This window comes from Phaseolus vulgaris, chromosome 10, assembly GCF_000499845.2.
Source record: "Phaseolus vulgaris cultivar G19833 chromosome 10, P. vulgaris v2.0, whole genome shotgun sequence".
Lineage (NCBI taxonomy): Eukaryota > Viridiplantae > Streptophyta > Magnoliopsida > Fabales > Fabaceae > Phaseolus > Phaseolus vulgaris.
Window position 1 is genome coordinate 13477464 of NC_023750.2, and position 71180 is coordinate 13548643.

The 71180-nt window shown below is 51.9% G+C and overlaps 1 protein-coding gene across 1 annotated transcript; it reads right to left on the minus strand.

Moving 5' to 3' along the window:
* Window positions 1–23399: 23399 nt before the first annotated feature.
* On the minus strand, window positions 23400–25061 carry LOC137814983 (uncharacterized). The gene is made up of 2 exons (XM_068617975.1): window positions 24400–25061; window positions 23400–24192 (listed from the first exon to the last, which is right to left on the minus strand). The coding sequence occupies exons 1-2, from the start codon at window positions 25059–25061 to the stop codon at window positions 23400–23402; spliced, it is 1455 nt and encodes a 484-aa protein (XP_068474076.1).
* Window positions 25062–71180: the final 46119 nt, after the last annotated feature.

Sequence of the window (71180 nt, forward strand, 5' to 3'; positions counted from 1 at the left end):
ACAATATTGGTGATGACTGACCTGCCCATCCAGAAGGTCTTGAAGAAACCTGACGTTGCAGGAAGAATGGTGAAGTGGGCAGTCGAGTTGTCAGAGTTTGACATTAAATATGAGCCTCGAGGCCCGATCAAAGGGCAAATCTTTGCAGATTTTGTAGTCGAGCTCTCTTCAGAGGCGACGCGGGTTGAAGGAGATGATTTCCGTTGGGTACTCTCGGTGGATGGATCGTCAAACCAGCAGGGTAGCGGTGCTGGAGTCATATTGGAAGGACCCAACGGCGTGCTGATCGAACAATCGTTGAGATTCGCCTTCAAAGCCAGCAACAATCAAGCAGAGTATGAGGCGCTGATCGCCGGGATTCTGCTGGCTAAAGAGATGGGAGCCAGAGTGCTGATGGCTAAGAGTGACTCGCTGCTAGTCACAGAGCAAGTAACAGGCGAGTTCCAGGCTAAAGATCCACAAATGGCGGCTTACTTGGCGTACGTGCAGGAATTGAAGAGTTCCTTTGCCTCTTTTGAAGTGGTGCATGTGCCCCGAGAACAGAATGCCCGAGCTGACTTGCTTGCTAAGCTCGCCAGTTCGGGCAAGGGGGGTAGGCAGAGGACAGTGATTCAAGAAACTTTGAAGACGCCGAGGGCATTTGTAGCAGATCACCTGGTCCTTCAGATAAGCAGGTCGACGGAGAAAGCAGCGAGAAGCCATAAGTCTTTGACGCAAGAAACCCTGAGATCGCCAAGAATTAGAGCTTGTCGAGGAGAGAAGGTGGACGTGATGCAGGTCTGCGCCACCCATGAGCCAGACACGTGGATAACACAGTACAAGCGATGCCTGGCGGATGGCCTCCTCCCGTTAGATCCAACAGAAACTAGGAAGGTAAAGAAGAATTCAGCAAGTATACACTGATTGATGGCGATCTGTACAGGTTTGGGTTCACTCACCCACTCCTGGAATGTATACACGGCGAGAAGTGCACGAGAATTATGGCAGAGCTCCACGAAGGAATATGTGGAAGTCACGTCGGGGGTCGAGATCTGGCCGCCAGGACTCTCCGTGCAGGCTACTACTGGCCATCCATGAGAGAAGATTGCAAGAAGTATGCCCAGTGCTGCAAGCAATGCCAGCAGCACGCCGATTGGCACAAGGCGCCTCCCGAGGAGTTGAAGTCGATCTATAGCCCTTGGCCGTTTCATACTTGGGGAATCGACATCCTGGGACCTTTTCCACTGGCGATCAGGCAGATGAAGTACTTGGTGGTGGCGATTGAGTATTTCACCAAGTGGATTGAAGCAGAACCAGTGGCCCAGATCACCGCACACAAGATCGAAGGCTTCGTATGGAAGAATATTGTGTGCCGGTTTGGAGTGCCTAAGCGCCTGGTATCAGATAATGGGACTCAGTTTGCGAGCCACCTGTTGAAGAAGCTTTGCGAAGGGGTCGGAATTCAGCAAGTGTTTGCATCCGTCGAGCACCCTCAGACTAATGGCCAGGTGGAATCAGCTAACCGGGTGTTGCTGAGAGGTTTGAAGAGAAGGCTCGAGAAAGCCAAGGGAAGTTGGGCTGAGGAGGTACCCCGTATAGTTTGGGCGTACCACACCACCGAGCAGTCAGGAACCCATGAGACCCCGTTTAGCTTGGTCTATGGGTGTGATGCCATGATTCCAGTCGAGATTCAGGAGAGCTCGCCGAGATTCCAGAACTTTGTAGAGGAAGACTCGAATGAAGAGAGAAGACTGAACCTGGATCTGCTGGACGAAGTCAGGGAGGAGGCAAGGCTGAAGGCTGAGGCGGTGAAGAGAAGGGTCGAGCGAAGGTACAACTCAAAGGTGATGCCAAGGCAGTTTAGAGAAGGCAATCTGGTGATGAGAAAGGCCCACCAGTACGAGATGGAGAATAAGCTATCACCCAAGTGGACTGGACCGTTCAGAATAACCGAGGCACTCGGGAACGGAGCCTATCGCTTGGAGACGTTGGAAGGGGGGCGATCCCTCGTACCTGGAACGCCACACACCTGAAGTTGTACTATAGCTAAGAGCTTTGTAAGTAAAGACAAACACAAATATTACATTGCAATGTCTCTGTTAAAACAGTTTTAAGGGGGCACTCTTTTTTCCCTAAGGAGGGTTTTTAATGAGGCCACCCAATAAAGGAAGAGTTTTCGAAGTATAAGGTGTTTTCAGATCGCATATGTGTTATTTCCAAAAGTTTCGAAGAAAGACCTTGTCATTCGTACATGATTTGAGGCACGAAAAGATATGTCGCGTGTTTTCTAAAGTTTTAAAGTCCTCATCGTTTTTCGGCGATTAGAGGCACCAGTTAAGTTTTAAAGTCCTCATCGTTTTTCGGCGATTAGAGGCACCAGTTAAGTTTTAAAGTCCTCATCGTTTTTCGGCGATTAGAGGCACCAGTTAAGTTTTAAAGTCCTCATCGTTTTTCGGCGATTAGAGGCACCAGTCAAGTTTTTAAAGTCCTCATCGTTTTTCGGCGATCGGAGGCACCAGATGGAAGACCTCAACGCCCTCGCGCGTTTTGAGGCAAGTTAAAAAGACCTCCTCGCCGTTGTGCGGGCGCAGGCGAGAAAGGTCCTCAGTGCATCCAGGGGGGAGGAGATGTACGCCCTGGGCAAGTTGAGGCACCGGATAAAGTCCTTACCGCCGTTGTGCGAACTAAGGCCCATCAAAGACCTCCTCGCCGTTGAGCGAGTGCAGGCGAGAAAGAGAAAAAGTCCTCCGTGTTTCTGGGAGCGAGAAGATGTAACTCCCGGGGCAACGCAGAGGCAAGTTAAAGACCTCCTCGCCGTTGAGCGAGTGCAGGCGAGAAAGAGAAAAAGTCCTCCGTGTTTCTGGGAGCGAGAAGATGTAACTCCCGGGGCAACGCAGAGGCAAGTTAAAGACCTCCTCGCCGTCGAGCGAGTGCAGGCGTGAGAAAGAAAAGGTCCTCAGTGCATCCAGGGGGGAGGAGATGTACACCCTGGGCAAGTTGAGGCACCTGACAAAGTCCTTCTCGCTGTCGAGCAAGTTAAGGCCGTTTAAAGTCCTTCTCGCCGATGAGCGAGTTCAGGTGAGTAAAAGTCCTTCTCGCCGATGAGCGAGTTCAGGCGAGTTAAAAGACCTTCTCGCCTGTGTGCGAGTATAGGCAAGATAAAATCCTTCTCGTCTTGAACGAGTTCAGGTATGGCGAAGAGGGTGGAAGAAGCTTGAAAGGCGGCTAAGGTAGGTTCGAAGAGAACGCCTAGCCAGCCAGTCTTTAGCTCTGAGGTTCAGGGGAGGTAAAGGAAGGTCCCAAAGGGCATTTCTGCCTCAGATAAAGAGATGACTGCCAAAGCCTGAGGCTAAGGAAAGCTGGTGTTGCCAAGAGGTCTAGGTGATCGCGAAAGTTCAAACACGGCGAGAAGGTTGAAAGACTTGTTTGATAAAGCGGGTCAAGTGGGACATTGTTTGAACCAATGATTGAGTTACAGTTCGTTGCTCGGAAGGTATTCTTATGATCAGGTTAGTGCCTCAGGGGTACAAGTTGTTTAAAGCGATTATTGCTTAAGTTTGAATCGGCTCGAAGCAGTTACGCCAAAGGTCATGTTTGCAAAATCGCTAAGTTAAACGCAGCGGAGTTAAACATACGAAGAAAGTAAAGCGCTCAAAAGAAGTCGGAAGAAATATCCAAATTTCGCTATTAAAATAAGTAGCTGTTCGAAATACATGTGCAAGAGTTTTTACAAGATAAATACAAGTGAATTCATAAAGAGGCAGATGGGGTAAAGTTGGTTGAGCCTTCGGCGGGAACGACCTTCCCATCTACTACTTCGTTGTCTAACGACACCATGCTAAGGTCAAGATCAGGGAAGAGGCATGCAAACTGTTCTCGAGCGGCGTCAAACCCAGCAACCAGAATCTGAGCAGAGCTTAGCTTAAGTTCTTCAATTTGCTTTTGAAGTTCTTCAATTTGCTTTTGAATCCTTCAACCTGCTGCTTAAGCTCCTTGTTCTGCTGCTCCAGCTCTTCGACCTGTTTTTGGAGTTGTTTGTTGGTCTCTTGAGCTTGAAGAAGGTCGTCAGCCACCTTCTTAGATTCTGTTTGAGCCTGGGCCAACTCGCAACCATCTTCACCTTCTCTTTGTTTGCCTCGGAGAGATCAGCCATGGCGTCGTCTCTTGCTTTCTCTACTTGCCCAAGTAGCTTCTCGCGGTCGATCGACCTTTGCTCCAGCTTCTGTACCTTGTCGGCATTGGCTTGAATTTGAGCCTCCAGGTTGCTCGCCTTGGTACGCAGAGGCACGATTCTGCTTTCAAGTTCGACCTTTTCCTGGGCAAGTTCGTGGACTTTGCGGCGAAGGTCGACGGCTTCCTTGCGCGCAAGCCTAAGCTCGGTGTTTAGGGCATCCTCCACTCGAGAATGTTCCATTTCCGCGAGCGTTAGGCTGAATGACACCTTCTCCACCTCGACCTTCATTGTGCTGTTCTCGGTCTTGAGGTTGTAGATGTCATCCTGTAGCCGCCTGGTGGAGCTCTCCACAGCTCTCGTTATGATTGATGGGATATCCTCTGCAATGGTTTTGAGTTTAGCAGTCAGAGGTTCCCACATCCTCGTCACCTCGAGGGAAAGATTTGCAGCTTGGAGAGGCGCCAGGGGGGCTTGTTGAGGGTTCTCGTCGCCGCCTTCCTTAACAATATTTTCGGTGGTTGCTTCTTGGCGCGGCGACGCAACCGGGGACTCGGTGATTAGGATTGGAGAGGTGTGAGCGACCTCATCCCCGATTGGAATGACTCCTGCAGCTGAGGTGTTGGAAGGAGGGCCCCCTCCTGCTGATATATGTGGAGTAGAGGCGCTCGGGGGGTCCTCTAAGAAGTTTGGCTCTTGGGCCTCAGTTGCAGGTGGCGCAGTGGCCAATGGGACTGCTTGGACTGGTGGTGAAGGGGCTTGTGGTGCTGGTGGTGAAGGAGGAGGAGCGGGTGTTGATGGTGGTGTTGAAGCTGGAAGAGGGGGCGGGGCAGGTGGGGAAAACGGTGCCACCCTCTTCCTTTTCGTGACAAGGCCATCCTCTGTGACCTCGTCGTCCTCTTCCTCATCCTCTTGGACAACTTGGGGGGCTTTCCGCTTTGGCCTCTTAAGGACCAGTTTCTTTTCGTTGAGTGGGCGCCTTAGGCGGTGATCGCCCCTGGATAATGGCCTTCTTGACCGCCGAGTTGGGAACCGTCTGGGAGCCGGTCGCCAACCCGTGGTTGCGGGCGAGCGCCTTTAGATCGGCGAGCATATTCTTACCCAACATGGTATCTGCGTGAAATGAAAGTGCATAAGTTAGCTTAAAGGAGAATGGAGTAAGTGTACAAGGCAAGGAAACAGCAAAAGCAGGCATATGCAGAAAAGATAAAACCAAAGTCTTGTGTGTGTCGCACAAGACGCCCAGAAACAATATCAGAAGCAATGTGAAGACAAAGATGTAGTGTCCTGACCTATTTGGAATTCCAGCTGGTCCTCAAAGAACTCGAAGGAAATCAGGGTGGGAGTCAAGAATGTTATGTGGGCATCTGCCACCCTCTTCCAGAAGAGACAAAGGTCTCTGTCCAAAGCTCCCATGCTGTCAGGACTTCTGGGCCTCCTGAAGCAGCTCTTGGACTCTTTTTTCCCCTTGTACACCCAGTACAAGGGGAAACCGTCGAGAAGGGAAGGGTCTTTGTCGTTTGCGCGGACCTGGATGAACTTCCCCTTCCAATCCTTATACGACTGCTGGAAGATGGTGAAGATGGATCTCCCAGCAATGGCGTTCAGACTGACCCAAAGGCGATCGCCTGGGTGTTTGGCCTCAAACAGAAATAAAAATACGTCCACTGACGCAGGCAACCCCAGGTGGGCGCACGTTACCTCAAAAGCTCGGACGAACGCCCAGCTGTTGGGGTGAAGCTGGGCGGCAGCGATGTTAAGCTCGGTTAAGAGTTCCCTCTCAAATCGAGTAAGAGGGAACCTGAGTTTAACTTTCTTGAAGAGAGTGGTGTAGACGAAGCAGAAGGGCCCGTCGGCGCTCACTTTATCATCGGCACACACTGGCAGAGTGGCTGGGCAAGGCAGCACCATCATTCTCTCATCGTGCTCCTTGTGGAATGATTGGTAGGCCTCGTCCCCATTGGTCAATCGCAGAACCGCTCCCGCGGTGTTCACCGACGACGTTTCCTTTAAGAGGGTTGAGTTAGCCCATGAGTATAACGTCTTGAAGTCTGGCAGTGGGGTGGGGGCTCCTCCAGCGTTTGGTGGAGTCACCTGGGCCAGAGTGGTGTGAGAGAACGCGGGCCTCACAGCCTGCGAAGAGGGAGCACCACGAACTTGCGTAGAGTCGTGTGCTTGTGAAGGGGGTTTCGCGCTGACGGAGGGGGGTTCGGGGTGATCTTCGTGCGAGTCATGGTAGCAACTGCAAACGAAGGAGGAAGGAAAAATAATCAGGAGGGTTACAAAGGCTGACTCAATCATGAATGGAAGGTGAAAGACGAACGAATGTGAGTTCGTTGCAACAATCGGCAGAGCCCTAAGTCACGCAGAAGGAGAAATGGAAAAACAGCCCACAGCGTATGCACCAGACAGTTATAGGATGATGCAAATCGGTGAAAATGCAAGAAAACCCAGCAGATGAAGGAAAGTAGTTACCTTTCGATGATCGGGAGAATGATAAAGGGAGTTGGTGATCTGGAGCGTCGAGGAACGTCGAGAGTTTTCGCAGAAAGGAGTGAGAGCGTATGCGAGTATGAGGAAAGTGATGGAACAGTAGGAGCGTAAGGGGTTTAAGGGTTTTCGAAATAAGTTTGGAAGCGCTAACGGCAGATGAAGATAGCCGTTGATGAGAGCCACGTGTCGAACGATGCGCGAAGAGTTTGGTGGAGCGTCAGAGCAGCAGAAAGTACTATCGCTTGGAATTCTACGCCCATGCCACGTAGACCGGTGTTAACGAAGGCTTTTTCAGTCTTTTCGCTGGACAAGTCTTCGCTTAAGACTGGGGGGCTTGTGTACCGCCCTGGAGGTCGGATGCGATGACGTGGCATCCTGATACAGTACAGGCGCGTTGACAAGGCGCCAGGTTGGCAGTTGGGAAGGAAGTCGGGAGGCACGTGTAGTCGCCGATAGTTAAGTTGGCGTGTTCCGATTTCCAGCTTACCAGAATAGGCGATCGCCAGGTTGGGGACGAAGTCGCCAGATGCAGACTCAGGCGACCAGGCAGTCGGAGATCGCCAGAACAAGCACATCGCCGAAGTTAAAGGAGAAGCAGATTATGAAGGCGGCCGGCGAGACCACAGGGGAGGTGTATGAAGGCCCTACCTCGCCAGTTTCAGTAGAGATCGCACTCCTGAGTTAGCTATGCACTGGGCAGCACCATGCATAGGTAACTTAGCCAAAATGAGAGTAGAAGTAGCGCCAAGTCAGGGAGCCTCCAGATGATGGCACGTGTACGGTTGGATACGAGCCACGTGTCCAAGTCAGTAACTGCCAGGAGAGAGAAAGTCACCAGGTATATAAGAGTTCCTAACAGATTTTCTAAGGTACGCGCGTTCAGTTCATACACTTTACGCTTGCGAGTGACAGAGCTGTTTGTGAGAGAGATTTGCACGGTTCCAGTTCTTAGTATTTGGTGATACCGTCACTGACTTGAGCGTCGGAGTGCGATCGGCCGCAGCGGCGCCGTATCGTTTCTTTGCAGGTTCTTGAGATAGATCCAGAGGAGGAACGGAAGTGAGAAGCGGCGCGCACGTCGATCCTTTGACGAGGCATTCTCCAGCGCTCCGGTCAACAGGCAGGATCAGTAACTTAGGGCTTCGTCTTCGTTGCAACGAACCTTCGTTCGTTCGTTTTTCACCCTTCTTTTATGATCGAGTCAGCCTCTGCGAACCCTGATCACCTTTCCTTTTCTTCTTCCTTTGCAGCTTCCGCAATGACTCGCTCAAAGATCACCCCAAATCCTCCTCCTTCGTCACGAAACCCCTCATCTCAAGCACACAACCCACCGCGAGCACGTGGTGCTTCGTCTTCTCAGGCTGAGAGGCCTGCACCCTCCCGCCCCAACCTGGCCCAGGCTACTCCGCCTGCCACCGGAGGAGCCTCCGTCCCCTCTCCAGATTTCAAAAAACTATACCCATGGGCCACCTCGACCTTGCTGAAGGAAACCTCCTAAGTGAACTCTGCTGGGGCGGTTCTTCGACTGACGAAAGGGGATGAGCCTCACCAGTCGTTCCACAAGGAGCATGATGAAAGAATGACGGTGTTGCCTTGCCCCCCCGACCTTCCAGTCTACGCCGACGACAACGGGAACAACGGTGGGTCGTTCTGCTTTGTCTACACCACCCTGTTCAAGAAGGTGAAACTTAGGTTTCCCTTCACTCGCTTTGAAAGGGAGCTTCTTACCGAGCTCGACATCGCCGCCGCCCAGCTCCATCCCAACAGGTGGGCGTTCGTGCGGGCGTTCCAGATTATGTGCGACCATCTGGGGTTGCCAGCATCGGTGGACGTCTTCCTCTTTCTCTTCGAAGCCAAACACCTAGGAGATCGCCTGTGGGTGAGTTTGAACGGGATTGCTGGGAGGTCGATCCTCTCTATCTTCCAGCAATCCTACAAAGACTGGAAGGGCAAGTTTGTCCAAGTGCGCCCCAATGACAAGGACGCTTCTCTGCTCGACGGTTTCCCCTTGTATTGGATAAACAAGGGGAAGAAAGAGTCAAAAGGCAGCTTCAGGAGGCCAAGGAGTCCTGATAGCATGGGTGCCTTGGACAAGGACCTATGCTTCTTTTGGAAGAGTGTGACAGACGCCAACATTACCTTCCTCACCACTACGCTCATCTGCTTCGAGTTCTTCGAAGATCAACTCGAAATTCGCATAGGTTAGAACTCACCTCAACGTCTAAGTCTTTATTTTGACATTTCCTCTGTTAACTGTTTCTGGGCATCTTGTGCGTTGTGCACAAGACTTTGGTTTTATTTTCTGCACCACTTATCTGCTTTTGCTGCATACTGCCTTATGTTTTTACCTTCTTCTCTGAACTAACCCATGCACCTTTGCATTATGCAGATCGCATGTTGGGCCAGGGCAAACTTGCTGAACTGAGGGCACTCGCCCAAGCCCACGGGTTGGCATCGGGTTCCCAAACCGTGCCAAACTCGGTGGTGGAGATCGCCGCCGCGCAGGGCAGATCGCCACCCAAAGGCCCAACTCCTCCCGATGTCCAACCCGCCAACCAACGCAAGAAGCTTATCCTCAGGAAGCCAAAGAGGAAAGCCCCCCAAGTAGTCCATGAAGAAGAAGATGATGAGGCGACGGAAGACGGCCTCATCATCAAGAGGAAAAGGGTGGCGCCTTTTTCACCATCAGCTCCACCTCCACTTCCTACATCAACACCGCCATCCACACCAGCTCCGCCTCCAACATTGCCACCTCCACCAGCTCCTGCCTCGCCAGTCCAAGCGATTCCATTGGCGTCTGCGCCTCCTGTGGTTGAGGCCCTCGAGCCAAACTTCATAGAGAACCCCCCGAGCGCCTCCACGCCTTATGTATCAGCGGGGGGGGGATCCTCCTTCAAATGCTTCAACCGCAGGGGCTGCACCAGTCGGGGATGAAGGTGCTCACCACTCACCAATTCTCATTACTGAATCCCCGACGTCGCCGCCACGCCAAGAAGCACCCGCTGAGCAACCAACTCAAGAAGGTGGCGGCGAAAACCAACAACAAGCCCACCCGGTGCCTCTACAAGCAAACCTCTCTCTTGAGGTCAAGAGGATGTGAGAGCCTTTCTCGGCCAAACTGAAGATGATGGCAGAGGACTTCCCCACCATCATCTCTAAAGTTGTGGAGAGCTCTACCAGGAAGCTCCAGGATGACCTCTTCGCACTCCGAACTGAGAACAGCACCATAAGGATTGAGGCGGAGAAGTTATCCTGCAATCTGACACTCGCCGAGATTGAGCACTCCCGAGTAGAAGATGCCATGAGCACCGAGCATGGGTTCCGGACTGCTCGGTGGTGTGGTACGCCCAAACTATACGGGGTACCTCCTCAGCCCAACTTCCCTTGGCTTTCTCTAGCCTTCTCTTCAAACCTCTCAGCAACACCCGATTGGCTAACTCTACTTGGCCATTCGTCTGAGGGTGCTCAACGGATGCAAACACTTGTTGAATTCCCACCCCTTCGCACAACTTCTTCAACAGGTGACTTGCAAACTGAATCCCATTGTCCGACACCAGGCGCTTGGGTACACCAAACCGGCACACAATGTTCTTCCACACAAAACCTTCGATCTTGTGTGCGGTGATCTGGGCCACTGGTTCTGCTTCGATCCACTTGGTGAAGTACTCAATCGCCACCACCAAGTACTTCATCTGCCTGATCGCCAGCGGGAATGGTCCCAGGATGTCGATTCCCCATGTATGGAACGGCCAGGGGCTGTAAATCGACTTCAACTCCTCGGGAAGCGCCTTGTGCCAATCGGCGTGCTGTTGGCATTGTTCGCAGCACTGTGCGTACCTCTTGCAATCTTCTCTCATTGTTGGCCAGTAGTAACCTGCACGGAGAGTCCTTGCGGCCAGAGCTCGACCCCCGACGTGGCTTCCGCATATCCCTTCATGGAGCTCTGCCATAATTCTTGTACATTTTTCCCCGTGCACACATTCCAGGAGTGCGTGAGTGAACCCAAACTTGTACAACTCGCCATCAATCATTGTGTACTTGCTAGAATTCTTCTTTATCTTCCTAGCCTCTGTCGGATCCAGTGGGAGAAGGCCATCTGCCAGGCACCGCTTATACTGTGCTACCCAGGTGTCTGGCTCATGCGTAGCGCAAACCTGCGTCATGTTTACCCTCTCCCCCCGACATGCTCTTATTCTCGGCGATCTTAAGGTCTCTTGAGTCAGGGACTTATGACTTCTCGCCGCTCTCTCCGTCGACTTGCTTATCTGAAGAACCAGGTGATCTGCTACAAATGCTCTCGGCGTCCTCAGAGTTTCTTGAATCACTGTCTTCTGCCTACCCTCCTTGCCTGAACTGGCGAGCTTAGCTAGCAAGTCAGCTCGGGCATTCTGCTCTCTGGGCACGTGCACCACTTCAAAGGAGGCAAAGGAACTCTTCAATTCCTGTACGTACTCAAGGTAAGCCGCCATTTGTGGATCCTTAGCCTGGAACTCGCCTGTTACTTGCCCCGTGACTAGCAGCGAGTCGCTCTTTGCCATCAACACCCTAGCTCCCATCTCTTTGGCCAGCAAAATCCCGGCGATCAGCGCCTCATATTCTGCTTGATTGTTGCTAGCTTTGAAGGCAAACCTCAAAGATTGTTCGATCAGCACGCCGTTGGGTCCCTCCAAGATGACTCCAGCACCGCTACCCTGCTGGTTCGACGATCCATCCACTGAGAGCACCCAACGGAAGTCATCCCCTTCAACTCGTGTCGCTTCAGATGAGAGCTCGACCACGAAGTCTGCGAAGATCTGTCCCTTAATCGGGCCTCAGGGCTCATACTTAATATCAAACTCCGACAGCTCCACCGCCCACTTCACCATCCTCCCAGCAACGTCAGGCTTCTTCAAGACCTTCTGGATGGGCAAGTCGGTCATCACCAGTATCGTGAAGCTATGAAAATAGTGGCGCAACCTCCTCTCCGAAAATACCACAGCCAGCGCAGCCTTCTCCAGGGCCTGATACCTTACCTCCGGGCCCTGCAGCACCTTACTAACAAAATAAATAGGCTTCTGAGCCTGATCTTGGTCTTTGGCGAGTACTGCGCTCACCGCCCTCTCAGTCACAGCAAAATACAACCTGAGAGGGGTTCCCACCAGCGGTTTGCACAAAACCGGCGGGCTCGCTAGATACTCCTTCAGCTTGACGAAGGCTTCCTCACACTCCTTCGTCCAGGTAAACTTGTTATTCCGCCTTAAACACTGGAAATATGGGTGGCCCTTCTCTCCGCTAGCTGACACGAAGCGAGATAGGGCAGCCATTCGACCTGTAAGCTGCTGCACTTCCTTCACAGTGGCTGGGCTCCTCATCGCCAAGATGGCGGCACACTTATCAGGGTTGGCTTCTATTCCTCTCTCGGTTAAGAGGAAACCCAAGAACTTCCCAGCCTCCACGCCAAAGATGCACTTCTCCGAATTCAACTTCAACCTGAACTTGGCGATCGTAGTAAACAACTCCTCCAAGTCCGCGACGTGCTTGCTTTTCTCTGGCGAGGTCACGACCATGTCATCTACGTAAGCCTGCACATTCCTTCCCAACATCGGTGCAAGTACTCGATCCATCAACCTCTGGTACGTGGCCCCCGCATTCTTCAGCCTAAAAGGCATCACCTTGCAGCAGTAGCACGATCTCTCGGTCATGAAGGCAGTCTTTTCTTCATCCATGGGGTGCATCTTGATCTGGTTATACCCCGAGAAGGCATCTAGGAAACTCAACAACTTACACCCTGCAGCACTATCCACCAGGGCGTCTATGCTTGGTAAAGGATATGAGTCCTTCGGGCAAGCCTTATTCAGATCGGTGAAATCGACGCACATGCGCCATTTCCCATTACTCTTCTTCACCAGCACGACATTGGCTAGCCAATCGGGGTACTGCACCTCCCTGATATGGCCTGCAGCGAGGAGTTTCTGTGTTTCGTCTCTAATCGCCTGCCTCCTCTCTTTATTGAACTTCCTTCTCCTCTGTCACACTGGCCTCACCAAGTTGTCCATCGCCAAATGATGGCACAAGAAGTCGGGATCGATCCCGGGCATGTCCGAAGCGGACCATGCAAACGCATCCAGATGCCGCTCTATCACCTTGGCGATCTGGTCCTGGAGCTCAACCTCCAGGGATCTTCCCAGCTTGAAGATTTTTCCCCCGATCTCTCTCTCGAGCCACTGCTCGACGGGTTTTGGCCTGGTTCCTCAGGCGATCACCGCCCTGGCGATTCCCAGTTCCCTCGCTTCCTCAGGGCGATTCCTTGCCTCTTCTTCTTCCCGACCGGCGTTTCCCTCCCTCAGCTCAGCATCCACCATCTCCACGTCTCTTCCGGCGGTCTTTTCTATTACCGTCGATCTGGGCTTCACACCAGGAGGCGGGGTGGTTGTCACATAACTCACAGACCTTTTGTTTTTCAGGCTATTCTCATAGCACTTCTTTGCTTCTTTCTGGTCGGATTTGATGGTGATCACCACCCCCTCCATAGACGGCAACTTCACCTTCATGTGCCGGGTTGATGGTATAGCACCTATTCTGTTGAGCGTGGGTCTTCCCAGCAGAATGTTGTACGCTGAGGGAACATTTACGACAAGGTATTTGATCTTCTCTGTTCTCGAACCCGCCTCATCTGTAAACGTAGTCCTCAACTCTATGTACCCCCTGACCCTCACCTTGTCACCAGCGAAACCATACAAACACCCTCCACAGGGCCTCAGCTGGTCAAGGGGTAGCTCCAGCTCCAGAACATTACGTCTGCCGAGCTTCCTTGGTCCACCAGAACCCTGTGGACCTTTCTTCCTGCTGTGATCAACGAGATGACTATGGGATCGTTGTCATGAGGCACAACGTCCCGAAGATCTTGCTTGGTGAACGTAATGTCCACATCCGGCGAGTGGTCTTCAAACATATCCACCATCATCACAGACCTGGCGTACCTCTTCCTCTGCGATGCGGTGCATCCACCCCCTGAGAAACCCCCTGCAATGGTGTGGATCTCCCCGTGTGTAGGCATCTCGTGCTGCTGAGCCTCAGCACCTGCAGGCTGGGAGCTCGACGCGCCCCCCGTCCTCCTATCCAGCAAATAGTCATTTAGGAACCCGCTCTTAACCAGATCATCGAGCTGGTATCCTAAAGCCAAACACGAATCCACAGTGTGGCCAAAGCCCTGGTGGAACTCACACCAGGCGTCTGGCTTTGGTCCCAGCACCTTGTCGCTTACCTTCTCGGGCGCTTTCAACCTAGCTGATATGTTGGGAATGGCGATCAGGTCCGCCAATCCCATGACAAACTTGTGCTTAGGTGGGCGATTGTACTCCCGGCGTGCTGGTTGCGGGCGTCCTTGGCCCCTGCCCTTGTTCTTCCTTGGATCATAAGGATGGCGAGTCCTCTGATCCCTCCTGGCCGCCGCTGTCTCCAGCACCCTCTGTGGCTGGATCCTGGTCTGGGCGCGTGGCCTAGCGGGAGCCACGCTTCCTCCCTTCTCGGCGACTTCACTCTCGTCGGCGATGTGGGCCACCGCAAGTCGCCTAACCTCAGCAAACGTGGCAGGGTGAGCCCTGATCAATGCCTCACAGAATGGCCCTGGCAGCACGCCTTTCTTGAATGCATAGACCAGCATTTCTTCATCTTTGGCCGGCGATCGGACCATCTGCGCCCCAAAACCACCTGAGGGACTCTCCCTGATATTGCCTTATATCAAACAAATCATAAGACACCCAGGGCGGTGCCTTATTCACGATGTACTGCTCGACGAAAATCTTCGAGAACTGTTGAAAGTTGGTTATGTGACCTGTAGGCAGGCTCACGAACCATTCCAGCGCCGTTCCCTGGAGTGTGCTTACAAACATCTTGCAGTACACGGCGTCTGATCCCCCCGACAGCATCATCTGCTTATGGAACGTGGTGAGATGAGCCTCAGGATCCTCCACGCCGGTGAACACAGCCTTAACATGTACCACACTCGCAGGAATAGGCGTGTCAGTAATCGCCTGAGCGAAAGGCATAGGAAACACACGGGGCGGCGTTGACGGCGCGACCTCTTCAGCAATAGGACGCCCTCGCTGCTCCTGAAGAGCTTGACGCAGCTCTTCAGTCACTTTGCTAAGCTCATCATTCCTGGCCCGAGAGGCGACCAGGTCCTCGTGCATTCTCGCCTGTTCTATGCGCGAGGCTTCCACATTCGCCTGCAACGAACGCATAATCTCCACCATCTGCGCCATGGTCATGGCGGCGGCGCCTTCAGCAGCAACGGGCGCAACTGGACTTGAACGGTTGCTTCTCATTTTTCTCATGAACACTTAGCAAATCACAGAGAGCAACGAACAGCACTTCCTTCAGCGACGATCGATTCCGCGATCAATCGGTCAGAACTTCGCGAAACTTCGCAAGAAACCTTCAAGAACACAGCGAACCTCCACAGAAACCTGCAACTCCACCAGAAACCACCGCTTCTTCCACAAAAAACCAATACGAGCCAAAGAACTCAAATCTCACCGAACGACTCTCGCGTAAGCAACAGAAAGCTTCACCTCACCGAACAAAAATCCAAACGAACGGTGGAAAACGCGAAATCACCGAACAAAACTTAGACGAACCAGCGAACAATAGTTGCACCAGCACACAACCACACAGAAAACTGCAAAAACCTCCAAGAACTCACGCTGTGGACGGGAACACGTTTTACACGGCCCCACGGTGGGCGCCTGATGATCCTGCCTGTTGACCGAAACGTTGGAGCTTGCCTCGTCAAACTTGGATCGACGTGTGCACCACTTCAACCTCCGTCCTTCGCCACGATCCACCTCAAGAACCTGGAAAAGAACAGAGCGGCGCCGCTGCGGCCGATCGCACTCCAACGCCCAAGTCAGTGACCGAACCACCAAATACTAAGAGCAACACTCAAGAACTCTCAAGGAGCCCTGCAATGTTCTCTCTCACAGTATACTCTAGAACTCGCAAGCGTAAAGAAGACAATCTGAACGCGTGTACCTCAGAAGTTCGTTGGGAAACCCTTATATACCTGGCCACTTTCTCTCTCCTGGCAGTTACATACCTGGACACGTGGCTCGCATCCAACTGTACACATGCCATCATCTGGAGCCTCCTTGACTTGGGCGCTGCTTCTGACTCTCATTTGGCTAAGTTACTTATGCATGATACTACTCAGTGCATAGTTGTCTTGGAGTGCGATCTCTATTGGGATTGGCGAGTTAGGGTGCCTTCATATACACCTTCCCTGTGGTCTCGCCGGCCGCCTTCATAATCTGCACCACCTTCATCTTCGGCGATGTGCTTGCTCCGGCGATCTCTAGTCACTTGGTCGCCTGAGTTTACATCTGGCGACTTCATCTTCAACTGGGTGACCGCCGGTTCTGGTGTGCTGGAGATCGGAGCACGCCAACTCAACAACTGGCGACTACACGAGCCCCCCGACCTCCTTCCCTTCTGCCAGCCTGGCGTCCTCTCAACACGCCTATACAATAACTTGATGCCACGTCATTACTTCCGACTACCAGGGCGGTACAGTCAGGTACCAGGTAATTAAAGTCATTTAATACAGTTTCTGTTTTGAGCGTTTAAGGTACTATAAAGGCTCCCAAGCGTTTCAACGTCTTAAATGCGCTACGTTTTCTAATTAGACGCGCTAATTAGGTGTGTTACGTCTTATGATTAAAAGCGCTTTAAGGCGCTTTAAATGCTTGGGTAGTTTAAATAGCGCCGAGAATGTTGGGAACGGGGTTTTTTTGAACTCTTCTCGCCTACTTTCACTCGAGGCGAGGAAGGTCTTTTGAAACTCTTCTCGCCTACACTCGCTCGAGGCGAGGAAGGTCTTTTGAAACTCTTCTTCCTTCTGCTGGACCCTTAGGCTGGGTCCTCCTTGTCTTGTAGGTGCGCTTCTTGTCTTGGTCCTTCCTCCCTGTTGCGGCCTTGTGGACTTTGGCGGGTTGCGCTCATATATGCGCTCTCGGGCGTGCGGGCGCGACAGTTGTGCGTTTCTCATATACTTCACCTTCAGAGGCAACGTGTTCCACCGCATGACGCCTTATTTCAGCAAAAGTCTTGGGGCGATTGCGAATGATTGACTCGCACACCCCTTTTCTGAATGCGTACACGATCATGGGCTCCTCCATGGTGCCAACCTTCACCACATGCGCCCCAAAGCGGCTTATGTACTCCTTCAAAGTCTCACCTTGATATTGCTTCACGTCGAACAGGTCGTATGAAACTGGGGGTGGAGCCCTGTTGGCTAGATACTGCTCTCTTAATAACTGCGACAGCTGTGTGAAAGACATGATATGACCCTCTGGGAGGCTGACGAACCAGTCCATGGCCATCCCAGTCAAGGTGCTCATGAAAAGTTTGCACCTTACGGCATCAGAGCCGCCTACTAGCATCATCCGCGTGTGGAATTCAGTGAGGTGCGACTCAGGGTCCTTTATCCCTGTGAAGGTTACCTTGGGCCCCGTGGATGTGTTGGCGGTCGCTGTCTCTAGGATCGCCTGTGAGAACGGTGTTGAGAATTCTCTTGGTGGGGTGGCAGTCTCAGGCGCAGCTCCTCGTTGGTACGGTGGAGCTCGTCGTTTCTCGCCTGAGATGCTGCGAGATCCGCTTGCATGCGCTCTTGCACCGCTTTCGACGCAGCCATTGCTTCTTGAAATCCCTGCGTCATACCCATGAGTTGCTGCACGGACATCTCTTCACTCTTAGCGCGCGTCGAACCTTGTCTCGTGGATCTCATCATCTGGAACTTCTCCTAGCCGTTGTGCAACTCCAAAAGGCAAAGGAACTCGAACTCAAACGAACGCGATCGCACAGAGATTCAACCAAAATCAATTGGCAAAAACTACACCAATTCCTCAACGAACAATGGCTTTTGGTAAAATCTCGAAGGAACTGGGTTGAAAACTGCAACTGGAACTGAGAAACATGCGTGGTGGGACTGATGTTATAGATCGAGCCCCACGGTGGGCGCCAAATGTTCCCGCCGGTTGACCGAGATCGTCTTCGCGCGTGGCTTGTCCTCGCGAGCTAGGGCACCTTCGTTTTGCTCCGTCTGTGAGTACCTGAAAAGAAGTGAACAAAGGGGCGCCCTCGCGGCCGTTTGCACTCCGATGATCAAGTCAGCTAGAAAGAAACATCAAAGGTGACGCACCTCCGTATCGGAACACCATAAACGGATGCTCTGAAGGTGGTCAGAAATAACTGTACTGAATGACTGAATTTGGGTTGCCCTAATTGCCTTGTACTCACAGCTGGGTGCGCCGTCAAGAACAATTAGGGTTTGTGCTCTGTGTGACTATGAGAATTAGGTTTAAAAACTCTTGTCCCTTTCAAATGCTCCCAAGGTCCCTTTTTATACATCTCTCATAATTAAAGCGCATTGAAAGCGTATAAAACATTCCTTGGAATATACGAATCTTAACTTACTTAACGCGTACCTTGGCAAACTTTCCCTGAAACCTTTAATGAGCACGTGGGCATTCTTTGCAGAGCGTCCCACAGCGCCGCCACCTAACTTAGGGTTTTTACATCGTGTGAGCCCTCTTTTCTGCGAAGTGCTTCTATCACGTGGGTTGACTTTTTGGGTGCCAACTCATGCGCCCCAATCACTAGTCACTCACCCTGGGGGTGTATCTACCTTTCTCTCGTATCATGCACGTGGTTCTCCACTGGTCATGGCCCTCTTATGGGTCGTATCTGTCCCAGGGTCTCCCAGCAGTGGCGTGGATACTTCACGAGTCAGGTTTACCCCCTACTGGTACTAGAACTTATGGCCTTGAAGCCACCTTTCTCTTTTCCTTGCTACTGTTCTGAACTGTCGAGGCCCGATGTCTCTTTGGGCGATGTCTTTGCTTAGGCGATGTCTTACTTGGGCGATGTCTTTCCTTAGGCGATGTCTTACTTTAGGCGATGTCTTTCCTTAGGCGATGTCTTTCTTTAGGCGATGTCTTACTTTAGGGCGACGTCTTACTTTAGGGCGACGTCTCACATTGGCGGCCTCTCTTGGCAACGTCTTACTTTAGGGTGACGTCTTACTTTAGGGCGACGTCTTACTTTGGCGACGTCACGAGAGGTCGACCTGTTGACTTTTCTTCCTATGGTCCCTTGAGGGGTCCCACCATGTGTTGACTTTACTTCTGGTCAACGCCCGGGTACGAGACGGTACATCTACCTTCCTATCGTACGACGCACGTGGTTCGCCCCTGGGCGTGGCCCTCTCATGGGTCGTATCTGTCCCAGGGGTCTCCCAGAGGTGGCGTGGGTACTTCACAAGTCAGGTTACTGCTCACTGATACTGGGAATATGGCCTTGAAGCCACCTTTCTCTTCTCTTTATCACTGTTCTGAGGTACTGAGGCCCCTCGCGGTGTCGCCCCCTCCACGGTCTTTCCTACCCGTGGGTATCTAGGGCTGACACTGTCGATGCCTTATCCTGGCGACGCCTACACCTGGCGGCGCCTCATCTTGGCGACGCCTACACCTGGCGATGCCTTAAGTGGTCAACCTGTTGACTTTCTTCCCTAGGCTCCCTAGATGGGTCCCACCATATGTTTGACTTTGACTTTGACTTTGACTTTAGTTAGCGCCCGGCGACGGAACGGTACACAAGCCCCCCAGTCTTGAGCTGACACTTGTTTCAGCAAAAAGACTAAGGCCTCGCCCTATCATCCACGTGGCATTCCTGTTGACGTGACATTCTCTGAGCAGCTGACGTGACATTCTCTGTGCAGCTGACGTGACATTCTCTGTGCTGAAGATGTGACTCTCTAAGTTGCTCGTTAATCTCTCGACACATGGCACGATCCTACGGCTGAGGATGCCTGTCGCTAGCGCTTCTTGAGTTAACGTTATAACCTTTCAAAAACACGGGCTCGAGGCACTGTTACATCACTTTTCATACTCCTTCTTACTGTTCATCTTCTCTGCAATCTTTGCGCTTCCCCTTCACGAAAGCTCGCACCTTTGCAACTTCCAACCACAAAAGGTATGGTTTTTCTACTCCGATTGCCTTTTCACTTTACTGTATTGCTATTACGACTGCCTGGGACTGTTATGTTTATGCATATCTGTGTTTCATAACTTTCAACTGAAATAAAATTTTAATTTAGCTGCATTCCAACTGCGTGGGATGGGACCCCCCTCTAAAGTCTCTAACTTGTACGAACCATTTCCCTTGGCTTCGGTTATTCTGAAGGGTCCTATCCACTTCGGAGACAACTTGTTCTTCAACTCGTAAGGATGAGCCTTTCGCATGACCAAGTCAGCTACTTGGAACTGTCGCGACTTTACCTTAAAGCTATACTGATGCTCCACTCTCCTCTTCACAGCTTCAGCCTTTATCCTTGCATCCTCTCTGGCCTCGTCCAATAGGTCTAGATTTACCCTTCTTTCCTCATTGGATTCTTCTGCCACAAAGCTTAGGAAACGGGGTGAGCTCTCGTGAATCTCCACCGGGATCATGGCGTCTTTCCCATATACCAAACTGAATGGCGTTTCCATGGTGGAAGATTGAGGCGTGGTGTGGTAAGCCCACACGATCCTTGGTACTTGTTCTGCCCACGCCCCTTTGGCTTTCTCAAGTCTTCGCTTCAATCCCCTCAGCAAAACTCTATTCGCTGATTCTACCTGCCCGTTCGTCTGGGGGTGTTCGACTGATGCAAACACCTGCTTGATTCCTACTTCTCCACACAGCTTCGCCAACTGCTGGCTCACAAACTGAGTGCCATTATCTGAGATGAGGCGCCTTGGCACCCCGAAACGACACACAATATTCTTCCAAACAAAGTGTTGTACCTTATGCGCAGTGATTTGTGCCACTGGTTATGCCTCTATCCACTTCGTGAAGTACTCGATGGTGACTATCAAAGACTTCATCTGCCTTATCGCCATAGGGAAAGGCCTCAGAATATCGATTCCCCATGTGTGGAAGGGCCATGGGCTGTAAATCGATCTCAGTTCCTTTGGAGGTGCCTTATGCCATTCTGCATGCATCTGGCACTGCTTGCATCGCTGGGCGTATCTTACGCAATCCTCCCTCACCGAAGGCCAATAAAACCCTGCGCGAACCACCTTGGAAGCCAATGATCTTCCCCCTACGTGGCTTCCGGTAATCCCTCGTGAAGCTCTGACATGATTTTCGTACACTCGTCGCCACTCACACACGTCAGAATTGGATGGGTGAAACCATGCCTAAATAGCACTCGGTCAACGAGAGTGTACCTTGCAGAGTTCTTCTTTATCCTTTTTCCTTTTCCAGGTTCTGCTGGGAGAGTCCCATCTGCAATGTATCGCCTATAAGGCGTCATCCACGTGTCGCCTTCCTCCAAGGCACATACTTGCACACACTTCTCTCCTTCGGGCGAGGCCGCATAGGTGCTGATGCAGGGTGTCCTCGTCGTATCTTGAATCAAAGAGCGATGGCTCCTTAGCTTCCCTCTTGTCGTGCTTATGTGAAGGACATCCACCCTGTTATCTGCCACAAACTTTCGCAGCATTTTGAGCGTCTCTTGGATGATTGTCCTCTGCCTTCCCCCCTTGCCTGAGCTGGCCAACTTGGCGAGCAGGTCAGCTCTGGCATTTTGCTCCCTTGGGACATGCACCAACTCAAAAGCGGCGCAGGCTCCCTTCAACACTTCGACGTACCTCAAGTACGCAGCCATCTGTGGATCCTTTGCTTGGTACTCCCCTGTTACTTGGCCTGTAACCAACTGTGAATCACTCTTCCCAAGAGACTTTGAGCGCCCATTTCCTTTCCCAAGAGCATTCCAGCAATCAGCGTCTCGTACTCAGCTTGGTTATTGCTTGCCTTGTAAGCGAAACGTAAGGCTTGCTCGATCAACACCCCATTAGGCCCCTCCAAGATTATTCCAACACCACTTCCCTATTGGTTGGAGGATCCATCCACTGATAGCATCCACTGTGATCTTAACTCCGCTTCTTGGGGGCATTTCCTGGTGAGAGCTCTACGACAAAATCTGCGTAGACCTACCCCTTGATGGATCCCCTGGGTTCGTACTGGATATCAAACTCTGACAGCTCCAGCGCCCAGCGAACCATCCTTCCAGCTACATCTGGCTTCTAAAGCACTTTCTGAATATGGAGGTTCGTCATCACCACCACTGTAAAACTATGAAAGTAGTGACGGAGCCTTCTAGCTGAGAATACTACCGCCAGCGCCGCCTTTTCCAACGACTGGTATCTTGTCTCGGGGCCTTGCAAGGCCTTGTTTACGAAGTAGATGAGCCTCTGCACCTGGTCTTCCTCTTGGGCTAGCACAGAGCTGATGGCCCACTCAGTTACTGCAAAGTACAATCGAAGGGGGACGCCTGCCCGTGGCTTGCAAAGCACAGGTGGCGCCGCCAAGTATTCCTTTAATTTGAGGAATGCTGCTTCGCACTCATCTGTCCACACAAAGTGGCTATTCCTCTTGAGGCACTAAAAGTAGGGGTGGCCCTTCTCACCTCCCGCAGATACGAACCTTGACAAAGCTGCCATCCGCCCAGTCAACTGCTGCACTTCTTTCACTGAAGTTGGGCTCCTCATGGCAATAATAGCTGCACACTTATTATGGTTTGCCTCTATCCACCTCTCTGTAAGCATAAAGCCTAAGAATTTCCCTGCCTTGACGCCAAAAACGCATTTTTCCGGGTTTAACTTAAGGCGGTACTTTGATATGGTAGCAAATAGCTCTTTCAGATCCACTGCGTGCTGCCCTCTCTCATGCGAAGTCACCACCATGTCATCTACGTAGGCCTGCACGTTTCTTCCCACCATGGATGCAAGGACCTTGTCCATTAGCCTCTGCTAGGTTGCGCCTGCATTCTTCAGCCCAAATGGCATCACCTTATAACAGTAACTGCACGTCTCCGTCATGAACGCCGTTTTACTCTCATCCCTTGGATGCATCTTGATCTGATTGTAACCTGAGAAGGCATCCAAGAAACTCAGCATCTTGCAGCTCGAGGCGCTGTCCACCAACGCGTCGATGCTGGGCAGTGGGTACGAATCCTTGAGGCACGCCTTGTTCAAATCTGTGAAGTCGACGTACATCCTCCACTTCCCATTCGCCTTCTTCACTAAAACGACGTTGGCCAGTCACTCAGGGTATTGTATCTCCCTGATGTGTCCCGCACTTAGAAATTTCTACGTTTCTTCCTTCACGACGAGGCACCTCTCTTCGTTGAATTTCCTCCTTCTTTGTCATACAGGGCGAACCTTGGCGTCCATGGTTAGGTGGTGGCACAAAAAATCTGGGTCGATGCTTGGCATGTCTGTAGCGGTCCACGCGAATGCATCTAAGTGGCGTGAGATCACTACTGCCACTTCATCTTGTTCTTCCTGGCTCAACAAACGTCCCAATTTGAACACCTTACCATCTATCTGCCTTTCCACCACATTGTCTACTGGTTGGGGTCGCCTACTCGCACGCTCTCTGCACGAGACTCATTTTTGCGGTCTTCTTCTATAGGCGTCGCCCTATCGGATGCTTCGGGCGTCGCCTCCTCTGACGCTTCTTCCATGGGCGAGGCCTCTCCATGTGCTTCTTCTAAAGGGGCATCTTCTTTCGGCGTCGCCTCCGCGTGTGAGACCTCAGCAGGCGTCGACTCCACAGGCGTCGCCTCTTCCAAGGGCTCTACCTCCATTGGCGTATCCGAAACGGGCGATCGCTCAAGAACCATGAACACGCCTCTCTTTGTCTTCAAGCTATTTTGATAGCATTTCCGGGCCTCCTCCTAATCAGATTTGATCACAATTACCTTGCCACTAAGATCTGGCAGCTTCATCTTCATGTCGCGCGTGGAGGCCACTGTTCTTAGCCTATTCAACGCTGGCCTTCCCAACAAAATGTTATAGGTTGAATCGGCATTCACAACTAGATACCGGATGCTTTCGGTACGCGACGCCATTCCATCAGTAAACGTCGTCCTCAGCTCCAGGTAGCCACGCACCTCAGCTTGGTCCCCTGTGAACCCATACAAGCATCCAGTGTAGGGCCTCAGCAAGTCAGGGGACAGTTGCAACTTATTGAATGTCGACCAATACATGACATCTGCAGAACTGCCCCGGTCGACGAGAACCCTATGCACCTTTCTCCCAGCTGTAACAATCGAAATGACCACGGGGTCATTGTCATGTGGGATAACATCTCGTAGGTCAGCCCTTGTAAACACAAGGTCTGACTCCCATGGATCATCCGAACCCCCCTCAGCAACTGAATTCACTGACATCACATACCTCTTATGCTGAGAGGCAGTGGGCCCTCCTCCAGAAAAGCCACCAGAAATGGTGTGCACCTCTCCATGGATCGGCATTTCATGCGCCTGATCCTCCTCTGGTACTGTCAGGGCTGTGGTCGTAGCAGACCCAGCAAGATAATCCTTCAGAAAACCATTCTTCACAAGCTCATCCAACTGATAGCGCAGCGCCAAGAAGTTGTTGATATGGTGCTCGAACGCCTCGTGGAACTCGCACCACGACTCTTTGTGAGGTCCCTGCACCTTGTTAGACTTCACCGGTGGCCTCAACCTGTCAGCTATGTTGGGCACAACAATGAGGTCTTTTAGTTCCACCACAAAATTGTGCCTCAGCGGTCTATTTCCTTCCCTCGTTGGCCTATTTCCCTCTGCTCGACCCCTGCGCTAGGGCCTCCTTGCCTCGTAGGGGCGTCTCCTCTCCTGGTTTTTCCTTCCCGTCGTGGCCTCGTTGATCCTGGCGGGTTGCGCACGTGCCTACATTCTTGTGCGCGTGGGCGCAACACTTGTGCGTTTGTCGTACACTTCACCCTCAGAGGCGATGTGTTCCACTGCACGACGCCTTATCTCAGCAAAAGTTTTGGGGCGGTTGCGGATGATTGACTCGCAGAAAGGCCCAGGGCACACCCCCTTTCTGAATGCGTATACGATCATGGGCTCTTTTGTGGTGCCAACCTTCACCACTTGTGCCCCGTAATGATTTATGTCTTCCTTCAAGGTCTTGCCTTGATACTGCTTCACGTCGAATAGGTCGTATGAAACTGGTGGTGGAGCCCTGTTGGCTAGATACTGCTCTCTGAATAACTGCGAAAGCTGTGCGAAAGACGTGATATGACCCTCTGGGAGGCTTATGGACCAGTCCATGGCCATCCCAGTCAAGGTGCTCATGAAGAGCTTGCACCTTACGGCGTCGGAGCCTCCTACCAGCATCATCTGTGTGTGGAATGCAGTGAGATGCGCCTCAGGGTCCTCCATCCCAGTGAACGTCACCTTGGGCCCAGTGAATGTGTTGGGGATCACCGTCTCCAGATTCGGCTGCGAGAACGGCGTAGAGAACTCCCTTGGTGGAGTGAAATGCTCTGGCTCATCTATGTCGCGTTGTCCTGTGTGGTTGCGCCACCCGCGGCGCAACTCCTCATTCATGCGACAGAGCTCCTCATTTCTCGCCTGAGACGTCGCGAGATCCTCCTACATGCGCTCTTGTTCAGCCTTTGACGCTGCCATTGCTTCTTGCAATCCCTGCATCATACCCATGAGCTGCTGCATGGTCATCTGTTCACTTTCAGCGCGCGTCGAACCTTGCCTTGTGGACCTCATCATCTGGAACTTCTTCGAGCTGTCGTGCAACCCCAAGGGAAATGTTGGGAACTCGAACTCGAATGAACACGATCAAACAGCGAATTCCTCAACGAACAACTACTCCTTGTAAAATCTCGAAGAAACTGAAACGAAAACTGCAACTGGAATCTGAACACTTGCTGTGGGACTGATGTTTTAGATCGGCCCCACGGTGGGCGCCAAATGTTCCCACCGGTTGACCGGGTGCGTCTTCGTGCGGGGCTTATACTCGCGAGCTAGGACACCTGAAAAGAAGTGAACAAAGGGGCGCCCTCGCGGCCCTTTGCACTCCGACGATCAAGTCAGAAAGCGAGAAACATCAAAGGTGACGCACCTCCGTATCGGAACACCGTGAATGGATGCTCTGAAGGTGGTCAAATAACTTATTAACTGATTTTCTCTCTAATTGCCTGTGCGTACAGTGGGTTCTCTTCCAAGCAACTAGAGTGTGTGTGAACTGGAAACTGTGATCCCCGTCTCAAACGTCTAAATTTTAAACGTCTAAAGCATTCAAAGCGTCTTAAAGTGCATTTAAAGCGTCTTAAAGCGCATTTAAAGCGTCTTAAAGCACATTTAAGGCGTTTAAAAACGTTTAGCGCATTTAAAAGGTTCAAAGCATTTAAAGCGTTTAAAGTGCTTTAAAGCGTTTGAAACGTAAACTGAATAAAACGTACCTTAGCAATCTTTCAGGGAAACTGATATACTTTGATGTTTCAATGCTTACTGCCACATCTTCTTCTGACTTGATCGCTACTCTACGTGGAGGGCCCTACAGCGCCGTAACCCAACTTAGGGATAATCCATCGTGTAACCCCTCCTTCCTCGAAGTGCATCTGGCGCAAGGGGTGACTTTCTGGGTGCCAACTAATGCGCCCCAACCTCTAGTCACTCGCCCTGGGAGTGTATCTACCTTCCTCTCGTACCACGCACATGGTTCGCCCCTGGGCGTGGCCCTCTCATGGGTCGTATCTGTCCCAGGGGTCTCCTAGAGGTGGCGTGGGTACTTCACAAGTCAGGTTACTCGTCATTGATATTGGGAATATGGCCTTGAACCCACCTTTCTTTTCGCTAAAAACAAGTTGTCAGCTCAAGACTGGGGCTTGAGTACCGTCCCGTCCTCGGGCGTTGACCTAAGCCAAAGTCAAGGCCAAAGTCAAACATATGATGGGACCCATCAAGGGGGCCCAGGAAGGAATGTCAACGGGTTGACCGCTTGAGGCGTCGCCAGGTGAAGGCATCGCCAGGTGGAGGCGTTGCCACGTGGAGGCGTCGCCAGGTTGAAGCATTGCCAGGATGAGGCTTCGCCAAGTTCAGACGTCGACGGTGTCACCCCCCGATACCCACGGGTAGGAAAGACCGTGGAGAGGGCGACACCATAAGAGGCCACGGTACGGGCAAGGAGGCTTCAGGGCCATAGTTCTAGTACCAGTTGGGGGTAACCCGACTCGTGAAGTTCCCACGCCGCCTCTGGGAGACCCCTGGGACAGATACGACCCATGAGAGGGCCACGCCCACGGGCGAACCATGTGCGTAGTACGAGAGGAAGGTAGATACACTCCCAGGGCGAGTGACTAGAGGCTGGGGCGCATGAGTTGGCACCCAGGAAGTCACCCCTCGCGCCAGATGCACTTTGTTCCGTCCGGTTGACCTGGGACGTCTTCGTGCGCAACCTCAACCGTCAGCTAGGGACTCCTTCCCACTAGTTACCTGTGGATTCCTGCAAAGAAGGACAAAAGGGCGCCCTAGCGGCCGTTTGCACTCCAACGCTCAAGTCAGCCAGCAAGAAACACCAAAAACTATGCACCTCCGCATCGGAGCACCGCGTATGGCACTCTGAAGGTGGTAAAAAAGAAACTGTGTCTAGTGTATATTTTCTCGTTCTGGCCAAAATCCTTCCCTAGTCCCTTGTCCGTAACCTCAAGGCTCGAGAAAGCAACTAGAGTGTTTCTGGAAAATTAGCCAAAAGTTCGAACGCTGTTTCCAACATTCCCGGCGCTATTTAAACTACCCAAGCATTTAAAGCGCTTTTAATCATAAAACGTAACTCACTTAATTAACGCGTCTAATTAGAAAACGTAGCGCATTTAAGACGTTGAAGCGCTTGGGAGCCTTTATAGTACCTTAAACGCTCGAAACAGAAACTGTATTAAATGACTTTAATTACCTGGTACCTGACTAAATGGTGTTTCTATTCTGACCTGGCTGTCGTACACGTGTAGGGCCTCACAGCGCCATGACCCCATCTGGGGACGTTTCTGCCCATCTGGGGACGTTTCTACGTGTGAGTCCTCCTGCTTGGGAGTGCTACTGCGCAAGGGGTGACTTTTTGGGTGCCAACTCATGCCCCCAATCATCTAGTCACTCACTTTGAGAGCGTATCTGCCTTCCTCTCGTACCCTGCGCCTGGCTACCCTGGGCGTGACCCTCCCCTTGAGTCGTATCTGTCCCAAAGGCGTCTCTGGGGCGGCAGGGGTACTTCACGAGTCACGCTGCCCTACACTGGTGCTATCACTATGGCCTTGAAGCCACCTTTTCCTTCTCTTTATCACTACCCCGGATTATCGGGACCTGAGGTCTTCCCACGGCGTCGCTCCCTCCATGGCCTTTCCTACCCATGGGTATCGGGGAACCGCACTGTGATTGCCTTGCCTTAACGATATTTGATCTTGGCGACGCCCTGGTTGGGCGACGCCTTCACCTAGGCGATGCCTCGCCTTGGCAACGCTTCCTTTTGGCGACGCCGGTACTTGGCGTCTCTTCACCTAGGCGACGCCTTGTGTTGACTTTGACTCCTGGCGTTGACTTTGACCTTAACTTTGTCAACGCTCGGAGACCCCCAGTCTTAAGCCGAAGACTTGTCTTCAGCGCAAAGACTAAGGCCTCGCCCACGCCGTCCACGTGCCACCCTGATGACGTGTCATTCCCTGCTGACTCAACAATTCTCGAATTATTGACGTGACACTCTCTGAACCATAGGGGTGCTCTTAATGGCTGATTGGACATCCTCTGAATCGGGGAAAATAACACGTTTTGGGGCTACGCTTAATCGTGCGTCACGTGGCTCATCACACGGCCAGCCTCTAGGGTCTCTTGCACTCCCCTTGGGCGCTTAATCCTTTGACACGCGGCACGATCTCACGGCTCCTGATTAGCGCCTCTTGGGTTGCAAATGTAACGTTCAAGTTACCCCAAACCCCGCGCTCACACCACTGTTACGTCCATTCTCTCTGCATCTTCGCACTGTTCATCGTCTTCAAACCCTTTCCCTACAACTCCTGCTCTTTCCTTCGTGCTCTCCTTCCTCCCTTACTTCGACAACAAAGGTATGATTTTTGCACATCCCGACTCTTCTCCTTCATCGCATTGCATAGTTTATTGAACTGCCTGGGACTGTTTACGTTTATGCATTACTGTGTTCTTCCGCTTCTCCTTTCTTCTCCGTTCCCTTCTCCTTCTTTCTGGGCTTTCTCGCGTGGGTGGTATTTCCTGGGGTTTTACCCCCTTTTCTTGGCATCACTTTGTTAAAAACCTTTTTCCTTCTTCTTTCTCCAGCTATTTATTGACACCATGACGCGCCCGAACTCCCAGTCTGGTTCTCCCCCCAAGACCCCCAAGTCCAATTATAAAGCCTTCTATACATGGGCCCCTGACGAGCTTTTGAACGAGTGCACCAGCCTGACATCCTTTCAGGACCTGGAGAATCATCGTGGGGATCCCCACTTGTATAACTTTAATGCTTTCTGCTGCATACATGACGCGCACATCTCCGTTCGTCCCGGTCGACCAGGGGAACCTGTGTGTGTGGATGACAGACCTAGAAAGGGTAGTCCCTTCTTCTTCATGTACCAGACGGTGTTTAAATGCGTCGGGGTGCGCCTCCCATTCACTCCCTTTGAGAGGGAACTCCTCACCGAGATTAACACAGCCCCCGCCCAGCTCCATCCCAACAGCTGGGCCTTTGTAAGGGGTTTTCAAATTCTCTGCGGGCACCTGGGCATCCTTCCTTCCGTGGATGTTTTCTTGCATTTCTTCGAAGTGAAGAAACAGGGGAAAAGCTTTTGGGTAAGCTTCTCCGGGATCGCGGGCAGGATCATCTTATCCCTCTTCTAGAACTCCTATAAAAACTGGAAAGGAAAATTCTTCAGGGTGTGCAGCGCCAAGCACGACCCCACAGCCTTAGACGGCTTTCCCCTGTACTTGACGGAGCACCCTAAGCTGCTCAGGGCCAAAGCCTTGGATGAGCTATCCCCTGCTGACTGGGATGTATGCAAGGCCTTGGCTGGCCTGGGATCGTCTTCGATACATTGAAGCTTATCGCGAGCGAATACAACGCTCACGCCCTGACCACATACTTTGGTAGGGAGACCCTCCCCTTATCATCTTTTGTTATTTGTACCTTGCTACCAGATGTTTGTTCCTTTGGCCTCTTTCACCTATTTTCCATTGTACCATGTGATTCGCGTCTCACGTTTCTACGCGCTTTGTGATTTTGCATAATTGCTTTGACTTTGACTTCTGCTGCTTGGTTTATTTGGATGTAGGATCGGTGATGGGCGCCTCCAAAAGGATGATGCTGGCGAAAGCGATAAAGGACGCTCGTGCTGCCAAAGCGGGCGCCTCTTCCGCCCCTGCTGCTGACCCGAACCCCCCATCAACCCTGCCTCTGCCACCACCGACCCCTACTGAAGCTCCACTAGGCTCATCTTCACCGTCCCCACATAGTCCTGAGGCGATTCAGACTCCCGGCTCTCCTCTGCCCATTGCCGCCGTTCCTCTGGCCGTGGCCTCATCGCCGGCTCCAACCCCCCTCGACAAAGGGAAACGGGTCTTGGAGTTCATATCCGAAGATGAAGACATGGATGGCCTGGCACCCTTCAAGAGGAGGAAATCTGCAAGGGTTCCCCTCCTACCGGCGGCGTCGCCCCAGGGAGAGGATTCTTTCAGGGACAACCCTCCCGACGCTACTTTCCTTCCCCCCACAACCGTCCAAGAGGATATAGGCGAAGGCGCCGAGTCTGCTCCACCTCCGCCACCGGCAGAGGTCTCTTCTTCTCCTGCCCTTGTCGTTGCCGCCCCCGATTTTATCGCCATCCCGCCTCCAATTATGCATCTGATGAGGGGCTTCAGTGGTGGAACAATGCCAGAGGGCTCCGACAGGAAGGAGGGCATGCCTTTCTACTTGGGGGCCTTCTTGGCGGTGGCCCTTGAATGGCGCGCCCAGGCCAGAAACGCTGTTCTGCAAACTCAAACCCTCCAGGCCTTGGAAACAAGGGTAGCTGCCCTGGAGGAGGAAAAGAAGATTCTGGGACGCCAAAACGAAGCTTACCAAACCACCCTGAAGCAGGCGCAAGAGTACAAAGCAGAGGCTGAGGAACAACTGGCAGAGGCGGTGGAGCTCCAGGCCGACTTCTACGCTCGGGAAGTCGCCCTCGAAGTTCAGGTAACGAGCCTTCAAGACATAGTCGAAGCATATGAAGAAGTTCAAAAGGACTTGAAGGACCGCTGCTATGAGCAAGCTGACAAGATGGAGCGGATGGAGGGGGAAATGGCTACCCAGGCCAAAGCTATGGGCCTTCTCCAGGTTGACTACGACAAACTGCAGGTGGAGGTCAGCCGACTCCGCGTGGAGAAGGAGGCTTTGGAGAAACAGGTAGCTTCTGGGGACGCCACCATTGAGGAGTTAGAGAAGGACAAAAAGACCCTCATCCAGGACATGGCGGGCACTTTCGAGGAGGGATTCCAGGAGGCTCTGGCCCAAGCTGTCTGCATGAATCCGGGGATCGACATTTCCAACTGCGATTCCACTCACCACATTGTTGATGAAAAAGTCGTGCCCCTGGAACTGGACGATTGAACCGCCACCCTCGACCATCACTTTATTCCTTTACACTTGTTTTAACCTTCTTTGATAAACTTGTAATTCTTTGAATTGTCTGTACTTTCGTTACAACTTTGGGTTTTTGCATGATTACTTCCGTTCCATTGCGATATAGAATTCCGCCTGTGTGATTTTACTTTCGTCCTTTGCCTTCGCGTGCTTCGGTTGTTTTGCCTGTACTATACCCGTTTCTTTCACTGCGTTGGGCGGCCTTTTATGTCCGAGGAAGGTCACGCGTCGATGCCCACGCCCATGGAGAGGCTTGCCTAATGGGGTCGTATCGTCCACGGGGTGTCTCTAACACCAAAGTGATCCGTCCCTTGATTCTTAGCGCCCGGCGCCCACGCCTAAGGAGAGGCCTGCTACAACAGCGTCGTATCGTCCCAGGGTTTCTAAAAATGCCGAGTGCTCTGGAAGGGGGGGGGGGGTCGTTCCCTCCATGGTCTTTCCTTCCCATAGGTATCGGGGAACAACCCTGCCAGTGATTCGCTGGCGTTTGGCGATCTCGTCTCCCTCCACAGTCTTTCCTACCTGTGGGTATCGGGGCGGTGACGCCAATAAACTAGTTTTGACTTCTTTGATTTCGTCTCCCTCCACAGTCTTTCCTACCTGTGGGTATCGGGGAGGCGGCACTGCTGATACTTGGGTTGGCGACGCCCGCAACGTCTCATGCTGGCGTCGCCCTTTGCGCCTTTCCTGGCGACGCCTCGGGCGTCTCATGCTGGCGTCGCCTTGGGCGTTATCCTTACCTTGGCATTGACTTTGACCTTGGCCCTGGTCGACGCCTGAGGACAGCGAAGAGCTCAAGGTTTCGCCTGTGCCATCCACGTGGCGCTTCTTGCATGGCTGATGGGACGTTCAGTCACTCGACTTGGTTCTGACTCCTACTACGCCCCTGACCCACTCTCGACGGCGCATCGTACCCTTGGGCATTCTGTCGATACGACGTTTTCTGAGTTTAACCAGTGGTGCCAGGGCCATCCTTCCATCCTCTGCCACGTGGCTCGATCGTGCGGTGCATCCATTCGCATCGCTTAGCGCTATAATTGCAATACTTCCATTTGCGTCGTTTGGCGCTCTAACCGCAATATTTAATTCTTCAAAACTTTGAAACTATCCTCATCATTTTTGCGCTTTTCGTAACCTACTTGCACCCTTTCTCTTCTCGCGAAGAGTTCTTCCAGTGTTCGTTCCCACCAGCGTTTTACCCTTGCCAAAACTTCAAACCTCCCTGATTCTGTTCAAGAATGTCTTCTTGTGCTACTCCCCCAGGGTCAACCCCAAGGACCTGTATACTTGGGCTTCGAGCGAGCTTCTTGACGAATGCTCATGCTTACTCTCCACCAGGGCCATAAGGGAACACAAAGGGGATTCATGCTCCTATGATCATCGTGCCTTCGCGAGGAGGCATGACGACGACATTGCTGTGCTCCCTTGCACTCTAGGGGAGCCGGTATGTGGAGACGAACGGGCCAACGATGGGGTCCCCTTCTTTTACTTCTATCAGGTGGTTTTCAAAACCATCGGCGTGCGCCTGCCCTTCTCCAGGTTTGAGAAGGAACTGCAGACGGAGATCAATGCCGCTCCGACCTAGTTATATCCCAACAGCTGGGCTTTTGTCAAGGCCTTTGACATCCTTTTCGAGTTTCTGGGTTGTGCACCCTCGGTTGACATCTTTCTTCACTTCTTTGAGGTGAAGAGGCAAAGGAACAACCTCTGGGTAACTCTCAGTAACGTTCCTGGCAGAGTTCTCCTGACCCCCTTCCAAAACTCATTTACTGGGTGGAAAGGACGGTTCTTCAAGGTCTACTGCTCTGATCTCGTTCCCTCCGCCCTGGATGGTTTTCCACTGTACTGGTGAGAGAGACGAGGGCCCTCAAATCCAAACCCTTCAAGAAGCTTGCCCCGAATGACCAGGTGGTTTGCTGGATTCTCGCTGAGGCGGGAGGTTTTGACTCCGCCACCTTGATCAGTTTGGAGTTCAATGCTGGAACTCTCGAGAAGTATATAGGTATCAGTCACTGCCCTAGAAACTTCCGCCTTTTTCGTTCTCTATCTGGGTGTGTTTTGCTTCATGGTGTCTCTGACACATTCATCTTCCTTGGTGCAGGTTCGAAAATAAATCAAGAGCGGAGGACGCGACTTACCCGAGCTCTGCGGACTGAGAGCGGGGCTCCGTCTTCTTCCCGTGCTGACTCCGATGGCCACTGAAGAGTGGTTATTTTCGTGTTTTTGTATGAGTTGTAATGTTTGCCCTATTCGCATTACTACCATTTGTATCAAACACTGCTTTTAACATCAACCTTACTATACCATACTTGGTTTTTGTAACGCCGCTTTACTTTGCATACGTCTCATATATTGTGCGCTTTTCCTCCGTCATGTTTCTTAGCGGCGCCTGCACTCAGGCGACACCTTTCTTCTTGGTGACACCTTTCTTCTTGGCGACGCCTTCTCTCTTGGCGACGCCTTCTTTCTTGGCGACGACTTCTTTCTTGGCGACGCCTTCTTTCTTGGCGACGCCTATCTTCTTGGCGGCGCCTTTTTTCTTGGCGACGCCCCTTTTACTAGCGACGCCTCACCCTACTTCGAGCGGAGAAAGATAAAGACTGAGAACTAAGGCACGGTTTTTTCTCAAACTTGCTTTTTTTTTTTTCTTTTATTTGGGTGACCTCATTAAAAAACCCCGGAAAGGGAAAAAGAGCGTCCCCTTTAACAAGACTGTTACATAGCTGCTTTACATAAGTCAAGTAAAATAAAACTTTAGGTTGGCTGCATTCCAACTGCGCGGGATGGGACCTCCTTCCAAGGTCTCTAGGCTATATGAACCGTTGCCCTTAGCCTCGGTAACTCTGAAGGGTCCGGTCCACTTGGGAGACAGCTTATTCTCCAACTCGTATGGGTGGGCTTTCCTCACAACCAGGTCGCCAATCTGAAACTGTCGCGGCTTTACCTTAGAGCTATATTGCCGCTCTACTCTTCTCTTCACCGCTTCAGCTTTTATTCTGGCTTCTTCCCTGGCTTCGTCTAGTAGATCCAGGTTTACCCGCCTTTCTTCGTTGGATTCCTCCACCACAAAGTTTTGAAAACGTGGTGAGCTTTCATGTATTTCTACTGGGATAATCGCGTCCGACCCGTACACCAAACTGAAAGGCGTCTCCATGGTAGAAGATTGGCGCGTGGTGTGGTATGCCCATACGATCCTTGGAACTTCCTCCGCCCACGCCCCTTTGGCCTTCTCTAACCTTCTCTTTAACCCCCTCAGCAAAACTCTGTTTGCTGACTCCACTTGCCCGTTGGTCCGGGGGTGTTCGACTCACGCGAACACTTGCTTGATACACCGGGTCCCGTTATCGGAAATCAAGCTCCTAGGTACGCCAAAGCGGCACACAATGTTCTTCCACACAAAGTGTTGTACGTTGTGCACAGTAATCTGTGCCACGGGCTCTGCCTCTATCCACTTGGTGAAGTACTCGATGGCAACGATCAAATACTTAATCTGCCTTATCGCCAGTGGAAACGGGCCCAGGATGTCGATTCCCCATGTATGAAAAGGCCACGGGCTATATATGGATCGCAGTTCTTCTGGCGGCGCCTTGTGCCAGTCAGCGTGCTTTTGGCATTGCCTGCAGCGCTGGGCGTGTCGCGTGCAGTCCTCTTTTACTGTTGGCCAGAAGAACCCTACGCGTATCACCTTGGAGGCTAAGGACCTTCCCCCTACGTGGCTCCCGCAAATGCCTTCGTGGAGCTCCGGCATTATCCTGGTACACTCGTCGCCACTAGGAGAGCCCCATCCGCCAGGTACCGTTTGTATGGCGTCATCCAGGTGTCTCCCTCGGCTAGGACACATACCTGCATTTGCCTTCCTTCTTCAGGCATATCCGCGTACGTGCTGATGCGGGGCGTCTTCAGCATATCTTGGGTCAGAGAGCGATGATTCCTTGGACTCTCTCTTGATGTACAGATCTGGAGGACATCCACCCTGTTATCTTCCACGAACTTACGCGGAGCTTTGAGCGTCTCTTGGATCACTGTCCTCTGCCTACCCCCCTTGCCTGAGCTGGCCAGCTTGGCAAGCAGGTCGGCTCTGGCATTCTGCTCCCTTGGGACATGTATCAGCTCAAGAGCGTTAAATGCTCCCTTCAATAGTTGGACGTATCTTAGATACGCCGCCATCTGTGGGTCCTTCGCCTGAAACTCACACCAAGAGTCTTTCCGAGGCCCCAACACCTTATCGGACTTCGCCGGTCACCTCAATCTCTCAGCTATATTAGGCACGGCGATCAGGTCCTTCAATTCCACCACAAAATTGTATCTCGCCGGCCTCGTTCTTTCTCTGGTCGGGCGATCGCCTCCCGCTGAACCCCGGGGCTGGGGCTTTCTGGCCTCGTAGGGGCGTCTCCCATCTGGTTTCTTCCTTCCCGTCGTGGTCTCATTGACCCTGGTGGGTTGAGCTCGCGTCGGTCCCCTCGGGCGCAAGAGTACGACGCTGGTGCGCTTCACGCACACCTCTCCCTCAAAAGCGATATGTTCTACCGCCCGACGCCGTAGTTCAGCAAAAGTCCTAGGGCGGTTGCGAATGATGGATTCCCCAAAAGGGCCGGGGCATACGCCTTTCACAAACGCGTACACAATCATAGGTTCTTCTGTCGTACCAACCTCTACTACCTGTGCCCCGAAGCGATTGATGTATTCCTTTAGGGTCTCCCCTTGATACTGTTTCACATCAAACAAATCGTAGGAGACCGGCGGAGGGGCCTTGTTTGCTAGGTATTGTTCCCTTAACAATCCTGACAGTTGTCGGAAAGAGGTGATATGACCGTCCGGTAGGCTGATGAACCAATCCATAGCCATCCCAGTCAAGGTGCTCATAAAGAGCTTGCACTTGGCAACGTCAGAGCCGCCTACCAGGACCATCTGTGTGTGAAATGCAGCGAGGTGCGTCTCAAGGTACTCCATCCCGGTGAAGATCACCTTGGGCCCCGTGAACGTGTTCGGGATCACTGCATCCAGAATCTCCTACGAGAAGGGAGTGGAAAACTCCCTTGGCGGGGAGTGGTTCTCCAACTCGTCATGTTCACGTTGCCCCCGATTATTTCGCAGACCCCGGCGCAACTCCTCATTTACACGACGGAGCTCTTCATTCCTCTCATGCGAGGCTTCGAGATCTGCTTTCATGCGTTCCTGTTCCAGTTTCGACTCCGCCATATCCTCCTGCAGCTTCCGCATTATCTCCAGGACCTGTTGCATGGATAGTTCTGCTGGGGCCGCGCGTGCAGTACCCCGTCTTGTGGTGGTCATTGTCACGGTCTCTTCAAACCTCCTCCAACGTTACTATAACTTGGTAGATCTTCTCAAACTTGTGATGGGACTGATGTTTTATATCGGCCCCACGGTGGGCGTCAAATGTTCCGTCCGGTTGACCTGGGACGTCTTCGTGCGCAACCTCAACCATCAGCTAGGGACTCCTTCCCACTGGTTACCTGTGGATTCCTGCAAAGAAGGACAAAAGGGCGCCCTAGCGGCCGTTTGCACTCCGACGCTCAAGTCATCCAGCAAGAAACACCAAAAACTATGCACCTCCGCATCGGAGCACCGCGTATGGCACTCTGAAGGTGGTAAAAAAGAAACTGTGTCTAGTGTATATTTTCTCGTTCTGGCCAAAATCCTTCCCTAGTCCCTTGTCCGTAACCTCAAGGCTCGCGCAAGCAACTAGAGTGTTTCTGGAAAATTAGCCAAAAGTTCGAACCCTATTTCCAACATTCCCGGCGCTATTTAAACTACCCAAGCATTTAAAGCGCCTTAAAGTGCTTTTAATCATAAACCGTAACGCACTTAATTAACGCGTGTAATTAGAAAACGTAGCGCATTTAAGACGTTGAAACGCTTGGGAGCCTTTATAGTACCTTAAACGCTCGAAACAGAAACTGTATTAAATGACTTTAATTACCTTGTACCTGACTAAATGGTGTTTCTATTCTGACCTGGCTGTCGTACACGTGGAGGGCCTCACAGCGCCATGACCCCATCTGGGGACGTTTCTACGTGTGAGTCCTCCTGCTTGGGAGTGCTACTGCGCAAGGGGTGACTTTTTGGGTGCCAACTCATGCCCCCAATCATCTAGTCACTCACTTTGAGAGCGTATCTGCCTTCCTCTCGTACCCTGCACCTGGCTACCCTGGGCGTGACCCTCCCCCTTGAGTCGTATCTGTCCCAAAGGCGTCTCTGGGGCGGCAGGGGTACTTCACGAGTCAGGCTGCCCTACACTGGTGCTATCACTATGGCCTTGAAGCCACATTTTCCTTCTCTTTATCACTACCCCGGATTATCGGGACCTGAGGCCTTCCCACGACGTCGCTCCCTCCATGGTCTTTCCTACCCATGGGTATCGGGGAAACGCACTGTGATTGCCTTGCCTTAACGATATTTGATCTTGGCGACGCCCTGGTTGGGCGACGCCTTCACCTAGGCGACGCCTCGCCTTGGCGACACTTCCTCTTGGCGACGCCGGTACTTGGCGTCTCTTCACCTAGGCGACGCCTTGTGTTGACTTTGACTCCTGGCGTTGACTTTGACCTTGACTTTGTCAACGCCCGGATACAGGACGGTACACACTTCGAGGAAGGAGGACTTACACGATTGAATATCTCTAAGTTGGGTTATGGCGCTGTAAGGCCCTCTACCTAGAGTAGCGATCAAGCCAGAAGAACACATGGCAGTAAGCACTGAAACATCAAGGTGTATAAGTTTCTCTAAAAGTTTACTAAGGTACGTTTTTACTCATTTTACGTTTGGAATGCTTTAAAGCACTTGAAACGCCTTAAATGATTTAAACGTTTTAAACGCTTTAAACGTTTAAAATGCTTTCAATGCGCTTTAAAACTCTTTAAATGCTTTAGGCGTTTAAAAGGGGCTTTAGACGTTTGAGACAGGGATGGAGACTTAGTCTTTCACACACACTCTAGTTGCTTGCTCGCGAACCCACTGTACAGACAGGCAATTAGAGAGAAATTAGTTACTCAGTCATTCGACAACCTTCAGAGCATCCATTCATGGTGCTCCAATACGGAGGTGTGTTCTTTTGATGTTTCTCGCTTACTGACTTGATCGTCAGAGTGCAAACGACCGCGAGGGCGCCCCTTTTGTTCACTTCTTTTCAGGTGCTCACGGCGGAGGAAGGCGGAGATCCGAGTTGAAGATGAAGGTGCCCTAGCTCGTGAATAGAAGCCACGCACGAAGACGTTCCCGGTCAACCGGCGGGAACACTTATATTTTTGCCTTTCTGTTTGCTTATCTCTTCTGGTAACCATGCCTCTGTTATTAACTTTGCGCGCTACTCTGAGCAACTCTTTTTTCTCGAACGTTAGGTAGCACGTGTTTTTGCTTTCTAGCCTTTACCATTGAAATAAAACGTGCATTGTCCTTCAATCGTCCTCGACCCTTTCTCTTTACCCGAATCTCGGGGACTTCTTTACTTGGTTTTTTACTAGTTCTTCATAGTCTCGATGCGCCTAGCTTCAAGAGTGTTACAGGCGTCAACATTGGTCAAAGGCGAAAGAGGACTTATCTTGGCCGAAGCCTAGAATTCATGCTTGGTGCCCACGCTCGAGGAGGCGCCCCCCTGCCGCCCTCTCTCGAGGTGTCTAAAAACTAGGTAAATCGGTAGGCTTGGCGCCCAAGCTTGAAGGGGAAGGCGTCCCGTAGGGAGCAGCCTCCCTTGTCGAGGAATCTAAACCTCAAGCCGACAGGTGTGCTTGGCGCCCACGCCCGAGGAGGGGGCGTCCCAGAGAGCGCTTCCTTCCTTCCTCGGGGTGTCTAAACACTAAAGCAACCTGTTCACCATCGATCAGTCCTTGTACCGTCCCGTCCCCGGGCGTTGACCAAAGGTCAGAGTCAACGCAAGGTGGGACCCCTCAAGGGACCCAAGGAAGAGAAGTCAACAGGGTGACCACTCGAGTCATCGCCTCGCTGAGGCATCGCCCAAGAGACGCATCGCCCGAGAGAGGCATCGCCCAAGAGAGGCATCGCCCGAGAGAGGCGTCGCCCGAGAGAGGCGTCGCCCGAGAGGGACATCACCGAGAGAGGCGTCGCCCGAGAGGGACATCGCCGAGTAAAAACATCGTCAGAGAGGCTTTGAGCCTCGACCATACAGAACAGTAGTAAGGGGAAGAGAAAAGGTGGCTTCAAGGCCATAAGTCTAGCACCATAAGGGGGTATCCTGACTTTTGAGGTATCCTCGCCACTGCTGGGAGACCCTGGTACAGATACGACCCATAAGAGGGCCATGACCTGGGGAGAACCACGTGCATGGTACGAAAGCAAGGTAGATACACCCCCAGGGTGAGTGACTAGTGACTGGGACGCACGAGTTGACACCCAGAAAGTCAACCCACGTGCCAGAGAGTACTTCGAAGGAAAGCTCACGCAATAGAATAACCCTAAGTTGGGTTGCGGCGCTGTGGGACCCTCTGCACAGAATAAACGGTCAAGTCAGAAGGCCACGTGGCAATGCACACGTGCCCATTAAAGGTTTTGTACCGCCCTGGTGGTCGGGTGTGATGACGTGGCACCCTGCTACAGTATAGGCGTGTTGACAAGGCGCCAGGCTGGCAGAAGGGAAGGAAGTCGGGGGGCTCGTGTAGTCGCCAGTTGTTATATTGGCGTGTTCCGATTTCCAGCTTACCAGAATCGGCGATCGCCAGGTTAAAGATGAAGTCGCCAGATGTAGATTCAGGCGACCTAGTCATTGGAGATCGCCAGAGCAAGCACATCGCCAAAGATGAAGGAGAAGCAGATTGTGAAGGCGGCCGGCGAGACCACAGGGAAGGTGTATGAAGGCCCCTAACTCGCCAGTTTCAGTAGAGATCGGACTCCCAAGTTAGCTATGCACTGGGCAGTACCATGCATAAGTAACTTAGCCAAAATGAGAGTAGAAGCAGCGCCAAGTCAGGGAGCCTCCAGATGATGGCACGTGTACAGTTGGATGCGAGCCACGTGTCCAAGTCTGTAACTGCCAGGAGAGAGAAAGCCACCAGGTATATAAGAGTTCTTAACAAACTTTCTGAGGTACGCACGTTCAGTTCATACACTTTACGCTTGCGAGTTAGAGCTGACTGTGAGAGAGGATTTGCACGGTTCTTGTTCTCTTAGTTTTTGGTGATACCGTCACTGACTTGAGCGTTGGAGTGCGATCGGCCGCAGCAGCGCCGTTCTGTTTCTTTGCAGGTTCTTGAGATAGATCCCGAAGAGGAACGGAGGTGAGAAGCGGTGCGCACGTCGATCCTTTGACGAGGCAGTTTCCAGCGTTCCGGTCAACACGCAGGATAATCAGGCGCCCACCGTGGGGCCGTGTAAAACTTGCTCCCATCCACAGCGTGAGTTCTTGGAAGTTTTCGAAGTTTTCTGCGTGGTTGTGTGCTGGTGCAACCGTCGTTCGCGGCCTGTTTGAGTTTCGTTCGGTGAATCCGCGTTTTGTACCGTTCGTTTAGCTTTTCGATCGGTGGAGTGAGGTTTCCTGCTGTTTGCGCGTGATCTGTTTGGTGGAAGTTCGAGTTCTTTCGCTTGTTTGGTTGTTCGCGGAGAAGCGTTGGTTTCTGGTGAAGTTGTGGTTTTCTTTGAAGGCTTACGGTGTTCTTGAGTTTTCTTGCGCAAGTTTCGCGCTATTTTCTCCGATTGATCGCTGATTCGATAGAGGCTGAAGTGTTGTTCGCTGCATTCCTGTGATTCGCTGAAGTTAATGAGAAAAATGAGAAGCAATCGTTCCAGTCCCGTGGCGCCTGTCGCTGCTGAAGGCGACGCCGCCATGACCATGGCGCAGATGGCAGAGATGATGCGCTCGTTGCAGGCAACTGTGGAAGCCTCGCGCGTAGAGCAGGCGAGGATACATGAGGACCTGGTCGCCTCTCGCGCTAGAAACGAGGAGCTCAGCAAGGTGACTGAGGAGCTGCGTCGAGCTCTTCAGGAGCAACAAGGACGTTCTTCTGTTGAAAAGGTGGCGCCGTCGACGCCACCTCGTGTTTTCCCAATGCCTTTCGTTCAGGCGATTACCGACACGCCAATTCCCACGAGCGTGGTTCCGGTTAAGGCTGTCTTTACCGGCGTGGAGGATCCAGAGGCTCATCTGACCACGTTCCATACGCAGATGATGCTGTCGGGAGGGTCAGACGCCGTCTACTGCAAGATGTTCGTGAGTACGCTCCAGGGAAGGCGATGGAGTGGTTTGTGAGCCTGCCTAATGGCCACATAACCAATTTTCAACAGTTCTCGAAGATCTTCGTTGAGCAGTACATCGTGAATAAGGCACCGCCCAGGGTGTCTTATGATCTGTTTGATATAAGGCAGTACCAGGGAGAGTCCCTCAGAGACTACCTGAATCGCTTTGGGGCGCAGATGGTCAGATCGCCGGCCAAGGATGAAGAAATGCTGGTCTATGCATTCAAGAAGGGCGTGCAGCCAGGACCATTCTGCGAGGCCTTGATCAGGGCTCACCCAGCGACGTTTGCTGAAGTCAGGCGACTTGCGGTGGCTCACATCGCCGACGAGAGTGAAGTCGCCGAGAAGAGAGGCAGCGTGGCTCCCGCCAGGCCACGCGCCCAGACCAGGATCCAGCCGCAGAGGGTGCTGGAAACGGTGGCGGCGGCCAGGAAAGACCAAAGGACTCGCCATCCTTACGATAGGAGAAACAAGGGAAGAAGCCAAGCACGCCAGTAACCAGCACGCCGGGAATACAATCGCCCGCCTAAGCACAAATTTGTCATGGCACTAGCAGACCTGATCGCCATTCCTAACATATCTGCTAGGTTGAAGGCGCCTGAGAAGGTGGGCGACAAGGTGCTGGGGTCAAAGCCGGACGCCTGGTGTGAGTTCCACCAGTGTTTTGGCCACACTTTGGACTCGTGTTTGTCTTTAGGATACCAGCTCGACGATCTGGTTAAGAGGGGGTTCCTAAATGACTATCTGCTGGACAGGAGGACGGGGGGAGCGTCGAGTTCCCAGCCAGCAGGTGGAGAAGCCCAGCAACACGAGATGCCTATCCACGGGGAGATCCACACCATTGCAGGGGGTTTCTCAGGTGGTGGATGCACCGCATCGCAGAGGAAAAGGTATGCGCGATCGGTGATGACAGTGGACATGTTTGAAGATCACTCGCCTGAAGTGGACATTACGTTCACAAAACAGGATCTTCGGGACGTTGTGCCTCATGACAACGATCCCATAGTTATTTCTTTGGTTACAGCGGGAAGGAAGGTCCACAGAGTTCTGGTGGACCAAGGAAGCTCGGCAGATGTGATGTTCTGGCCGACTTTCACGCAGCTGGAATTGCCCCTTGACCAGCTAAGGCCCTATGGAGGGTGCTTATATGGGTTCGCTGGTGACCAGGTGGAGGTCAGGGGGTACATTGAGCTGAGAACCACGTTTACAGATGAGGCTGGTTCGAGGACGGAGAAAATCAAGTACCTCATCGTAAACGCCCCCTCAGCGTATAACATCCTGTTGGGAAGGCCCACGCTCAACAGGATAGGCGCCATTCCGTCGACTCGGCACATGAAGGTGAAGTTGCCGTCCATGGAAGGGGTGGTGATCACGATCAAGTCTGATCAGAAAGAAGCGAAAAGGTGCTATGAGAATAGCCTGAAAAACAAAAGATCAGTGAGTTATGTAACAACCACCCCGCCTCCCGGTGTGAAGCCCAGACCGCCGGTAACAGAGGAGGCCGCCGGAAGGGATGTAGAGATGGTAGACGCTGAGCTAGGGGAGAGGAATGCTGGCCTGCAGGAGGAAGAGGCGCGGAATCGCCCCGAGGAAGCAAGGGAACAGGGAATCGCCAGGGCGGTGATCGCTAGAGAATCCAGGCCTAAACCTGTCGAGCAGTGGCTCGAAAAGGAGATCGGAGGAAAAATCTTCAAGCTGGGAAGATCTCTGGAGGTCAATCTCCAGGACCAGATCGCCAAGGTGATTGAGCGGCATCTGGACGCGTTTGCATGGTCCGCTTCGGACATGCCCGGGATTGACCCCGACTTCTTGTGCCATCATCTGGCGATGGACAATTTGGTGAGACCGGTGCGACAAAGGAGAAGAAAATTCAACGAAGAGAGGAGGCAGGCGATCAGGGATGAAACACAGAAACTCCTCGCTGCAGGCCACATCAGGGAAGTCCAGTACCCTGAATGGTTGGCAAATGTCGTGCTGGTGAAGAAGAGCAACGGGAAATGGCGCATGTGCGTCGATTTCACCGACCTGAACAAAGCTTGCCCAAAGGATTCGTATCCTTTACCAAGCATAGATGCCCTGGTTGATAGTGCTGCGGGGTGTAAGTTGCTGAGTTTCCTGGATGCCTTCTCAGGATATAATCAGATCAAGATGCATCCCATGGATGAAGAGAAAACAGCCTTCATGACGGAGAGATCGTGCTACTGCTATAAGGTGATGCCGTTTGGGCTGAAGAACGCGGGGGCCACGTACCAGAGGCTGATGGATCGAGTACTTGCACCAATGCTGGGAAGGAACGTGCAAGCCTACGTCGATGACATGGTCGTGACCTCGCAAGAAAAGAGCAAGCACGTTGCAGACTTGGAAGAATTGTTCACGACGATCGCCAAGTTCAAGTTAAAGCTCAACACGGAGAAATGCATTTTCGGCGTGGAGGCTGGAAAGTTTTTGGGTTTTCTCTTGACTGAAAGAGGAATAGAAGCCAACCCAGACAAGTGTGCCGCCATCTTGGCGATGAGAAGCCCGGCTACGGTGAAAGAAGTCCAGCAGCTAACAGGTCGGATGGCAGCCCTATCTCGCTTCGTGTCAGCTAGCGGAGAAAAGGGGCATCCCTATTTTCAATGTCTGCGGCGCAATAATAAGTTTGCTTGGACGAAAGAATGCGAGGAAGCCTTCGTCAAACTGAAGGAGTATCTGGCGAGCCCGCCGGTTCTGTGCAAACCGCTGGCGGGAATCCCTCTCAGGTTGTATTTTGCTGTAACTGAGAGGGCGGTGAGTGCGGTGCTCGCCCAGGATCAAGATCAGGCTCAGAAGCCTATTTATTTTGTGAGCAAGGTGTTGCAGGGCCCAGAAACGAGATATCAGGCCCTGGAGAAGGCTGCGCTGGCTGTGGTGTTTTCGGCGAGGAGGTTGCGCCACTACTTCCACAGTTTCACAATACTGGTGATGACTGACCTGCCCATCCAGAAGGTTTTGAAGAAACCCGACGTTGCGGGAAGGATGGTGAAGTGGGCGGTAGAGTTGTCAGAGTTTGATATTAAGTACGAGCCCCGAGGCCCGATCAAGGGACAAATCTTTGCAGATTTCGTGGTTGAGCTCTCATCGGAGGCGACGCGGGTTGAAGGAGACGATTTCCGTTGGGTACTTTCGGTGGATGGATCATCGAACCAGCAGGGCAGCGGTGCTGGAGTCATATTGGAAGGACCCAACGGCGTGCTGATCGAACAATCTCTGAAGTTCGCCTTCAAAGCCAGCAACAATCAAGCAGAGTATGAGGCGCTGATCGCCGGGATTCTGCTGGCCAAGGAGATGGGAGCTAGGGTGCTGATGGCTAAGAGTGACTCGCTGCTAGTCACGGGGCAAGTAACAGGCGAGTTCCAGGCTAAAGATCCACAAATGGCGGCTTACTTGGCGTATGTGAGGAATTGAAGAGTTCCTTTGCCTCTTTTGAAGTAGTACATGTGCCCCGAGAGCAGAATGCCTGAGCTGACTTGCTTGCTAAGCTCGCCAGCTCAGGCAAGGGGGGTAGGCAGAGGACGGTGATTCAAGAAACTCTGAAGACGCCAAGGGCATTTGTAGCAGATCACCTGGTCCTTCAAATAAGCAAGTCGACGGAGAGAGCAGCGAGAAGCCATAAGTCCTTGACGCAAGAAACTCTGAGATCGCCGAGAGTTAGACCATGTCGAGGAGAGAAGGTGAATGTTGCCCATGGACAATGGCGGCCTCCACCACCGAGTTTGGCACCGTTTGGGAACCGGTCGCCAACCCGTGGTTTCGGGCGAGCGCCTTCAGTTCGGCGAGCATGTTTCTGGGCAACATGTCGTCTGCATGGAATGAAAATGCGTGGGTTAACTCAAGGAAAACAGATAAGTGCATAAGGTAATAAACAGCAAAGCAGATGGTATGTGCAGAAAAAAATAAAGCTAAAGTCTTGTGCATAACGCACAAGACGCCCAGAAACAGCTAAACAAGAAGCAGTATCAAGACAAGAGTTTAATGTCCTAACCTATTCGGATATCTAGCTGATCTTCGTAGAATTCGAAGCATATCAAGGTGGTGGTGAGGAATGTTACATTGGCGTCCGCCACCTTCTTCCAAAAGAGACAGAGGTCTCTGTCCAATGCTCCCATGCTATCAGGACTTCTGGGCCTCCTGAAGCAGCTCTTGGACTCCTTTTTCCCCTTGTCCACCCAGTACAAGGGGAAGCCATCGAGAAGGGAGGTGTCCTTGTCGTTTGCACGTACTTGGACGAATTTCCCCTTCCAGTCTTTGTACGATTGCTGGAAGATGGTAAAGATGGACCTCCCAGCAATCGCGTTCAAGCTGACCCACAGGCGGTCTCCTGGGTGCTTGGCTTCGAAAAGGAACAAAAACACGTCCACCGACGCGGGCAACCCCAGGTGGGCGCACGTTACTTGAAAAGCTCGAACAAACGCCCAGCTGTTGGGGTGGAGTTGGGCGGCTGCAATGTTGAGCTCGGTAAGAAGTTCCCTCTCGAATCGGGTGAAAGGGAACCTGAGCTTGACCTTCTTGAACAGAGTCGTATAGACAAAGCAGAAGGGCCCGTCGGCGCTTACTTTGTCAACAGCACACACGGGCAGGTCGGCGGGGCAAGGCAGCACCATCATCTTTTCGTCGTGCTCCTTGTGAAACGATTGGTAGATCTCGTCCCCCTTAGTCAGCCGCAAGACTGCTCCCGCAGTGTTCACGGAGGATGTCTCTTTCAGAAGGGTTGAGTTAGCCCAGGGGTATAAATTTTGAAGTCTGGCAGGGGAATGGGGGCTCCTCCAGCGTTAGGTGGAGTCGCCTGGGCCAGGACAGGTTGGGAAGATGCAGGCCTCTCAGCCTGCGAAGATGAAGCGCCACGAACTTGTGTTGAGTCGTGTGCTTGTGAAGGAAGGTTTCGTGCTGAAGTAGGAGGGTTCGGGGTAATCTTGGTGCAAGTCATGATAGCAGCTGCAAAGGAAGAAGAAAGGAAAAATAATCAGGGGGTTACAGAGGCTGACTCGATCATAGAAGGAAGGTGAAAGACGAACGAATGGAGGTTCGTTGCGACGATTGACAAAGCCCTAAGTTACGCAGAAGGAGAAATGGAAAAACAACCCACAGCGTATGCACCAAGCAGTTACAGGATGATGCAAATCGGTGAAAATGCAAGGAAACCCAGCAGATGAAGGAAAGTAGTTACCTTTCGATGATCAGGAAGACGATGGAGGAAGATGGTGATCTAGAGCGTTGAAGAGCGTTGAGAGTTTTCGCAGAAGGGAGTTAGAGCGTTTGCAAGCACGAAGAAAGTGATGGAACAGTGGAGCGAAATGGGTTTAAGGGTTTTCGAAATGGTTTTAGGAAGCGCAAACGGCAAATGAAGAGAGCCGTTGATGAAGCCACACGTCAGACGATGAGTGAGGGGTTTGGTGGAGCGTCAGAGCAGCAGAAGGTACAACCGCTTGGAATTCTGCGTCAGTGCCACGTAGATCGGTGTTAACGAAGGCTTTTTCAGTCTTTTCGCTAGACAAGTCTTCGCTTAAGACTGGGGGGCTTGTGTACCGCCCTGGTGGTCGGGTGTGATGACGTGGCACCCTGCTACAGTATAGGCGTGTTGACAAGGCGCCAGGCTGGCAGAAGGGAAGGAAGTCGGGGGGCTCGTGTAGTCGCCAGTTGTTATATTGGCGTGTTCCGATTTCCAGCTTACCAGAATCGGCGATCGCCAGGTTAAAGATGAAGTCGCCAGATGTAGATTCAGGCGACCTAGTCATTGGAGATCGCCAGAGCAAGCACATCGCCAAAGATGAAGGAGAAGCAGATTGTGAAGGCGGCCGGCGAGACCACAGGGAATGTGTATGAAGGCCCCTAACTCGCCAGTTCCAGTAGAGATCGCACTCCCAAGTTAGCTATGCACTGGGCAGTACCATGCATAAGTAACTTAGCCAAAATGAGAGTAGAAGCAGCGCCAAGTCAGGGAGCCTCCAGATGATGGCACGTGTACAGTTGTATGCGAGCCACGTGTCCAAGTCTGTAACTGCCAGGAGAAAGAAAGCCACCAGGTATATAAGAGTTCTTAACAAACTTTCTGAGGTACGCACGTTCAGTTCATACACTTTACGCTTGCGAGTTAGAGCTGACTGTGAGAGAGGATTTGCACGGTTCTTGTTCTCTTAGTTTTTGGTGATACCGTCACTGACTTGAGCGTTGGAGTGCGATCGGCCGCAGCGGCGCCGTTATGTTTCTTTGCAGGTTCTTGAGGTAGATCCCGAAGAGGAACGGAGGTGAGAAGCGGTGCGCACGTCGATCCTTTGACGAGGCAGTTTCCAACGTTCCGGTCAACAGGCAGGATCAGGTTTCAGTGAAAGTTTTCTAAGGTACGCGCTAATTTAAGATCACGTATCAAATGTTTCAAGGGGCATTTTTATATGCTTTCAATGCGCTTTAGTGCGCTTTAAATGCCGGATGTGTATAAAAAGGAACCTTGGAACATTTGAAAGAGGATCCGAGTTTTAACCTAATACACACGGATACACAGAGAAAACCCTAGTTGTCTTCGCGGCACACTCACAGTGAGCACAAGGCAATTAGGGCAACACAGTTTTAGTTACGCAGTTTCAGTCATTCAGTGCAGTTTTGATGTTTCTCGCTAGCTGACTTGATCGTCGGAGTGCAAACAGCCGTGAGGGCGCCCATTTGTTCACTTCTTTTCAGGTACTCACAGATAGAGCAAAATGAAGGTGCCCTAGCCCGCGAGGACAAGCCACGTAAGGAGACGATCCCGGTCAGCCGGCCGGAACATTTGGCGCCAACCGTGGGGCCGATCTAAAACGTCAGTCCCACCACACAAGATTCTCAGTTCCAGTTCTTAAGACCTAGACAAGTTAAGAAAATTTCCAGAAAGCCATGACCACGAGACCAACACGCGCTAGGAGTGAAGAAATGACCATCCAACAACTCATGGGCATGATGCAAGGGCTGCAGGACGCAATGGCGGCCTCGAAAGTGGAGTAGGAGCGCATGCGAGAAACGATGAACTCCATTGTACCAACGAGGAGTTGCGCCGTGGATGGCGCGGTGGAGATGAACCTGAGGTTGCATCCCCACCTAGGGAATTCACAACACCATTCTCGCAGGCAATCCTGGAGACGGCGATACCCAGTACATTCACGGGGCCCAAGGTGACCTTCACGGGGGTGGAGGATCCTGAGGCACACCTCACGGCGTTCCACACACAAATGTTGCTGGTAGGCGGTTCTGACGCTGCGAGGTGCAAGCTTTTCATGAGCACGTTGACGGGAATGGCTATGGATTGGTTCATCAGCCTTCCAGAGGGCCACATCACGTCTTTCGCCCAGCTCTCGCGACTGTTCAGAGAACAGTATTTAGCCAACAGGTTGAGTCATCGTTGTGCCCAACATAGCGGACAGGTTGAGGCCACCAGCGAAGTCTGACAAAATTCTAGGGCCCCACAAGGAATTGTGGTGCGAATTCCACGAAGCATTTGGACATCATATTAACAATTGTTTGGCGCTGGGCTATCAGTTGGATGAACTTGTAAAGAGTGGCTTCCTAAAGTATTACCTCGCAGGGTCCACTACAACAGCAGCCACGACAATACAAGAGGAAGGCCAGGCACACGAGATGCCAGTCCATGGGGAGGTTCACACCATTTCTGGTGGATTTTCCAGAGGAGGGCAAGAAGACTAAGAGGAACGCTGCCAGGTACACCTTAGTGGATGGGATATTGTTCAGGCATGGGTTTACGCACCCTATCTTGACGTGCGTAAGCGGCGACGAGTGCACCAGGATAATGGCCGAACATCACGAAGGTATTTGTGGGAGTCACGTGGGAGGAAGATCCTTGGCGTCCAAGGTGATACGTGCAAGTTTCTTCTGGCCAACAGTAAGGGAGGATTGTGTACGATACGCCCAGCATTGCAAGCAGTGCCAAAGGCATGCCGATTGGCACAAGGCACCGCCAGAGGAGTTTAGATCCATATACAGCCCATGGCCTTTCCACACCTGGGGAATCGATATCCTAAGCCCGTTTCCATTGGCAATAAGGCAGATGAAATATCTGATCGTTGCCATCGAATATTTCACCAAGTGGATAGAGGCAGAGCCAGTAGCACAGATCACCGCCCACAAGGTACAACACTTTGTTTGGAAAAACATTATATGTCGTTTTGGGGTGCCAAGGCGTCTCATTTCAGACAATGGCACCCAGTTCGCGAGCCAGCAGTTGGGGAAGTTATGTACAGAAGTGGAAATGAAGCAGGTATTCGCGTCAGTCGAACACCCCCAGACAAATGGGCAGGTCGAATCAGCAAACAGAGTTTTGTTGAGAGGATTGAAGCGCAGATTAGAGAAGGCTAAAAGGGCATGGGCAGAAGAAGTGCCAAGGATTGTATGGGCTTACCACACCACGCCTCAATCCTCCACCATGGAGACACCTTTCAGCCTAGTGTACGGATCAGACGCCATGATCCAGTGGAGACACACGAAAGCTCGCCCCGTTTCCTAGGTTTCGTGGCGGAAGAGTCCAACGAAGAAAGGAAGGTGAACCTGGACCTGATAGATGAAGCTAGAGAAGAAGCGAAAATTAAGGTTGAGGCCATGAAGAGAAGAGTGGAGCGTCAATACAACTCTAAGGTGAAGATACGACAATTCCAGGTCGGGGATTTGGTCATGAGGAAGGCTCACCCTTACGAGATAGAAAATAAATTGTCTCCCAAGTGGACTGGACCGTTCAGAGTAACCAAGGCCAAAGGGAATGGGTCGTACAAGCTAGAGACTTTAGAAGGAGGCCCCATCCCACGTAGTTGGAACGCGGCAAATTTGAAGTTTTATTTCAGTTAAGATTTTGTAAAGGGGGCACTCTTTTTCCCTCTCGGGGGTTTTTTAATAAGGTCACCCAAATAAAGAAAAGGAAAGTTTAAGATATATTTCCCTTAGTTTTTCCTTGCCTTGTAAAATCAAAGATCAAAGAAAAAGGCAATATCGGCATCGCCAACATAGGGCGTCGCCCGAACAAGGCGTCGCCAAGGTAAAGCGTCGCCAGGACGAGGCTTCGGCAAGAAAAGACGTCACCTAGAGAAGGCGTCGCTAAGATAGCAATGCAAAGATAAGGCATCGCCAGGACAAGGCGTCGCCAGAAGTAGGCGTCGCCACCAGATAATCAAGTGGAAGTCAAGCCTGGAGCGAAATAACAGGTATGCCAGTATAAGTTAAAATCCGTGTACTTTCTCCTTGAGCAGGGGTTAAGGGATTCCTTTGGGACGCCCCCTCCTTAAGTATGAACAGCTAGCCTCGGTACCAGATATCAGTATAAGTTAAAATTCGGGCGCTTAGTCCTTGAGCAGGGGTTAAGGGATTCCTTTGGGACGCCCCCTCCTCAAGTATGAACAGCTAGCCCGGTACCAGATAGCAGTTAAAATCCGGGTGCTTACTCCTTGAGCAGGGGTTAAGGGATTCCTTTAGGACACCCCCTCCTCAAGTATGAACAGCTAGCCCCGGTACCAGATATCAGTTAAAATCCGGGCGCTTACTCCTTGAGCAGGGGTTAAGGGATTCCTTTAGGACACCCCCTCTTCAAGTATGAACACCTACCCCCGGTACCAGATATTAGTATAAGTTAAAATCCGGGCGCTTAGTCCTTGAGCAGGGGTTAAGGGATTCCTTTGGGACGCCCCCTCCTCAAGTATGAACAGCTAGCCTCGGTACCAGATATCAGTTAAAATCCGAGCGCTTACTCCTTGAGCAGGGGTTAAGGGATTCCTTTGGGACGCCCCCTCCTCAAGTATGAGCAGCTAGCCCCGGTACCAGATATCAGTATAAGTTAAAATCCGGGCGCTTAGTCCTTGAGCAGGGGTTAAGGGATTCCTTTGGGACTCCCCCTCCTCAAGTATGAACAGCTAGTCCCGGTACCAGATATCATTTAAAATCCGGGAGCTTACTCCTTGAGCAGGGGTTAAGGGATTCCTTTAGGACACCCCCTCCTCAAGTATGAACAGCTAGCCCCGGTACTAGATACCAGTATAAGTTAAAATCCGGGCGTTTTGTCCTTGAGCAGGGGTCAAGGGATTCCTTGGGGAAGCCCCCTCCTCAAGTATGAATAGCTGGGCGTGGGCACCAAAGTGCGACTTTGTCCCAAAGCATTTAGGCGCGCTGGGGACACCCAAAGCAGGTCTCTCCTCGAGTATAGACACCCAGCACAGGTGAGGTAAGCCCTCTGCGCCTTTGAGCGATGTGAGGCACCAAGGATTAACAGATATAGCCCTCCCTCGCCTGCGAGCAAGGTTGAGGCCATGGAAGAGATCAAATCCTTCTTTGCCTTTGGACAATGATGAGGCAGGCGACGCTTTCATAGGGAAGATTCCTCGCAGATACGAAGGCCAAGTGAGTTTCTTGATAGAGAGACCAAGGGAAAGGTACGCATCACGACTTAAGGGGGGCAAGTAGGTGAGGAGATCACGTGCCACCCAAAAGGTTAAGGTCAAACAGAATGAAGAGGAACATTGGAGGTAGCATGCTCGGTATAGCAAAGGAGACGGAAGCAGATAAAGGTGCGAGAGAAGCTAAAACGCACCAGTATGCGAAGATAAAGCAAATAAACGTTCAAGCAAAAGTGAAGTAGTTATAATTACAAATAAAGTTCATGATAGTTGCAAATTAAGCTAATTATATCATATACACGTCTAGTGTTTGGTTGGGAAGCAAAGGGAAGGGGTTGTTCGTCAGAAGCCTCCATTGCCACGATCTTTCCATCAACTACCTCGTTCAAAGGGCTGCACCCGGAGACGTCGATGCCAGGGTTGGCACATGCCGCCTGGACGCCCCCTCCGCGAACCCTTCAGCAAACCGGAGGCAGCCTCCTCGACCAGTTTCTCTTCAGCAACTTTAAAGCTAGTAGCCTGCGCGATAATCTCTTGGTCTTTAGAGGCCAAGGCTGAAGTCAACTGTTGGACCTTGGCCTGGAGGGAGGCGTTCTCAGTAGTTAACTGGGAACACTCATCAGTCTTGTTCGCAAGGGCGACCTCAGTCCTCCCCAGTTTCTGTTCCCGGTCCACACACTGATCCTCAAGTTTCTTCTGGTAGGCTTTGGAAGTTTCTGCAACTGCTTCAAGGTCAGCGATCTTTGTGCGAAGGGGGACCACTTCGTTGAGAAGCTCTGCCTGGGCTTGAGCCACCTCGTGCAGCCGTTTGTTCGCCTCCTCCCTTGCTTTTTGCGCCACCCTCAGGGACTCTTTGTAAGCACCCTCTTGACGCCCCCAGTGGGCGGCTAACCTCTCTTTCTCCTCTTTTAGCTTCTCCTGCCCCTCTTTTAGAGAAGCGACTTCCTTCTCCAGAGCTTGGAAGGCAGAAGCTTGGGCGATTTTGGCCCTGGATTGTTTGTGCCAGGTGTAGGCGCAAGACATGAAGAGGCCCATGTAATAGTACATGCTCTCCCTCTTGGGCTCTTCAGTTTGGCTACCAGCAGATCCCATGCTCAGAAATCCCCTTAATGACTCTTGCTTGGGAAGAGGAAGTTCTGGGGCAGGTGGAAGAACGCCTATGGGTTCAGCTTCAAACCCTCTCTCCTGATGCACTGATTGAGGAGGGGAAGTGGCGCTCGGTGGATCCTCCCTTAAGGACTCAGCCCCATGAGAGGAGGAAGGAGCGGAGGTAACCATCTGAGGGGCATGCTGGGTTCTTTGTCGCTTGAAGACTTGCCCCTCAGCAGAGTCCTCATCATCAGAAACAACCTCCACCACCCTCTTACCCTTGTCAAGGGGGGCTGAGGAAGCATCTGCCTCGACCAACGCGAGAGGCACGGCTGCGATAGGAGGTGGTGAACTTGGAAGTGGATGGGGAGAAGCTTGGGTTGTTGGTGTTGTTGCAGGTTGAGGTTCGGGGTTAGGAGAAGATGGAGGTGCGGAAGAGGTTGAGGGTGGAGACGCCAAAGCCCCATCTTTGGACTTCAGCACTTGGACCAGTCACAACCGTCGTTGCCTATCCATCTTAGAATCTACACCAAGAAGACAAATATAGCAGAGGTTACGCACAGGCTAAAGTTAAAACACAAAGGAGCAGACCAATCATGCATCAAGCAGGAATCCAACAAAAATAAAGGCCAGAAAGTTATAGAGAAGCACATTCATACTTATATATTTGGCTAGAGCGTCGGCATTGAACTCTAGACTTATCAGAGTGGCGGTTTCGAAGCCCCCCACACTGGTCAAGATTTGGCAAGCTTCTCGATCGTTCGAGGGCAGTTCGTCCAGCGACTTGGACTTCATGGTCTTGACCTCATTCACCCAGTACAGGGGAAAACCGTCAAGGGCAGAAAGGTCGTAGTCAGAACAACAGACTTTGAAGAATTTGCCCTTCCACCCCTTAAAGCATTGTTGGAAGAGAGATATGAGAACCCTTCCAGGGATATTGCTGAGGCTCACCCAGAGGCTCTTCCCCTGTTTCTACACTTCAAAGAAGTGCAGGAAGATGTCAACGGAAGGTGTGCACCCGAAGAAGCCGCACAAAACACCAAAGGTCTTGACGAAGGCCCAGCCATTGGGGTGCAGTTGGGCTGGGGCGATATTAATCTCCGTCAACAACTCCCTCCCAAATCGGGAGAAAGGCAAGCGCATCCCAATACACTTGAAGACAACTTGGTAGAAGTAGAAGAAGGGGAGCCCGTTGTTGGCCCGCTCGTCCTCGCATACAGGCTCCTCTAGAGTGCAAGGGAGCACTGCAATGTCATCATCATGCCTTTTCCCGACGGTACGATGGTCGTAAGTAATTGGCTCCCCTATGTGGTCCCTCCAAGCTTTGGTGGACACTAGGCTCGAACACTCGTCGAGCAGTTCGACCGGAGCCCATGGGCATAGGTCCCTATAGTTAACGTTGAGGGGAGGGGGATTGGCCGTCATTTTGGTACGTGCCATTGACGAAAACTGAAGAACGGAGAAGAAAAAAGGGTTCAGCAAACAAGGAGAAAAAGGAAGAGAAACCCTACGAAAACCCCTACCCACACGAGAAGTCCAAAAAATGGGGGGGGAAACAGAGAAATGAGAAACAAAATATAAGAAATGCAAGGAAATAAGCAGTCCCAGGCAGTTATTGAAGGAGAAATATCGTACCTTTTCTTTAGTATCTGGGAATTCGAAGATCGAAAGTGCGAGAGAGAAAGCAAGGGTTGCAGAGAGGGCTTGGGAAGATGAACAGTGGAGAGAATGCGAAGAGTGAATGAAACAGTGGCTTGGAGCGCGCGTTTTTGAAAGATGCAACGTTAACTTGAGGAGCGCGAGAAACGCTAAGTAATAGCCGTGCGATCAAGCCACGTGTCAAGAGATTAGAGCATAACTTAAAACGTCACATCCGCAAGCGCAGAGAACGTCGCGTCAAATGTTCAGAGAGTGTCAAGTCAAGCTAAACAAAGGAATGTCACATCAGCAAGAATGCCACGTGGATAATGGGGCGAGGCCTTAGTCTTTTCGCTGAAACAAGTATCAGCTCAAGACTAGGGGGCTTGTGTACCGTCCCGTCCCCGGGCATTGACCAAAGGTCAGAGTCAACGCAAGGTCGGACCCCTCAAGGGACCCAAGGAAGAGAAGTCAACAGGATGACCGCTCGAGTCATCGCCTCGCTGAGGCATCGCCCGAGAGAGTCATCGCCTCGCTGAGGCATCGCCCGAGAGAGGCATCGCCCAAGAGAGGCATCGCCCGAGAGAGGCGTCGCCCGAGAGGGACATCGCCGAGTAAAAACATTGCCAGAGAGGCTTCGAGCCTCGACCATACAAAACAGTAGTAAGGGGAAGAGAAAAGGTGGCTTCAAGGCCATAAGTGTAGCACCAGAAGGGGGTATCTTGACTTCTGAGGTATCCTCGCCACTACTGGGAGACCCTGGTACCGATACGACCCATAAGAGGGCCATGACCAGGGGAGAACCACGTGCATGGTACGAAATCAAGGTAGATACACCCCCAGGGTGAGTGACTACGCACGAGTTGACACCGAGAAAGTCAACCCACGTGCCAGAGAGTACTTCGAAGGAAAGCTCACGCAATAAAATAACCCTAAGTTGGGTTGCGGCGCTGTGGGACCCTCTGCACAGAATAAACGGTCAAGTCAGAAGGCCACGTGGCAATGCACATGTGCCCATTAAAGGTTTCAGTGAAAGTTTTCTAAGGTACGCGCTAATTTAAGATCACGTATCAAATGTTTCAAGGGGCATTTTTATACGCTTTCAATGCGCTTTAGTGCGCTTTAAATGCTGGATGTGTATAAAAAGGAACCTTGGAACATTTGAAAGAGGATCCAAGTTTTAACCTAATACACACAGATACACAGAGACAACCCTAGTTGTCTTCGCAGCACACTCACAGTGAGCACAAGGCAATTAGGGCAACACAGTTCTAGTTACGCAGTTTCAGTCATTCAGTGCAGTTTTGATGTTTCTCGCTAGCTGACTTGATCGTCAGAGTGCAAACGGCCGCGAGGGCGCCCATTTGTTCACTTCTTTTCAGGTACTCACAGATAAAGCAAAACGAAGGTGCCCTAGCACGCGAGGACAAGCCACGTACGGAGACGATCCCGGTCAGCCGGCCAGAACAGTCCTTATAACTTGCGCTTTGATGACCACGCGCGAGGGAAGGCTTGCTACAAAGCAGCGTCGTTTCGTGCTCGGTGTGTCTAAACATCGAGGCGATCGGTGCACTTGGTGCCCACGCTCGGAGGAGGGGCGCCCCCCGCCGCTCTCTCCTAGGAGGTGTCTAAACACCAAAATAACCAGGCACTTGGTCCTCACCCCCAAGGAGTAGGTGTCCCGAGGGATTCCGCTACTCCTGCTTGGGGTGTACACACACCAAGACGCCCGGCTCACCACTGATTTTGAACTTCTCTCTCGCCCTTGATGCCCGGCTCGAAGGTGGCGCCTCTCGCCGCTTCCCTCGAGGTGTCTAAACATCAAGGTCGTGGGTTCGTTTCTTATCGAACCACGTTATCTTTACTTAGTGCCTCCTTACATCGTAATGAAAAACTTCGGGCTCTGTATGCTCAAACTGGCTTTTAATTGGGTGACCTCGTTAAAAAACCCCTGAAAGGGAAAAAAAGTGTCCCCTTGAACTGTATAAAATGTAAAGTTTTTAACTAAAATAGAACTTGAGGTTTGCCGCGTTCCAAGTGCGTGGGATGGTGCCTCCCTCCAGAGTCTCAAGCTTGTATGATCCGTTCCCCCGAGCCTCGGTTACCCTAAAGGGACCGGTCCACTTGGGGGATGAGCCTTCCGCATGACCAAGTCATCCACCTGGAATTGTCGGGGCTTTACCTTGGAACTGTACTGGTCCTCCACTCTTATTTTTACCGCCTTAGCTTTGATTCTCGCCTCCTCTCTGGCTTCGTCCAGCAGATCCAGATTCACCCTCCTCTCTTCGTTGGACTCCTCGGCCACAAAACTTTGGAAACGTGGCGAGCTCTCATGGACCTCAACCGGGATCATCGCATCCGATCCGTATACCAGGCTAAAAGGCGTCTTCATGGTGGAGGATTGGGGCGTGGTGTGGTAAGCCCACACTATCCTAGGCACCTCTTCCGCCCAAGTCCCCTTGGCTTTCTCGAGCCTTCTCTTCAATCCCCTAAGCAAGATTCTGTTAGCGGACTCCACCTGTTCGTTCGTCTGGGGTACCCGACAGACGCGAACACCTGCTTTATGCCAACCTCTGCACACAGCTTGCCCAACTGTTGGCTGGCGAATTGTGTGCCGTTGTCGGAGACAAGACGCCTTGGTACGCCAAAACAACATACTATATTCTTCCATACGAAATGCTGAACCTTGTGAGCCGTGATCTGCGCCACTGGCTCGGCTTCAATCCACTTTGTGAAGTATTCAATGGCTATTATCAAATACTTCATTTGTCTTACCGCCAACGGGAAGGGTCCCAGGATGTCGATTCCCCAAGTATGGAAGGGCCACGGGCTGTAGATGGACCTCAACTCTTCTAGTGGCGCCTTGTGCTAGTCGGCGTGTTGTTAGCACTGCTTACAGCACTGGTCGTGCTTTACACAATCTTCACTTACCGTTGGCCAGTAAAAACCTTCGCGTACGACCTTCGATGCTAAAGATCTTCTCCCAACATGCCTCCCACGAATCCCCTCGTGGAGTTCAGTCATTATTCTCGTACATTCATCTCCGCTTACGCACGTCAGGATCGGCTGCGTGAAACCGTGTTTGAACAGCGCCCCATCCACGAGGGTGTACCTTGCGGAGTTTGTTTTTATCTTTTTGCCCTCCTCGGGCTCTACTGGGAGCATCCCATCAGCGAGGTAGCGGCTATAGGGCGTCATCCACGTGTCCCCTTCTTCCAGCGCGCACACCTGCATGGGGTCCTTCCCTCGTGGTGAGATCGGGTAAATGCTTACGCTGGGGGTTTTCGACGTGCCCTGAGTCAACGACCGATGACTCCTCGCCCTTCCTTTAGACGTTCTGATCTGGAGGACGTTCACCCTGTTATTTGCAACAAATGTTCGCGGCGTTTTGAGGGTTTCATGTATGACCGTCCTCTGCCTTCCCCCCTTGGGATGTGCACTAGCTCGAACACCACGAACGCCCCCTTCAGAATTTGAACATAACTCAGGTACGCAACCATCTGTGGATCCTTGGCTTGGTACTCCCCAATTACCTGTCCCGTAAAGACTCCGTGCACCCATCTCTTTGGCCAAGAGCATTCCAGCGATCAGGGTCTTATACTTTGCCTGATTATTACTCGCCTTGTAGGCGAACCTCAGGGCCTGCTCGATCAAGAACCCGTTCGGCTCTTCCAGGACTACACTGGCTCCACTTCCCTGCTGATTTGAGGACTGATCCACTGAAAGCACCCACTTGGAGCCAACTTCCTCCTACTGTTGTGCGCTCCCTGGCGAGAGTTCCGCCACGAAGTCCGCGTAAACTTGTCCCTTTATAGACCCCCTAGGCTCATACCAGATGTCAAACTCAGACAACTCCACCGCCTAGCGGACCATCCTTCCGGCCACGTCCGGCTTTTGCAACACTTTCTGAATAGGGAGGTCCGTCATTACCACCACCGTGAAGCTTTGGAAGTAATGACGGAGTCTCCTGGCTGAGAACACCATGGCCAGAGCTGCCTTCTCCAAAGTTTGATACCTCGCTTCTGGCCCTTGCAGGACCTTGCTTACGAAGTATATCGGCTTTTGCGTCTCGTCCTGCTCCTGAACTAGTACCGAACTGATCGCCCACTCGGTCACCGCGAAATACAACAGGAGGGGCACGCCTATCTGTGGCTTAAACTGCACGGGAGGAGCAACCAGATACTCCTTAAGCTTGAGGAATGCCGCCTCCCACTCCTCGGTCCATATGAACCGATTGCTTCTCTTTAAGCACTGGAAATAAGGGTGACCCTTGTCTACTCCAGCGGACACAAACCTGGACAGGACTGCCATCCGCCCTGTCAATTGCTACACTTCTTTCACCGAGGCGGGGCTCCTCATCGCAAGGATCGCCGCACACTTGTCAGGGTTCACCTCTATCCCACGCTCGGTGAGGAGGAACCCCAAGAACTTGCCCGCCTCGACCCGGAACACGCATTTTTCAGGGTTCAACTTCAACGATATTTGGCTATAGTGGCAAACAGCTCTTCCAAATCAGCTATGTGTCGTCCCCTCTCCTGGGAGGTTACCACCATATGATCCACGTAGGCCTGCACGTTCCTACCCAACATAGGTTTAAGGACCTTGTCCATCAACCTCTGATAGGTGGCGTCTGCGTTCTTCAACCCGAACGACATCACCTTATAGCAGTAACAGCACGTCTCGGTCATGAACGCCATTTTACACTCGTCGCGAGGGAGCATCTTAATCCGGTTGTACCCAGAGAACGCTGTTGGGTTTAATAGTGCCAAAGTTCAAGAGGGGGGGTGAATTGTCCTTTTAAATCTTTCTCGCAAAAACAGTGTTTAACACAGTTTACATAAAATAAATCGATTTATGTGAAAATGAACAGATTTATTTTGGCACTGTTTGTGTTTGAAAAGCGTTTATACAGTAAGGTTAATCACAAGATTATGCAGATAGATTTTCTAGATGCACACACACTGATATTAGAACGAAAAACAGTGAATCACCAAAACAGCAACCTTCAATTTCAAGCAAGTGATTAAGGTTCAATCAATGTGATGGAGATCAAGCCCAAGAGAACATGGAGGCCACTCATCAAGCTCAAGAAGAGGTGGAGGCACAAATGGAGGACGCCCATGGAGGTCAAAGTCCACCTCAAAGGATTACAAGAAGCATGTTCAAAGCTTTGGGAGCTAGAGGACATTTATTTTCTCTTTTTGTAGTTTCTTTAGTTGAAGGTGCTTAGAGGGAAACCTTAGAAACCTCTTTTGTTATAGCATCTTTTAGGCTTTAGTTAGGAGCTTTAGGGGGGTGTATTAGTAGATAGGTGTAGGAGTAGAATAGGGGGTGCCAAAGTGAAGGAAAGGATCACACCTTCCTTGCTTTGCAAATAGGCGCCGGTTCTAGTTTGATTTGGAGGGAATTTTGAATTGTTTTAGCTTTCATTTTTCAGCACCTTAGGCTATAAATAGAGGTGCCTTCCTTGTAAATTTCAGATTTGAATTTTATCTAAAGAAACTATACTCAAAATTGGAGTGAGCATTTGGAGAGCATTTGAGCCTTCTACTCTAGTCTTATCTTGAAGGACCATGGTTTCCTCAAGTGGCGGCTTGCACACTCATCTAGGAGCATCCATACTTCTAGTGGCGTGATCATCCAACCATTCTTCCATCTTCATGAGCATTCTCTTCTCCTTCCTTTCTTCTTCTTCAATTTGTTCATGTTGCCTTGTGTTTTGAGTTGTTTTTGTTTCGGTTCTTCTAATTTTCCAGCACCTATATTCTGTTTGTTTCTTAGTTCTGTTCGGTACATTTGATTTTGATTCAATTTTGTTCGGTCTTTTCTTTTTAAATTCCTTTGTTGATTCAATTTGACAATATTTGGTTCATCCAAATGAGTTTGGGATTTGGTACTTGTTATTGGTGAGTTCTTGACTTAGAACCATGATCCAACTCTAAGAAAGTGCCTCTATATTTTCCAGCTCAAGGTGATTCCTAAAAATGTCAAGAATCTTGTTCATTGTGGCTATTGGAATCACATCACAATGGCTTGACAGTTTATTGAGTGATCTATTACAATCAACCTGTTCTAATGGCTTTTAACAGATTATAAGTGTTCTTATTGAAATCAACCTGTTCCGTCCGGTTGACCGGGACGTCTTCGTGCGCGACCTCAACCGTCAGCTAAGGACTCCTTCCCACTGATTGCCTGTGAATTCCTGCAAAAAAGAAGGACAAAGAGGCGCCCTAGCGGCCGTTTGCACTCCGACGCTCAAGTCAGCCAGCAAGAAACACCAAAACTGTCCACCCACGTATCTGAGCACCGCGTATGGCACTCTGCAGGTGGTAAAAGAAACTGTGTATATATGTGTGTGTGTGTTGTCCCCTTCAGGCAAAAATGTTCTCCAGTCACTTGTACGTAGTCCTCAAGCACGGGCAAGCAACCAGAGAGTTTCTCCTAAATTTGTCGAAGGTTCCAACCCTTTTTCCGACATTCCCAGCGCTATTTAAACTGCCCTAGCATTTAAAGCGCCTTAAAGCGCTTTTAATCTCAAACGTAACACACTCATTAAAGCGCTTAATTACGAAACGTAGCGCATTTAAGACGTTGAAACGCTCGGGAGCCATAATAGTACCTGAATGCTCGAAAGGGAAACTGTATTGAATATCTTTAATTACCTGGCACCTGACTAGAGGGTGTTTCTATTCCGGCATGGCTGTCATACACGTGGAGGGCCTCACGACGCCATGACCCCATCTGGGGGCGTTTCTGCCCATCTGGGGACGTTTCTACGTGTGGGTCCTCCTGTTTGGGAATGCTACTGCGCTAGGGGTGGCTTTTTGGGTGCCAACTCATGCCCCCAAGTATCTAGCCACTTACTCTGAGAGCGTATCTGCCTTCCTCTCACACCCTGCACCCGGTTATCCTGGGCGTGACCTTCCTCTTGGGTCGTATCTGTCCCGAAGGCGTCTCTGGGGCGGCAGGGGTACTTCGCGAGTCAGGCTGCCCTTCACTGGTACTATCACTATGGCCTTGAAGCCACCTTTTCCTTCTCTTTATCACTTTCCCGAGATATCGGGACTTGAGGCTTTCCCACGACGTCGCTCCCTCCATGGTCTTTCCTACACATGGGTATCGGGGAACCACACCGTGATTGCCTTGCTTTTACACTGTTCGATCTGGCGACGCCTTCACCTGGGCGATGCCTTCACCTGGGCGACGCCTTAACCTGGGCGATGCCTTCACCGAGGCGACGCCTTCATCTAGGCGACGCCTTCACCTAGGCGACGCCTTCACCTAGGCGACGCCGTGCCTTAGCGCCGTGTCTTAGCGACGCCTTGAGTTGACTTTGACCTTCCAGTCGTTGACTTTGACCTTGACTTAGTCAACGCCCTTATACGGGACGGTACACAAGCCCCCCAGTCTTAAGCCGAAGACTTGTCTTCTGCGCAAAGACTAAAGCCTTGCCCCCGCCATCCACGTGCCTTCCCGATGACGTGTCATTCTCTGCTGACTCAGCAAATTTTCGAATTACTGACGCGACATTTTCTGAACCGCAGGGGTATTCTTAATGGGCGATTGGACATTCCCTGAAATGGGGATGATTACACCTTTTGAGCTACCCTTGATCGCGCGCCACGTGGCCCATCGCGTGGCCCTCCTTTAGAGACCCTTGCGCTTCCCCTGGGCAATCGACCTTTTGACGCGTGGCTCGATCTTGCGGCCCTCAATTTGCGCCTCTTGGGTTACGAAATGTAACGTTTAAGTTACCCCAAACCCCGCGCTCACCCTACTGTTACATTCATTCGCTCTGCAACTCCGCACTGTTCATCGCCTTCGAAAACTTTTTTTTTCTCTGTGACTGCGATTCTCTCCTTCCTGTGCCTTCTGCTGCCTCCATTCCAAAAGCAAAGGTATGATCTCGGATACTCACGACCTTTCCCCTTCGTCGCATTAGACTGATTTATTGAACTGCCTGGGACTGTTATTATTCACGTATTACTGCATTTCTCCGCTTCTTCTTCCTCCTCTGATTTTTCCCGCGTGGGTGACGCTTCCTGGGGTTCTTTCCCCTTCTTGCCATGGCTAAACTTGCTAAACCCTTTTTCCTCTCTTCTTTCTCCAGCTATCTATTTTCACCATGACGCGCGCGAACGCGGAGCCTGATTCTTCCCCTACGACCCCCAAGTCCAACTACAAAGCCTTCTACCCCTGGGCCTCCGATGAGCTCCTGCGTGAATGCACCAGCCTGACTTCCTTCCAGGACCTGGAAGCTCACCGGGGGGATCCCCATTTGTACAACTTTAACGCCTTCTGCCGCACACACGACGCCCACATATCTGTCCGTCCCGGCAGGCCTGGGGAACCTGTTTGTTTGGACGACAGACCTAGGAAGGGGACACCCTTCTTCTTCATGTATCAGACCGTGTTCAAGCGCGTAGGAGTGCGTCTCCCGTTCACTCCCTTCGAACGGGAGCTTCTTACTGAAATCAACACTGCCCCCGCCCAGCTTCATCCCAATAGCTGGGCATTTGTGAGGGGCTTTCAAATTCTTTGTGGATACCTGGGCATTCCTCCTTCCGTAGATGTCTTCCTGCATTTTTTTGAGGTGAAAAAACAGGGGAAAAGCTTTTGGGTAAGCTTTTCCGGGATCGCTGGCAGGATCCTCCTCTCCCTCATCCAGAATTCTTACAAGAGCTGGAAAGGGAAGTTCTTCAGGGTGTGCTGCGCCAAGCATGATCCCACAGCTTTGGATGGCTTCCCCCTTTACTGGACGGAACGCCCCAAATTGCTCAGGGCCAAAACCCTGGAAGAGCTATCCCCCGCCGATAGGGAGGTAAGCAAAGCCTTGGCGGGGTTGGGGATCGTCTTTGATACCTTGAAGCTGGTCGCTAACGAGTACAATGCCCACGCCCTGACCACCTATTTTGGTAAGGGGTTCTCCCCTCATCTTTTGTGCTATAAGCAGCCTGCTATCGATCGTTTGTTTCCCCATACTATTATGCTTGTTTTACACTTGTACCATGTTACTTGCATTTCATGTCTCTTCGCGTATCGTGAATTCGCGTAGCTGTTTTAGTACTAACCCTTGCTGTCTGGTCTGTCTTGATGTAGGATCGGTGATGGGCGCTTCTAAGAGAATGATGCTGGCGAAGGCAATGAAGGAGGCACGTGCCGCCAAGGCGGGCGCCTCCTCCACCCTTGCTGCCGATCCGGTTCCCCCACCGACTCTGTCGCCGCCTCCTCCGATCACCGCCGAAGCTCCCCTGAGTTCACCTCCGTCGTCTCCACACAGCCCCGCCGCACTTCAGACTCCTCGCTCTCCTCTACCCATCGCCACTGTTCCCCTAGCCACGGCCTCGTCACCGGCTCCAACCCTCCTTGACAAAGGGAAACGGGTTCTGGAGATTCTATCAGATGATGAGGACTCAGGAGGCGTGGCTCCCTTCAAAAGAAGAAAATCTGCGCGGGTTCCTCTTTCGGTAGAGGCGTCGCCCCAGGGAGGGAACCCCTTCATGGATAACCCCCCGAGCGCGACCTCACTCCCTCCCATGACACTCCAAGAGGAAAGGGGCGAAGGCGCCGAATCTGCCCCGCCTCCGCCGCCGACAGAAACCATTGCTTCTCCTGCTTCCGTCGCTGCCGCCCCTGACTTCATTGCCATCCCTCCTCCGATTATGCATCTAATGAGGGGCTTCAGTGGCGGGACTCTGCCAGAGGGCACCGACAGGAAGGAAGGCATGCCCTTCTACTTGGGGGCCTTCTTGGCGGTGGCTCTTGAATGGCGCGCCCAGGCCAGAAACGCGGTCATGCAAGCCCAAACTCTCCAGGCCTTGGAAACAAAGGCGACTACTCTGGAGGAGGAAATGAGGACCCTGGGGCGCCAGAACGAAACTTACCAAACCTCTCTGAAGCAAGCGCGGGAGTCCAAAGCAGAAACTGAGAGGCAACTGGCAGAGGCATTAGAGCTCCAGGCTGGCTTCTTTACTCGTGAAGTCGCCCTCCAAGTCCAGGTAACGGGCCTTCAGGAATCGCTCAAAGCTGATGCAGAAATTCAAAAGGACCTGACGGACCGTTGCCGTGAGCAGGCTGACAAGACGGAGCGGATGGAGGGGGAAATGGCCGCCCAGGCCAAAGCCATGGACCTTCTCCGGGCTGACTACGACAAACTACAGGTCGAGGTCAGTCGACTTCGCGTTGAGAAAGAGGCTCTGGAGAAGCAGGTGACCTCTGGGGACGCCGCCGTTGAGGAGCTGGAGAAGGAGAAAAAGTACCTTATCCAGGAGATGGCGGGTACTTTCGAGGAGGGGTTCCAGGAGGCTCTGACCCAGGCGTCCTGTGAGAACCCTGGCATCAATATTTCGAACTGCGACCCCCTGCACCATGTCGTCGACGGGAAGGTCGTGCCCATGGACGTGGACGACTGAACCGCTGTCTCTCAACCGCCACCTTCACTTTCAAGCTTAATTCCTTTATTCTTTACGCTTGCTTTTGACTTTCTCCGTTTAAACTTGTAATTCTTTGAACTATCCGCACTCTTGTTACTGATTTGGGACGTTCGCATGGTTGTCTTTATTTCTTTGTCACATACGACTCTGCCTATGCGATCCTGCTCCCGTCTTTTCCCTTCATACGCTTCAATTATTTTATCTGTGTTCTGCCCGTTTCTCACACTTCGTTGGGCGGTTTGGTATGATTGGGTAAGGTCGCCCGCCAACCCTTACACCCATGGAGAGGCTCACTAAGTGATGCCGTATCGTCCACGGGACGTCTCTGATACCGAAAGGTTCTTTCTTTGATCTTTTAAGACTCGGCGCCCACGCTTAAGGAGAGGCCTGCTAAAGCAGCACCGTATCGTCCCCGGGTGTCTAAAACGCTGAGTGCTGTGGGATTTTTGTTCCCTCCATGGTCTTTCCTGCCCATAGGTATCGGGGAACACCCTGCCAACGACCCGCTGGCGTTCGGCGGTTTCGCCTCCCTCCACAGTCTTTCCTACCTGTGGGCATCGGGGAGGTGACGCCTGTGACTAACTTTGCCTTTCTTTGCTTTCGTCTCCCTCCACAGTCTTTCCTACCTGTGGGTATCGGGGAGGCGACGCCTGTCGGTATTTGGGTTGGCGACGCCCGCGACATCTCGTGTGTCGTCGCCCTTTACGTCCTTCCTGGCAACGCCTCGGGCGTTACCTTTACTTCGTTATTGACCTTAATCCTTGCCTTGGTCAACGCCTGATAACAGCGAAGAGCCCAAGGCTTTGCCTGTGCCATCCACGTGGCGCTCCTTGTATAGCTGATGGGACCTTCTGTCATTCGACTTGATCCACGTGGCGCTGCTTGTATGGTTGATGGGGTGTCTAGTCATTCCATTTTCTAACTCCTGCTGTAACCCTGGCTCACTTTCGACGGCGGATCGTACCCCTGGATATTCTGTTGACGGGACATTTTTTGATTTAAACCAGAGGTGCCAGCATCATCCTTTCATCTTCCACCACGTGTATCAATCGTGCGGTGCATCCATTCACGTCGTTTGGCGCTCTAACCGCTTTATTTAATTCTTCAGGCTCTGGAACTATCTTCATCGTTTTCTCACTTCTCATATCCTACTTGCGTTCTTTATTCTTGCACCCTTTCTTCTCTATTAAAGGGCTGTTCTAACCTTCACTCCCCTCGCTCAACCCTTGCATTTCTAGCCACCCTGATCTTGCTGAAGAATGTGTTCTCACGATGCTTCCGCCAGGGTCCGTCCCAAAGACTTGTACCCTTGGGCCTCGAGCGAACTTCTTGATGAATGTTACCGGGCCTTCGCGAGGAGGCACGATGTGCTCCCATGCACTCTGGGGGAGCCAGTGTGTGGCGACGAACGGGCCAACAACGGGGTCCCTTTCTTTTACTTTTACCAGGTGGTGTTCAAGACCATCGGGGTGCGCTTACCCTTCTCCTGGTTCGAGAAGGAACTGCTGACGGAGATCAACGTGGCTCCAGCCCAGTTATACCCCAACAGCTGGGCCTTTGTTAAGGCCTTCGATGTCCTCTTTGGGTTTCTGGGTTGTGCACCCTCGGTTGACCTCTTTCTTCACTTTTTTGAGGTGAAGAGACAGAGACACAACCTCTGGGTAACTCTCAGCAATGTACCCGGAAGAGTTCTCTTCACGCCTTTCCAAAGCTCGTTCACGGGGTGGAAAGGCCGGTTCTTCAAGATCTGCTGTACTGATCTTGTTCCCGACGCCCTCGATGGGTTTCCGTTGTACTGGGTGAGAGAGGAAAAGGTCCTCAAAGCCAAACCCCTCAAGAATCTGGCTCCAAGTGATCAAATAGCTTGCCGGATTCTTGCTGAGGCGGGAGGTTTTGACTCTGCTACGGTGATCAGCTTGGAGTTCAACGCTAGGACTCTTGAGAAGTACATAAGTAAGAACCACTGCCTCAGGCAACTTCGGCCTTTGTTACTTTCTAAAAGTGCCTGTCTTTCTTCACTGTGTCTCTAATACATCTGTTCCCTTTGTGCAGGTTCGAAAATAAGCCAAGAAAAGCGTACACGACTTACTCGAGCGCTGCGGGCTGGGAAAGGGGCTTCGCCTTCCTCCAGTGATGACTCTGATGAGCGCTGAGAAGTGGCTTGTTTGTGTTTTTGCATTTTGTACTGTACATTGCTTGTAACAACAGTTTTCCAGTATCATAACTCTTTACAATGCGACTTTACTTTTCATATGCCTCATATACCGCGTGACTTCCTTTCGTCTCGTTCTGTCGACGATGCATGCTTTTACTTGGGCGACGCCTTCTTTCTGGGCGACGCCAAGGCCTAGGCGACGCCTTCCTCCTTGGCGACGCCATGGTCTAGGCGGCGCATCACATTACTTCTAACAAGGGAAAATAATGGCTGAAAACCAAAGCACTTCTTTTTCTCAACTGGTTATTCCATTCATTAGGGTGACCTCATTAAAAAACCCCCAAAAGGGGAAAAAGAGCGTCCCCTTCAACTAGACTGTTACATGCTGCTTACATAAATCAACTGAAATAAAATTTTAAGTTGGCTGCATTCCAACTGCGCGGGATAGGGCCCCCATCTAAAGTCTCCAGGTTGTACGAACCGTTGCCCTTAGCCTCAGTAACTCTGAAGGGCCCGGTCCACTTGGGAGACAACTTATTTTCCAACTCGTAAGGGTGAGCTTTCCTCATCACCAGGTCGCCCACCTGAAACTGTCGTGGCTTTACTTTAGAGCTATATTGTCGCTCCACTCTTCTCTTCACCGCTTCTGCTTTTATTCTAGCTTCTTCCCTGGCCTCTTCTAGCAGATATAGGTTTGCCCGTCTCTCCTCGTTAGACTCCTCCACCACAAAGTTTTGAAATCGCGGTGAGCTTTCGTGTATTTCTACTGGAATCATCGCGTCCGACCCGTACACCAAACTGAACGGCGTCTCCATAGTAGAGGATTGGGGCGTGGTGTGGTATGCCCACACAATCCTTGGCACCTCTTCCGCCCACGCCCCTTTGGCCTTCTCTAACCTTCTTTTTAACCCCCTCAGCAGAACTCTGTTTGCTGACTCTACTTGTCCATTGGTCTGGGGGTGTTCGACCGACGCGAACACTTGCTTGATTCCCACTTCAGCGCACAGATTTCTCAACTGCTGACTGGCGAACTGGGTCCCGTTGTCAGATATCAAGCGCCTGGGTACGCCAAAGCGACACACGATGTTTCTCCACACAAAATGCTGTACCTTATGCGCAGTGATTTGTGCTACGGGTTCTGCCTCTATCCACTTGGTGAAGTATTCGATGGCGACAATCAGATACTTCATCTGCCTGATTGCCAGTGGGAAAGGGCCCAGGATGTCAATACCCCATGTGTGGAAAGGCCACGGGCTGTATATGGACCGCAACTCTTCAGGCGGCGCCTTGTGCCAGTCGGCATGCTTTTGGCATTGCCTACACCGTTGGGCGTGCCGTGCGCAATCTTCTTTCACTGTTGGCTAGAAGAACCCTGCGCGTATTACCTTGGAGGCTAAGGATCTTCCTCCTACATGGCTTCCACAGATGCCTTCGTGTAGCTCTGCCATTATCCTGGTGCACTCATCGCCACTGACACATGTTAGGATAGGGTGAGTAAAACCGTGCCTGAACAACACCCCATCCACCAAGGTATATCTTACGGCGTTCCTTTTGATTTTCTTACCCTCTTCAGGGTCTACTAGAAGGGCGCCATCCGCCAGGTACCGCTTATAGGGCGTCATCCAGGTGTCTCCCGTGGACAGGACACAAACCTGCATCTGCTCTTCCTCAGACACACCCGCGTACGTACTGATGCGGGGCGCCCTCTGCGTATCTTGGGTTAATGAGGAATGACTCTTCGGCCTCCCCCTTGATGCATAAATCTGGAGGACATCCACCCTGTTGTCTTCCACGAATCGACGCGGAGCTTTGAGGGTCTCCTGGATCACTGTCCTCTGTCTACCCCCCTTGCCTGAGCTGGCCAGCTTTGCAAGCAGGTCAGCTCTGGCATTCTGCTCCCTCGGGACGTGTATCAACTCAAGAGCGTTGAACGCCCCTCTCAACAACTGGACGTATTTGAGATACACCGCCATCTGTGGGTCCTTCGCCTGGAACCCACTCGACACCTGCCCCGTGACCAACTGGGAGTCGCTCTTCACCAGGAGGTTCTGTGCGCCCATCTCTTTGGCCAAGAGCATTCTTGCAATCAAGGCTTCGTATTCTGCTTGGTTGTTACTTGCCTTGAAGGCAAAACGCAAGGCCTGCTCGATTAGTATGCCGTCGGGTCCTTCCAGCACTATTCCCGCACCACTCCCTTGCTGGTTTGAGGAACCATCGACCGAGAGTAGCCACTGTGAACCCGCTTCCACCTCTTGCTCACCTCCGGGCGAAAGTTCTGCTACAAAATCCGCATACACCTGCCCCTTAATGGATCCTCTAGGGTCGTACTGTATGTCGAATTCCGACAGTTACACAGCCCAGCGTACCATTCTTCCTGCCACATCGGGCTTCTGCAGCACCTTCTGTATGGGGAGGTTGGTCATTACCACCACCGTGAAACTGTGAAAGTAATGACGGAGCCTCCTAGCCGAGAACACTACCGCCAGTGCCGCCTTTTCCAGCGCCTGGTACCTTGTCTCGGCTCCCTGTAAGGCTTTGCTTACAAAGTAGATGGGCTTCTGACTCTGGCTCTGCTCTTGTACCAACACAGAACTGATGGCCCTATCTGTTACAGTAAAATACAAACGGAGGGGCACGCCCGTTACCGGTTTGCAGAGAACCGGAGGCGTCGCCAGGTACTCCTTCAGTTTAACGAAAGCCGCTTCGCATTCCTCAGTCCATGCAAAGCGACTGTTTCTCTTGAGGCACTGGAAGTATGGGTGCCCCTTTTCTCCTCCAGCGGAAACAAACCTCGAGAGCGCCGCCATCCGCCCTGTCAACTGTTGAACCTCCTTTACCGATGTCGGGCTCCGCATGGCAATAATGGCCGCACATTTGTCGGGGTTCGCTTCTATACCCCTCTCGGTGAGCAGAAAACCCAAGAATTTACCGGCCTCTACCCCAAAAACACACTTCTCCGGGTTCAACTTGAGGCGGTACTTGGATATCGTGTTGAACAATTCCTCCAAGTCTGCCATGTGCTGTATCCTGTTCCGCGACACCACCACCATGTCGTCCACATAGGCGTATACATTTCTCCCGAGCATTGGCGCCACGACCTTATCCATTAACCTCTGGTACGTGGCGCCCGCGTTTTTGAGTCCGAAAGGCATCACCTTATAGCAATAACTGCATGTTTCAGTCATGAACGCAGTTTTGCTCTCGTCCCTGGGGTGCATCTTGATTTGGTTGTAACCTGAGAAGGCGTCCAGGAAGCTTAACACTTTGCTGCCAGACGCGCTGTCCACTAGGGCGTCAATGCTGGGCAGCGGGTAGGAATCCTTCGGGCACGCCTTATTCAGGTCCGTGAAGTCAACGCACATTCTCCATTTCCCGTTTGCCTTCTTCACCAGAACGACATTGGCGAGCCACTCAGGGTACTGAATCTCCCTAATGTGGCCAGCACTCAGCAGCTTCTGCGTTTCGTCTTTCACCACCTGTTGTCGCTCCTCATTGAATTTCCTCCTTCTCTGACGCACGGGGCGAACCGTGGCGTCCATGCTGAGGTGGTGGCACAGAAAATCGGGGTCGATGCCCGGCATGTCCGAGGCGGACCACGCGAAGGCATCCATGTGGCGCGAAATCACTTCCGCCACTCCTTCCCGTTCTTCCGGGTTTAGCGAGCTTCCTAACTTGAAAGCTTTTCCGCCAATCTCCCTCTCTAGGATGTTGGCCGCGGGTTGCTCCCTACTATCATCATCGGCGGGCGCCGCTTCTTCTACGGGCGCCGCCTCCTCCACGTGCGCTTCCTCCATTGGCGCATCTGCTTCGGGCGTCGCCCTTTCTGCTATGGGCTCTTCGGGGGTCTGCCTAGTGGGCGTCGCCTCGATCATCGTTGCGTCCACGATCGGTGGACGCTCGTACACCATGAAAACGCCTCTCTTCGTCTTCAGGCTATTTTCGTAGCATTTTCTTGCCTCTTCTTGGTCTGATCTGATGACTATCACCCGGCCACTGAGGTCCGGTAGCTTCATCTTCATGTGCCGGGTGGAGGATATTGCACTCAGACGGTTTAGCGCTGGTCTGCCCAGCAAAATGTTATAGGCAGAGTTGGCGTTAACGACGAGGTACCGAATGCTCTCTGTTCGGGAGGCCTCTCCGTCC

Excerpts from the sequence above, each read along its gene's own strand:
- LOC137814983 (XM_068617975.1), bottom strand. The coding sequence starts at position 25,061 with ATGAATGAGGAGTTGCGCCGCGGGTGGCGCAACCACACAGGACAACGC. Across the intron at positions 24,193-24,399 it reads GCGCCCACGCGCACAAGAAT|GTTGAGGCCACCGGTGAAGT; the intron begins GTAGGCACGTGC and ends CATAGCTGACAG.